The sequence below is a fragment of the Amblyomma mixtum genome, chromosome 10 (genome assembly GCF_055824585.1).
Source record: "Amblyomma mixtum isolate Tamu chromosome 10, ASM5582458v1, whole genome shotgun sequence".
In the NCBI taxonomy this organism is placed as follows: Eukaryota; Metazoa; Arthropoda; class Arachnida; order Ixodida; family Ixodidae; genus Amblyomma; species Amblyomma mixtum.
Window position 1 is genome coordinate 183,412,560 of NC_143021.1, and position 72,089 is coordinate 183,484,648.

At 45.9% G+C, this 72,089-nt stretch overlaps 2 long non-coding RNA genes across 4 annotated transcripts; one reads left to right on the forward strand and one right to left on the reverse strand.

Annotated features, from left to right (window-relative positions):
- Positions 1–6,303: 6,303 nt before the first annotated feature.
- On the reverse strand, positions 6,304–18,462 carry LOC149327914 (uncharacterized). 3 transcript variants are annotated; one of them, XR_016285962.1, is made up of 4 exons: positions 18,010–18,461; positions 16,829–16,902; positions 15,821–15,894; positions 6,304–6,451 (listed from the first exon to the last, which is right to left on the reverse strand). It is a non-coding gene; the product is annotated as an uncharacterized LOC149327914 (long non-coding RNA). The 3 variants fall into 3 exon arrangements; XR_016285964.1 differs by lacking the exon at positions 16,829–16,902 and having other exon boundaries at positions 18,010–18,462; XR_016285963.1 differs by lacking the exon at positions 18,010–18,461 and having other exon boundaries at positions 16,829–17,045.
- A 24,507-nt stretch (positions 18,463–42,969) lies between these two features.
- On the forward strand, positions 42,970–44,449 carry LOC149327915 (uncharacterized). The gene is made up of 2 exons (XR_016286107.1): positions 42,970–43,097; positions 44,309–44,449. It is a non-coding gene; the product is annotated as an uncharacterized LOC149327915 (long non-coding RNA).
- The last annotated feature ends 27,640 nt before the right edge of the window (positions 44,450–72,089 follow it).

Consider the following 72,089-nt stretch of genomic DNA (forward strand, 5'->3'; position numbering starts at 1 on the left):
ACTGTACTAGTGTCCACTGTGCCCTCCTTATGTGTAGGCAAAAACAGATCTGGCCTTGCTGTAATCCGTGCATCTTACTTAGTATAGCATGTCCCAATTCTGCACAACGCGACGATATATGGAGGCTATTTCATTTTTGGACTCTCTTTTCGGGCTATTAAACGTCGACTTTGATTTTCGTGCTTTCTAAAGGTGCTCATAATTCGTAAATTATTTCGCTCTCCGAAGTGTACTAGCACTCATCCGTGCTATTCCTACAGGCTATGCATTGTTAGCTATTCCTGGTGTCCAGATTGCTGCTTACCTACCTTGCCACTGAAGTCTCTCTCCGTATCGTGCGTTCGATTTTTACTATACTCATTTTTGATTCAAAATTTTCGTATAAGCGTTCGACTGGTCATCATGAAAGCAAGTGGGCATCTAAGCCCGCACCAGCTTCAGTTTGTACCTCTCAAAAAAAAAAAAAGTTGCGAAAGCAGCCATCCTCTCGTAATCGCTAAGGCATTCTTCTCTGTTTGCAGCTACTGGGCAATTTATCAGCGATTACAAACCAAATTTTCGTGTGCCCGCTCAACCACGATAGCCAAGCACGCGTCCGCCTATAGTGGTGCCGCGTCATGTGCATCTATTCTGTTGAATTTCGTATTGAGCGAACGCAAAACGGAATTCCTAGTATAGGATAAAAAAAGCTCGCCACGTTCTCTGGTGCATTCCTGGGTGTTTTCCTATCAGCATGTAATAGGGGATATACACCAGAACTATCGTCAAGATTTCGTTGAATAAAACGAGAATCGCGGTCATCACTCCGGCAGCGCACAGTGAGGACACTCACATAGCTCTCTGACATCGGTACATTGACGTCAGCTCCATAAATGGTAACGAAACTCGCTGATGCTCGCAAACATTTTACGCAAAGCAAAACAAGCGTTCCTTTTACCAAATCCTTCCGCGGAATGTTGGCCCATCAATAATTAAGAGAATAATACGTGAAATGATAGACAGATCATGTTACTTCTTGGAATCAGCATCTTGACGCTGCCGGCAAAAAAGTCAGCGCATCAAAAAAAATAAGAATCAACAAAAATTTCAACATGTGCCAAGGGAGCACCGAGCTGATGACTTTCTCAAACATGTGCAGTGCAGCATTATCAGCTTGCATGTCGACTTTACAGAAGACGCATGCAGACATCAAATCCCGGTATGCATTAAAGGTCAAGGACAGTGCTCAGTCGCTTAGTAGGCATACATACTCCATACTGGCGGCCAGCTACACTGGCAAACAATACCGTGAAAAAAGTCTTATCACACATGTGTGAATGCAGACTAAAAATGTGCTCGCTGGGTTCTGAACAAAAACGTTAACTGCTGGCCCTTAACCCCTGGTTTTATTTATGCATCATAGTGGGCCCAACTGTTGCGGTCTTGGAATTGTACAACTTTGAGCCACTCCAGACCATATTATTCGAAGATACATTCGCACATTCTACAAAGACCGAGCATTGCATTATATTTACGTGGATGATATTTGCGCGGCCTTTCTTTCCTTGTGTTTCTGTCCTGGTTTCGCTACAAATATGAATTATTTGTAACAATCCAACTAGCCCAACATCTAACTCTTTTAGCGGCACTAAGCTGGAAAATTTCTGCCAATAATGTTGAGTCTATATGCCAGATTTAATTCTGAAAAATTGAAGCAGCGAATGAGCAACAGAAACTGAAATTCTCATTTTCGTATGGGGAAGTAGAAAGCCTGCAGACATAACCATTTGAAAAACTGGCTTTTGTCTCGCTTCAAAGTTTCCGGGAGAATTCATACCGATATTACCGGCATTTTTGGATTAGGAATGTGCGTCGCTCATTACCTGCCACATGAAGGCATGAGACCACTATTTGAGCCTTGTCATCATTAGGAGACTTCTGTTATATGCAGTTTTCTTCACATGTGGCTCCGACATTCGTGGCTTACGTTTAGCCACCGTCGTATTTTCAGACTGCATCTTACGTCGGTTAAAATTGAAGCTCAATACAAATCAGCCCGTGGCATTAATATTTGTGTACAGTCGCGACGAAAAGATTGGCACAGGACGTCACCGGAGTGACGAACATCGCACTGTGCGGCTGGCGCAGCGGCCGGCTTCGTGAACACGCCTTGGCGCTTTTGTTATCGGCATGCTCGTAACCGCAGCGCCAAGCGTTCTATCTGGCGCTCCGGTGTCACGTCACAGTGCTAATCTTTTTTCGTTGCGACTGTACATTGTGGTAATACTCCTGTCAAGCTCAGAATTACAAGAAGCTTACGGCAGGTACCGCCTCTATAAGTGTCCTCAGGAACGGCTACATGGCGCAAGAGTAGCGGCACCTGAAGATGAGGACACTCTATTTCGAGTGCATGTGCACAGCTGATCGCGCTAGCAACGTATGTGACTAGCCAACACCAGCTTGAAAGGCACAAAATGAAGTGTATGAAAAAGAACACAAGTTTATTTTGCTCTCTGTAGTACTGTGTTCAAAGAAGTTTATTTTTTATAGGAAAGAGTGGAACAAGACAACAAAGCAGCAAGACCACATGCAACCTCTCTTTACTCCGCCGTGTTGTTTGTTTTCAAATTTCTCGATAGACTAGGAACTCGTCTTGGCTGCTCTTGTCTTTTCTTGTACTTGATATATTTTTATTTCGACCATTCTTTAGGTTCATGTTTTTGTTAAACTGTGCGAAATCATCAAATTTTCATTATTTTTCTTTGTTCCCGCTTTTAGAAACTTGCGTTCGCCCTCTTAATTCATTCTCGTTTTACTTCCTGTTAGCCCACTCCACTTTTTCTGGCGCGTAGTCTAGCATGTCTAGGCGCAGTCCAGGTATCTTCACCTGACTTTTGGGCTTGATAAGGGTATCGATTAGTAATTTCATATACTTATGCCTTCAGCGTCTTTCCAGATGTTTTCATTCAGCGCTTCAGTGGTAACATTTTATTATAAATACCTTGCACTGCTCGGGACAAGCTACTTCGACACTGTTAGCAATGCAAATCATTAATGAAATATACAAATACTGAACAATACTGCACATAAATAAGGGTCCTATTAATTTATTGGTCCTGCTATCATCTATTTCAAGTTCGACATCTGACCAAAGAAGTTGTAACAGTCCATCTTAAAATGTGTTGGTAGCATAGAAAAGTTATTTGTAGCCTTTCAGCGGAGAGGCATTTGCTAAGCTTTCTTCTGCGCGAGCTATCTTGATGGATTATTTGATAACATCAGCACAGCTGCGCTTTCTTTCCGGAATGGAATTTTTAGTAGACAATGTATAACTACTGGCCACCACTTTCATACCGGCCATCACTTTTACTTCTGATTTCCATCCCGGCAAATGAGTATTCTCCTGCACGATTAAGATACCAAAGATAGCAGAAGTATAAATTTTATTGTGAACTCTAATTCAATGGAGTTCTTTAAAACACTGCGCTGGCAGACAACGAACGAGAATGAAGATACACAATGCGCTGACTATCAACCTTTATTGTCAGAAGGCCGATCCGCGCCTTGTATAGGGAAGAGGAAGGAGGGCGTGGTGCGCATGGGCATGAAGAAACCGGGGCACTGGCTCGAAGATGGCAGACGTTTTTCTAATCATCACCCAAAGAGAGAAGGAAAAACGGGGAGACTGAAGAATTGGAACAGGTGCATAAACACACACAAAAAACACAAATTAGCAACTCGACACGTATTTAAATACGTCTAAAAAAGATGCCGATGAAGCCAACGGACAACACGGCTATAAAGATGACAATCAAAGAGGAAAATTATAAAAAAATCTGAACCAACAACGCGGAGAAAGCCGTGCACAAAACCGAAAACCGAGACTTGGGGAAAGGCTGAAAAGTTCAAAAGTGTAAAATCTGAAGTACCATGGACGCACCTTTACATGGCAAAGAGCAAGAAAGGTTAAAAAAGTATAAAAAACAGGAAAAGCCTGTGGGTGCAAAACACAATAAAACACGGAAAAAACAAAAAGAGCAAGAAGATGCTTAGGTTCATAGCCACTACCAGAACATGGTTATGAAAAAAAAGACAAAATAAGGCAATGGAGTCTGAGAACCAGAAGTCTAAAGGCATACATGGGGTAAGAAATGTATCGACAAAGAATATGACTGCTAGCACTTAAAAGGCGAGCATAAAATTGCTCTAGAAGTAGCAGGCAAGAACCAAACGAAGTGCAGAATCGATGGAGGCAGATAAGAAAAAATGCTCTTTTTTTGAGAGGGCAACTGACGGTGTGCTAACACGCACGCCTTTTTGGCTGTGAATAGCAGCAGCTTCAAAGATCTCTCGGGTCAGTCGGTTTTTGTGCTTTGCTAGAACTGCTGTTTCGCCGTAGGTCGGAGAGCGGCGGCAGCAAGGGCTTCAATCGCGGCGATGAATAGCCAGATTGCCCGATTTTTTTTTATTACCGCTGTCTTGGTGATGTAGCAGTCCTTTGTTTAGGCATCTGACTGTCTGGCCGATGTACTATCTGCCGCAAGGTTAAAGAGTTGAAATAAAAGACTCTAGAAGAGCATGTGACAGGAGGATCCCGATGTCTTGTAGTGCATTCTGGAACCTTTTCGCCAGAGCCATTCACCCGCCGACAAAGACTGGAGAGGCAATGGGGGGGGGGGGGGGGTGCGAGACAGTAACTTTAACACTGGCCTTTTTTAAAATAAAATCTCTGCTTCTCCCGTAAACGAGAGTAGAGTAAGCATGAAATGTTTACGGGCCTAATGTCATCTCGGTGGACACCCGAACCGCACCGTAAAGGAAGGGAGGAACGCCACCACCCGTTCGGCGCGATGCCTTGCCCTTTGAACGCAGCGCTTCTCCCCCCGATCACGTATGACAACGAAGTGTAACGTGGCATTTATGTGCTTTTTGCACGCGTTATTAGAAATCGGAAATTATAATTCCGTGCATTATCAAACCCACAGCTCCACTGATATCTTGATAAACATTGAGAAGGCACAGGCAGCAGTTATTTTTTGTCTCGTTTGGAGACCAACCGGCGCTTGCATGCCGGTCGCGTAGGAGGGCTTAGAGAGAGTCGTTAAATCTCGTTAAGTCTCGTACGGTGGCCGGATGTTCTCGTTTCAGAGATTTCAGTGCCCGGATGAGTGGATTTCAGTGCCCGGATGATGGCTCTCGGTCTCGGCGTGACGTCACCACACTTCCGACAACTGGAGCTAAAAGCATTTCATGCTTAAAATCTCTGCCTCTCCCGTAACCGAGAGTAGAGTAAGCATGAAATGTTTACGGGCCTAATGTTATCTCGGTGGACACCCGCACCGTACAGGAAGGGAGGAACGCCACCACCCGCTCAGCGCGATGCCTTGCCATTTGGACGCAAGGTTTTTTGAGGAAAGGAAATGGCGCAGTAATTCTCTGCCATCTCGGTGGACACCCGAACCGCACCGTAATGGAAGGGAGGAACGCCACCACCCGTTCGGCGCGATGCCTTGCGCTTTGAACGCAGCGCTTCTCACCCGGGCCCCTGTGCGCCTGCGCGGCTTTGCTTCGATGCGCGAAGCCCCATAAGAGATCACGTATGACAACGAAGTGTATCGTAACATTTATGTGCTTTTTGCACGCGTTATTAGAAATCGGAAATTATAATTCCGTGCATTATCAAACCCACAGCTCCACTGATATCTTGATAAACATTGAGAAGGCACAGGCAGCAGTTATTTTTTGTCTCGTTTGGAGACCAACCGGCGCTTGCATGCCGGTCGCGTAGGAGGGCTTAGAGAGAGTCGTTAAATCTCGTTAAGTCTCGTACGGTGGCCGGATGTTCTCGTTTCAGAGATTTCAGTGCCCGGATGATGGCTCTCGGTCTCGGCGTGACGTCACCACACTTCCGACAACTGGAGCTAAAAGCATTTCATGCTTAAAATCTCTGCCTCTCCCGTAACCGAGAGTAGAGTAAGCATGAAATGTTTACGGGCCTAATGCCCTATTGGAAAAAAAGGCAATGATGTAAATATTGGAAACCAACACTGGAAACCTTGGTGGATTATGGTAATGGAAAATGCGTTGGAATGACTGGGCATGTTGGAATGCTGGGCATGTTGGAATGACTGGGCATGTTGGAATGACTGGGCATGTTGGAATGACTGGGCAGGTTGGAATGACTGGGCATGTTGGAATGACTGGTAATGTTGGAATGACTGGTAATGTTGGAATGACTGGGCATGTTGGAATGACTGGGAGATGTTGGGGCAGGGGCCATGCAGCAATGTTATGTCTGTCGCAATGAGACAGCAAATATCAAAATAGATGAAGCTCCTACAGCCAGTTTTATTTTGTGTTCATGCTCCTCTTGCTCTTCTTTAGCCACTTGTCAATGCAGCTGGGCCCCATGAAACAGCCTTGTTGATGTACCACCGGTGCATGAGGGCTTGGGAAAACTGGGCGATGCACTCTGCAGAAAAGATTGAAATGAAAGAATTAGGATCCACAAGTTTTTATTCTTGCCAGTATTAGAGTGCTAAAAAAGTAAACTCCGTATTGTGGCCACAGGAATAAAGTGAGCCTAAATCAAGAACCACTGAAGCTATTCGCACTCAAAAAGAAAAATAATTTGAGGTTCTTATTCAATATATCATATGCTCGTCATTAAGTACCATCATCAGCAGCATAACTAGCACCACTGCAAGACAAAGGCCTCTCCTATATCCCTAAACATAAGCCTGACGTGTGCCATAATGAGCAAAATAAAAAAGCCATCGTTTTTTGTCCTCTGAAGGCTTTTAGTGGGGTATTAATAAGAGGGACAATATAAAGGTAACATCAGAAGGGTGACTGCAGTAGCACAGCTGAGATGTCGCAGACGATACACTACGAAAAGAGGCATACAATCCATTGATACATCAGTTGCAAAAAATAAAAACAGCAGCAAAGAAAAGGTAAAACAAACCAGTGTCAATGCTCCAAGCGATATCACTTATTTCCATAATTTTGAGGGACCACATGCAATGAAAATGTGGTGAGGTAGAGTCACAAGCGAAGGCCATTCTATTCTCGATTTAATTATTACTAACTCTATGCAGCTGAATGCTTTTTCTGGTGTTTTATCTTGTTGTGTTAGTGACCATCTTCCTGTGTTTGCTTGCATTGAGAACGCTAGTACAATAGGAAGTAAGTCCACATCAATCACATACCAAGCTATTACAGAATCATCATTGAAATCCTTTAGGGATGCGCTCATGAAAGTATATTGGAGTAAGATAGCTGAACTTCATGATGCAAATGTTGCCTATAATACGTTTGTCGATTGCTTTAAACAGATATATCACGACTGCTTTCCTCTTGTAACACGCGTGAAAAGTCGCAGAATCCGCAAGCCATGGGTAACGCCAGAGCTTCGCGGAGAAATACAAATGAAAGACAAGCTGTACAGAAAATTTTTGAGCAGCCGGAAGGTTGAGGACCTTGCGGTATTTAAGAAATATAGGAACAAATTGACTAAAAAACTGCGGTCTACACGAACAGCCTATCACGTGTCACTTCTAGATGTTAAGAATGTTCGAAATGGTGTACTATGGTCGAGATTAAATACACTTCTGCAGCGGGACAGTTCACGCACTGCATTAACAAAATTAAATATTGATGGAAAGGAAGTTTCTGGCGTCGAACTGGCTAATGTATTCAATACTTTTTTAACGAGCTTGGCTACCCGTGCTATAACACGTGCTGCCGGATCTGACGCTTGCAAATATGTTCGAATTCAGAATGATGAAACAATTTTTCTGCAACCAGTCACGGTAGACGAAGTAGTGTCGGTGATAACAAATCTTAACAATAGCAGTAGCTGTGACATTGATGATATCCAAATACGGCCAGTCAAGCATGTAGTTGACATAATTGCTCCCATACTTGCTCACATCTTTAACATCTGTTTAGAAACTGCAGTTTTTACGGAAAAAATGCAATTAGCAAAAGTTGTTGTTCTTTACAAAAAAGGAGATCGCAACGCCCTCGCCAACTACAGACCAATCTCTATTTTGCCAGTGTTTTCGAAAGCATTTGAGAAAATGCTGCATCTAAGAATGTCAAATTTCATCCATAAATTTAACTTGCTAACACCATTTCCATTTGGCTTCTGCAAAAGCAAATCCACTGAACTTGCATTACTCCAACAAAAGGAATATATAATAAAGCAACTTGAAAACAAATCTATTGTCATTGGTGTATTTGTGGACTTCTCAAAGGCTTTTGACCTGGTAAATCATAAAATCTTACTAAATAAATTACACTACTATGGTATCCGAGAAAAAGCGCTCTCATTGTTAAGTTCTTATTTGTCGTTTAGACAGCAAGTGGTGTACATAAATGGTATACAGTCTGAACCGAAGCCGCTCTTCTACGGTGTCCCCCAAGGCAGTACGCTAGGGCCTCTACTCTTCAATATTTACCGAAACGATATTGTCAACATTAGCGATAATACAAAGTTTTCCATCTATGCAGACGATACGAGCGTATTTTTTTCGGGTGAAAATGTTCATGAACTTATCAAACAATGTAATGCCACAATGCCTCTTGAGGTCTGGTCTGCAGTTAACCTGATGCAAATAAATGAGAGTAAGACCAAAGCTGTCATATTTAGGCCGAAAAATAAAGTTATCCCACTGCACGAGAATATTATATTAAACTCGCGGGCTGTAGAAATTGTTGAGCAGTTTAAATGCCTTGGGGTCATATTTTCTGCCAGTATGTCATGGGATTATCATGTCAATTATATCTTGAAAAAAATAGCTCAAATCACTGGTGTTATAGGCCGTCTAAAATACATACTTCCCACAAAAACTAAGATGCTGGTATACAATTCAATATTCAACTCGCATTTAAACTATTGCCAGTTGGTGTGGGGCACTACAACATTCACTAACCTTGAACGTATTCATTTAATGCAAAAAAGATATCTCCGAAATGCATATAATTTACCGTTACGACATCCCAGTGCAGCTTTCTTTTGTCATTCCAGAGTTATTAAAGCACATAATCTTTATAAATATCGCCTCAGTGTTACTTTTAAAACAGAAATCAAGAAGAATGTAACAAATCTTAAAAATTTTGCAGAACTAAGGAAAAAAGAATCAGTCTATCCAACAAGACGTGGCGAAGAATGGACAGTGCCAACACCTCGACTAAATCTTGGTAGGGAATGCCTTCAGTACACACTTCCATCTCTTCTAAATAGGTATATCCACATTAACCTCGATTTGTTTTCTTTTTCACGTCATGAACTACATAATTTGTTTTTGCATAACATTGTTTAAGTTTCATTATGTATACATATTGCTGTTTCGTGTATTCTCCGGTGCTTCCTTGATGTGCTTGTTTTTTAAAATTGTATAAACTCTTGTGTTGCCTCCCTGTCAATAATAAGGATTGTAGACTCGTCAAGCTGCCCAAGGGCAGCTTTTTTCTACGATTCCTCCATCTGTAGTGCTAGATGGGAAATAAACTTTGATTTGATTTATTCTTCAATGGGAACAGGAAAAATTTCTTGATTTAGTTGTGATGGCATCCTGGTCTGAAGCGGGGCAGCAACATTTAACATTAAGTTGTGGAAAAGTATTGTAGAGTATATGGAACACACCTAAACGAGCGTTTCCCCTTTTATGCAGTGATGTCTGGTGGTCAAATGAGATGACTGATTACACATATGCTGTACCAAGTGTCGCTGTTGGATTAAAGGGAGTTGGTGGCGTAGCATCAAACAGTTTGGTGCAAAATTGAAAGAGCTAGGGAATACTTCAGTTTGGAATCAATAAAATTTTTATGCATAAACTGCGCAGCATGGCAAGAGCACACAGATCATGACATCTCCTGATAAACCCGAGTGCCCTTGTGGTGCCAGCAGCATGTATCGTGACATGCTCCAAGTATGTGGGGCTGCATCTGGTTAAGGTTTCTCCATACCATTAACCCTAGAGGTGGGAAAGGAGGTCAATACGTTGTGACAAAACAATGCAGACAAGACAAGGACAACGAAGGAATAAATATGATGGCATGAGTGCTGACTATCGCCAATGTGTATTGGAAACCACGTCAAAATATATACACTGTGGCCTAAAAAAAACAACGAACAAAGGGCACCTTGTGTCAACCACATTGCATGAGTGTAAAACAAAACAAAAACTGACAAAGAAGCATTTAAGAGCATGAACTCTTCCTTAGGAAGCGTAAAGAAGGTGTGCTAACACAGTGATTACGGTTTTTTTTTAAATTTCAGTGGCCTCGATTATCTCACGCACAAACTTTTCTGTGTCTGTCAGGCAAAATGCAGAACATGAATTCCGGTTCACAGCGTTTAGGATCTGGCAAACAATTGCAATTGCGACAGTGAATCATCAAAGTTCTCCCGCAAGCTTTGTTCACATCGTCGTGGTGGTCTTTTAAACCTCTCAGTGACACACTTGCCTGTTTTCCCACTGTAAACATAGCCGCATTTCAAGGCGTTCGAACACACTATGTCTTCTGTGCAGTGCACGAAGAGACTCTGATGGATAATCTCGGTTGACTACAGGTACTGAAACTTCATAGGGTTAGAAAAACAATATCGACGCCAACTCGACTGCCTATTTAACCGGTGCGACCAATGTGCGATGTAGAGAAAGGTACGTACAAACTTCCTTTTGGGAGTTACAGTCTCGACGGGGGCACAAAAAGAATGTTTCAACTTCTGCTTAAAGAAATCGGCTAAAGACACTGACAAAGGTTCTAAATATCCAGTAAAGAACAAACGGCATATGAGCTGGGCAAAACTGGATGTCATGGCAATCAAACAAGATTTCATTAAGGAATTTTTGAAGCAAAGGTTAGTGACACCTCTTGACCAGCTTAGACTGAACCGAAGAAAATGGTAAAAGTAGCTTGTTTTCCCTTGGCTCGTAAGCCCAACAAGTGTAACCACCCAAGATTGAGATCCAATAAATGTGATGACATATTATCCTCTATAATTTCAGTGGTGATTCAAAGTGGACTGAGGCTTTGACTGAACTCCTCTCTCACCTTAGACAATGCTTCGTCAGGATTGGAGATCCTGCAATAAGCCACGTAACAGCGGCGCTAATAGTTTTTTTTGCAAAAACAAGCTATTCTGAAATGTAATAAAGGTGGACTGAAGGTATGAGCTTAAAAGTGCGACAAAATTATTCACCAAAAACGCCTGAGACGTTTGGAATGCCACTGCTCCATTTAGGTTAATGAATTCTTCAACACATTATTGATCCTGATTGAGGGATGGCGTAATATAAATCCTTGATGTCAACATAGCACCCCATGAAACTGGTGCGAGAGTTATTGTGTAGAAACTGCGTTACTTTCTCTGCAGATCTTACACGAGAGGAGTCATCAATGCTCAGCAACTTAATTTTATGTCGCAAAGAGAAGGCGATTTGTTTCTGACAGGTTCCATTCTCTTAAACTACAACCCTCAAGGAGCAGTCACCTTTATGGGTCTTTGCGGTAAAGAAGATAGCTGGACAATTTTTCTTACTGAAGTTGATGGCATTAGCCTGATGGTTAAACTCTAGATTGTTAATGTTTCTTGGCACTGGACTTTGCTTTTAACAAATCAGATAGTAAGTGGCACTCAAATTCAGAATACACTGCATCTGTGGCCTTGGACTGACAGGCGCCTTTCGATACGACCACAAAACCACCGTTTATCAGCAGTTGAAAGCAAGAGGGCCCACCCTCTTAAATACGACACAGTTCGGCCTGTGGGCAAGTTCCTAAAGAGGGTTCAAACCGTGACACTGCATCAAAACATCCCGAAGCACACCTGTCACACTCAGGTCTGTGCGTGGAAAAGGCAACTCGTCAAACCATGGCAAGCATCTCCACAATAGTTATCTTCGGAGGAACGGAAAATTTTGGTCCATAAGCACTTCAAGGACCAGACGAGGCAGCGACTCCAAGCTGAAGGTGTGCACCTTGTTGTCAAACTCTTGTGCCTGAAAACAAGCCAGGGAGTGGCTGGTTGACGGTGTCACGCACCGTTGACCAGGTGAAAGCCATCTGGAATGCCACTTTGCAGCCACTTTGCGCTCACTAGCCCGGAGCAGAGAAGCCAAGGCACGAGTGTCTGAAAACAAGGTGCACAATGTCGACACTGAGTTGCTGCCTCGTCTGCTGCTTGAAGCATATACGGGCCAAAATTTGCCATTGTTCCTTCGAAGAGGACTATTCTGGAGCTGTTTGCCATACTTTGACGTCTTGCCTTCCTGTGCCTGGACCTGAGCGTGACAGGTGTGTTTCAGGGGGCGTTGGTTGATGGGGTGTCGTGGTTTGAACCATGCCAGAAACTTGCCCGCAGGCTGAACTGTAACGGGTTTAAGACGGTGGGCCCTATCGCATTCAACTGCTGATAAAGAAGGTGGTTTTGTGGTCATGTCTAAAGGCGTCTTTCTGTCCAAGGCAACGGAGGCAGTTAATTCTGAGTTCAAGTGTCACACAACAGCTGATTTGTTAATAGCAATGTCCAGAGCCAAGAAACTATGTAATAATCTAAAGTTGAACCATCTGGCTAATGTATCAACTTCAGCAAGAAACTAGCAGAGGTGCCAATGAGAGGTCAAAAGACCACCGTTACGATGTGAACAAAGCTAGCAGGGGGAATCTGATGTTTCATTGTCGCGACTGCGATCGTTTGCCACATCCTTTATGCTGTGAGGCGTAATTTCTCGTGCTGCATTGTGATAGACAGACACAGAAAAGTTTGTGCATGAGATGATCGAGGCCACTGAAATTGTAGAAAAAATGCAATCAATGTGTTAACACACCTTCTTTATCGCTCCCTAAGAAAGAGTTCATGCTCTTAAATGCTTCATATTCAACTTTAGTTTTGTTTTTGACAGATCCAAAGTGAATGTTACAAGGCACCCTTTCTTCATTCTTTTTTTAGGCCACAGTGTATATATTTTGATGTGCTTTCCAATAAACCTTCTTGAAAGTCAGCACTCGCACCGTCGCATTCCTTCCTCATCTTTCTCTTCTTTGCGCTGTTTTGACATAATGAATTACAAACAAGCCCATTCATCCGTCTTGCAAAAGTCAATACAGTCAGAGTAGCTGAGATAGTTGGGGCATCCTTCAGAATAATGCAGTCATAAAGACAAGGTTGGGACATAAAGACAAAGACTGTTATTGAATGGCTAATATTAATGTACTTTAGTAATGTGCTTGGTTTGGTTTATGGGGGTTTAACATCCCAAAGTGACTCAGGATGAGGGACGCCTTATGATTTTGCATATTGATATGCTGGGCTTCATAAGAGAAGAAGTACAAGTTTTTTAAGGCCAGCCGTAGAACAGGAAGCAATGAATCTACACTAATATCAAAGAATGAAGGCTCAAGCATGAGAGTGTAGCTAAAAGGTTATAATGACAAACATGAAAAGCTTTGGAGAAATTCAAGTCGATGACACTTGCCTAAAATAAAGAATCTAAATTTGGGTGAAAATCTGTTGTGAATTCAAAAAGTTGGATTGCACATTAGTAAAGAGAATGGGAGCCGTGATGAGTGGTATAGAAATATTAGTTTGAATTATGGTGGCAAGTAATATGCGGACTCATTTCGTGCTCTAACAGTTCATGCAAAATGCACATCAATAAAATAGGAGAACAGTTTGGGGATCAGAACGGTTTCCAGCCTTAATTATTGACAGGTCAGCTTCAGGTTGTCAGGGATAGAACCAAGAGGTTTGGATTGGCTAACAATTATTGGTAAAATCTGTCTTCAGATATCCTCAGTAGTTTAAAGTATGTCAGAAGGCTTCTCACACAGCCCTCAGGTACTCGAAAGCTTGTGCTTATCAATGACTTTCGAGACATGATGAGAAGCAATGGTTAATGCAGTGAAATGGGTAACAAATAACTGATTTTTCTGAAGAAAGTGCCCATGGAATATGCTGTCAAACAAATTCCCAAGGATCCTTCAATTAAGCCCAAAATGACAGTTTATGGGTAGCCACTTTGTTATAACCATCACATACAAAAAAAGAGACACCAGAAGCCCTCCTTATTCACTGAAAACAAGGGAGAATTATGAGACATCATTCCGGCACACAAAATCACACGGATGAAGAGAGTAGACTCCATGGACACCATATTTCAACTGAGGTTTATTCCACAACACAGGCTTTTTATGTGCAAAGGGGTACTAGTGATCCCTGGGGCTGAAAAGTATTTCCGCCACCAGATAACAATTATTCAGGACGGCAAAAACCAAAACACAAAAAACATAGGGGTAAAGGTATCTTGCCACTCACATTAAACACATCGGCACGCCTATGCATCACCTACCTGGCTGACCCAACAAACATATTTGCCTCCAGATAATCTATTTCTTTTTCTGGAGCGCTGCAGAAGGGCTGCTGACGTAATTCTCTTTTTCAACAGAGATACAAAAGGCTTAAAAAATTTCCCAGCCCTTTCAAGTGCTAAACTTGCACAAGGCATGTGTTTCTTTCAAAAACGCCTTGCATGCTCGCTTGTGCAAGCAAAGGCGAATGTGCTCAGCTAAATGACCTCTGCCACTTAATGAATCAGCTGTCCTGCAATGTTCAAGCAAGCGTTCATTGATGCAAGCCTCGTCTGTCTAATGTAATGTTTGCCACAGGCAAGGAGGATGCTGTACACCATGTCAACCTCATGTTTAACGAGGGGTTTGGTGTGCTTAGTTTTGTAGGCAGGCTTTTTCGTAACGTCATTTATCAGGTGGCACATGCATCCCAGCTTTCCCAAGCTGAAAATACGACATGTACATCGTGTTTGTCACTGGCCTTCTTGAGGCGGTGTGACACCTGATGGCAATAGGGCACAATGACAGGTCACTGTTGCGAATGTGCGTTGTCTTCCGGCTTGCGCTGCCCAGCACACTTCATCTCTCGAACCTGGCTTTCTACCACTAAGGCTACAATTTCTCCTGTGAAAACTGCCTGCTCCAGTCTCCTTACTTGCGCATTGATGCTGTCACAGAGTCGTGACAGCGTCAATGTCGAAGTAAGGCGACTGGAGCAGGCAGGCAGAAAAAGAAATAGATTATCTCAACGCAAATGTGTGTTGGGTCAGCCAGGTAGGCAATGTTTAGTCACGCCAATGCATTCAACTTGAGTGACAAGCTAACCTTACGCCTATGTTTTTGTTTTTGCAACATTGAATAATTGTTACCTGGTCGAGGAAACACTTTTCAGCCACAGGGGTCACTAGTACCACTTTGCATGTAAAAAGCTCATGTTGTGGAATCAACCTCAGTTGAAGTATGGGGTCTATGGAGTCTACTCTCTTCGTTCATGTGTTTTTGTACACTGGAATGATGTCTCATAATTCTACCCAGAACCAATTAGCTCAGCTCTCCATGCTTAGCAAAAACAAGGCAGCAGTAATGAAACCAGTTCTCATGTGTGCACTTTTTCTTTTACATCTGTGACCTGCGATGAGTGGCATAAAAACACATATTTAAGTTAACACACATGCATCATAATGTTAATATTCGTAGTCAAATAGTATCACATAATGCAGCCAAGAACATGCAGACATTTCGCACTTCATGCATAGAATGCAACGGTTAAAAGACGAGCAATATTGAATGTAAAACTTCAAATGGCCTGCAACCGGCCCATTCTGACAGCCAACTAATATTACTCATATAAACATGTAAACATATCAGGCCAGAGCAATCCAAACTGCTCCAAGCAGTAGCATTAAGGAAAAGAGCAATGAAAGTAAGAGAACATTTCATGGCAACCACAAGAACAAAGCACAATGCAGTAACAACTTACAACACAGCTTTTGACTTCATCTGGTGGCCACAAAATCCATGCCATTGACTCGGACTGGAAGACAGATGTGCCACCTGCAGATACCAATTTTCCATTATCACTATGACAGGAGTACAAAAACAAGCATGCGAACTCGGTCCAACAGTGAATATCACATGAATGTAAAAAGATCACGAAAAATATACTTGCCCAAGTATACGCAAATATACTTGCCCAAGTATACGCCTCAATACAAAGGAAAACCACCCTGTTTAAAATGCATCAGTTCCCCTAGCACTAGTAAAGGAATCTTGCTATGAGCAAAACAAATCTGCGTTCGAAAGCGTAGATAAACATCGTAATAACTGAGACAATTATTGCGTCACTTGTTTTCCTCAGAAACCAATTTTCAAACAGCAGAGTGATCGAAATGCAAGATCCTATACTCTGGGTAGCCAGAAACGCTATCGGTATCATAAAAAAAAAATCTTCACATACTCATTTAAAAATTAGATCCTGACGGCCGGAAATTAACTTTCGTTGGTAACTGCAACCTGAGACAGTGCTTTCTTTATAGTGGGGTTTGAATTCAGATGCGGAAAATGGGCACTGATCGTATTGGAGGGTTCCGGATTAATTTAGACCACCTAGAATTTCTTAACGTGAGCTGACATCGCACAGCACAGGGGCATTCTTTTTTTCATTTCACCTAAATCGAAATGCGGCTACTGCCATCAGGATCGACCCCACGACCTAAGGTTCAACAGTCTAGGGCCAAGCAAAAACCGCGGCGAATAAAAAGTGTTTCAATCCCCCTCAAAGTGCTAACGCTATCTTGAAAGACAATCATACATTTTACACACAGCCAAAGTGCCGGTCCTTGAAACGTGCGCGGTGGTGTGAACAAGCATGGGCTCTGCAGAGCAATCCAAACTGCTCCAAGCAGTAGCATTAAGGAAAAGAGCAATGAAAGTAAGAGAACATTTCATGGCAACCACAAGAACAAAGCACAATGCAGTAACAACTTACAACACAGCTTTTGACTTCATCTGGTGGCCACAAAATCCATGCCATTGACTCGGACTGGAAGACAGATGTGCCACCTGCAGATACCAATTTTCCATTATCACTATGACAGGAGTACAAAAACAAGCATGCGAACTCGGTCCAACAGTGAATATCACATGAATGTAAAAAGATCACGAAAAATATACTTGCCCAAGTATACGCAAATATACTTGCCCAAGTATACGCCTCAATACAAAGTAAAACTACCCTGTTTAAAATGCATCAGTTCCCCTAGCACTAGTAAAGGAATCTTGCTATGAGCAAAACAAATCTGCGTTCGAAAGCGTAGATAAACATCGTAATAACTGAGACAATTATTGCGTCACTTGTTTTCCTCAGAAACCAATTTTCAAACAGCAGAGTGATCGAAATGCAAGATCCTATACTCTGGGTAGCCAGAAACGCTATCGGTATCATAAAAAAAAAAATCTTCACATACTCACTTAAAAATTAGATCCTGACGGCCGGAAATTAACTTTCGTTGGTAACTGCAACCTGGGACAGTGCTTTCTTTATAGTGGGGTTTGAATTCAGATGCGGAAAATGGGCACTGATCGTATTGGAGGGTTCCGGATTAATTTAGACCACCTAGAATTTCTTAACGTGAGCTGACATCGCACAGCACAGGGGCATTCTTTTTTTCATTTCACCTAAATCGAAATGCGGCTACTGCCATCAGGATCGACCCCACGACCTAAGGTTCAACAGTCTAGGGCCAAGCAAAAACCGCGGCGAATAAAAAGTGTTTCAATCCCCCTCAAAGTGCTAACGCTATCTTGAAAGACAATCATACATTTTACGCACAGCCAAAGTGCCGGTCCTTGAAACGTGCGCGGTGGTGTGAACAAGCATGGGCAGAAACGCGTAGAACGAGGCATATACGAGGACAAATCTGTGCTCAACAAGAAACAAAACGCGCAAACATGCGCATACCAAAATCATGCAAAGCTAGCGCACGCACGGTCGCATCCCCTTCGCCAAAACAAGTACCGACAGCGACAATTCTTGGCAGAGCAACTCACCGCGGCGACAACAAAAGCGCCTTAAACGCTTTTTATAGCATTGAACACGAATACTGCAGCAGTACGACAGGTCACCGTTCCAGCATTATATGCTTCGGATAATGCACGAGTACTGCTTACCTTTTCAGATGATTGCGTAGTCGTGCAGAACGCTGTTTGCCTTCGTGTCACGGGCACTACACCAACCAGTGAGATTTCAGCACGAGTGCTACGTAGCCGGCACTCTCTACCACGTAGTCACACAGAAGAAAATATTCCGGGCCTTATTTGGAACATTTCCACCGCGACACTGCCCGCGCGTCTTTGTGCCTGGACACCCATCCTGGACTACACAAAGAAGCGCACAGACTGAAAAGTTAGAGAGACCAGAAAAATGACACTTTGCCTCGAATAGGCTACGTCGACAGCACTGCGCGATTGTGCACCCTTGAGCAAGAAGAAACACACGCAAACCACAACACAGTTCACGACGGCTCACAATCCAAGTAGCGAATTGTAGCAAGCGCCGAAGCGCGATGCACGCGACGCAGCACCCGAACCGCCATGAGGGTTATACAGAAAAACAGCTACCGGCAGCCACCTGGCGGTGACAACCAGTTCTTGTTTCGGTTTCGTTGTGAAAAAGCTTGTATCCTACTTTTTATTTTATTTTTGGTATTTTTATTGGGTATTCAGCCGTATCGGCATCCACAGAAATTGCAGCGATTGCGAGCAATTACCACTGGTAGAAACGCGCGAATTAACGACCTGTTGCTTGCGCTGCGGTTGAAAAATGCCTGAGTTCTCACGGCAGTATGGCTTGCTGCTTTGCTCATTCACGAAATTACATGCCGATTTCTGTTTGTATGGGGAAGTTTTTTTTTATATTGATAGGAGATCAGCAAGGCTAACAAAATACCCAACGTAGCAGTCGTAGAGAGTAGGTTGTCGTAAAAACATGGTGACGCTGTTTGATCGGCAGCACGACGTGAGAGGCGGCAGCGTTGAAACGCGCGTCGAGAGAACAACCTCCACGGTATATGCTTTCTTGAGACTACAGTGAAGGTGTGCATTTTTTATAGTGGAGTTCTCTCATCCAACGTGAAAACCAAATCAATTCTTAGTATGAAATATGCTGTGTAATTTATATCCTCATATTGAGTTTATATATATCTGCATTTCTATTTTGAAAAACAGTGTTGTACTGGTAATTGTGTACCGAGGTGCATGTATAAGAGTGCAGCCTTGTCGAAATATTCTGTGTATATATTTGTATTCGTAACCCTTCTACAAAGAAGCTGTGGCCAGCTATGTGGTTAACAATTTGTTAATTGAATTAGTATATGTCTTGAAATGCACGCTCAATAAAATTTTCTGAATGAAATTGAGTGTTCGGATTCAGGCATGCAGGGCTCTGCAAACCTGCAATTTATTATTTTGTGAACAATGAAGTTAAACTTTTTCTCAAATATTTTGCTAATGATAATCTAAGCCCAAGTATCCAGGCTGCATGGTTTGCTTCTAGCTTGTATAGAGGAGCCCTTGTGTTATTCCTAAGGATCAAAACGTGTTGGAAGGTAATAAGACCCTCAGCCCTTACCTTTAGCTACCATTCCAGCTTCAGGGAAGCTGTGAGGGATCCGCTGTACGAGCTAGAAGCAAACCATGCAGCCTGGTTACTTTTGACAAAGACTGTACGTTTGATGGATTTGACCCACTGAGATTGTTAGTGCATTGATGAGTTTCATTTTGTCAACCATATAGGCACATGCATATGCAGTATCTGCTGCCCAGCATCGGCCATTCAAATACAGCCATGGTTTGTGCCATGCCAAACAAGTAGGTACAGTCGTGGGTAAAAAAGATTAGCACACATGACGGAACACCAGAGCGCCGGAATGACAACGCCTGGCACTGCGGGTGGCGGAGAGGCTGATAACGGGAGTGCCGGGCCGTTCCCATTCTACAGTATTAAGGGGGTCTGCCACGGACAGTAAAATTACTGCGGACTGCCACGGACAGCAAATTAGCGGACTGCCACGGACAGCAAAACTGCTGACTAAAAGCAGCGCTATCATCTATTGTTCCCGCGAGTTCCTTGTGACAAACCATCGCGGACATAAAAAAACAGTAATAAAAAGAAGCCATCTGTGCTCATGATAACCGAGCCAAAATAAATTCCGCAAGCACAGTCACTTCAACGCTCGGGCGGTGCACGCTTGATAAAGCTTACTTCCTGCCGCCCCCCCCCCCCCCCCCCCCCTAGGCTGCAAACATGGAAACGGCCCGTTAGGCAGTTCTGCCTACCGCAGCGCCGCGTGGTGAGATATACGAATTCTGATCGCCAGTGATCTGTGCTAATATTTTTTGCTCGCGACTGTACACATCCATAGGCTCCCACCGTGGTTTCCACATAGTCCAGTGTTGCCTGCCAGGCCCACCGAGATAATCACGATGGATACCACCAAGCCCATCCCGTCCCACCGTGTTCACTGAAGTGTCCAGCGTGGTTTCCATTCAGCCCAATATTGTTTACTGAAAGTGCCAGTGCAGCCACCACAATTTCCACTCAATCCAGGGTGGCCCAAAGTCGCCATTAGTGCATCCAACATCTCTCCCATTCGCTCCAACAGCACCCAGCGTGGAAACCAACACTTCCAATCAGCCCACCGTTTTCTCCAACATGGAAACCAACACTTCCATTCGGCCCACCGTTTTCTCCAACATGACTTTTGCTGGAATTTTCAACAGGGTGTTATCTCGGTGGACACCCGCACCGTACAGGAAGGGAGGAACGCCACCACCCGCTCAGCGCGATGCCTTGCCATTTGGACGCAAGGTTTTTTGAGGAAAGGAAATGGCGCAGTAATTCTCTGCCATCTCGGTGGACACCCGAACCGCACCGTAATGGAAGGGAGGAACGCCACCACCCGTTCGGCGCGATGCCTTGCGCTTTGAACGCAGCGCTTCTCACCCGGGCCCCTGTGCGCCTGCGCGGCTTTGCTTCGATGCGCGAAGCCCCATAAGAGATCACGTATGACAACGAAGTGTATCGTAACATTTATGTGCTTTTTGCACGCGTTATTAGAAATCGGAAATTATAATTCCGTGCATTATCAAACGCACAGCGACTGATATCTTGATAAACATTGAGAAGGCACCGGCAGCAGTTATTTTTTGTGACTCCTTTGGAGACCAACCGACGCTTGCATGCCGGTCGCGTAAGAGGGCTTAGAGAGTCTCGTTAAATCTCGTTAAGTCTCGTACGGTGCCCGGATGTTCTCGTTTCAGAGCCCGGATGACTGGAATTCAGTGCCCGGATGACTGGAATTCAGTGCCCGGATGACTGGAATTCAGTGCCGGGATGAGCAGATTTCAGTGCCCGGATGAGTAGATTTCAGTGCCCGGATGAGTGGATTTCAGTGCCCGGATGAGTGGATTTCAGTGCCCGGATGATGGCTCTCGGTCTCGGCGTGACGTCACCACACTGCCGACAACGGGGGCTAAAAGCATTTCATGCTTAATAGAATGCACTACAAGGCATCGTTATCCGCCTGTCCCATGCTCTTCTATCTACGTTTATTCCATCCCGTGTAAGCGCAGAGAGCTCGAGCCAAAAAATTCGGCGAACTGCGTCCCGCCTTTCAACAAAAAATAAAATGTCATCGAAACAGTTTTACAATACTTAAAAGCAGGTGCTTTTAATTTAAAATCAATTCCTTACTTGAAAGCAATTCCTTCACTCCGGCTGTTGCAAAATCACTGTCTCATAAAGTTCATCTCGGAATACAACACTCACTTCAGATTTATTTTATAACTTGGAGATAATTGCGACCACATGACCACACAGTACGGAACGTTTCCCATAGCTTATAGGAAAAAATCTTGAGAAACACCGCACCGCAAAAGGCCGTTGATTATGTTCCTCGTAGGATCAATGAGCTGTGTAACAGAGCAAATAATTTCACTAATAATGAGGTCCTAATCAACATGCTTCAGTCCGGAACCGACAATCTCCAATATGGTCCGGTGTGCATACCGCCACGTTAAATTCATGAAAGCGTTTTTAATAACTACAACCATGTAATCAGTACACTCGAAACGCTGCTCACTTTTCTCAAGTTCACTACCTTGTAACATATCAACACAGAAAAGACTTGGAACAGCGGGGACATGTTACTACGTGGAAGTTCTTATTGCAGCTACGAATTTGTTTGGAATATTCTCTGGCATTGCCACTTAAGGCTTTGTGTGTACATAACAGCAGTAAAGTGCATTCTTGTTGGTAAAATGTTTACAGGAATGCCCCAAGGTTAAATAAATTTGTAATAAAGAATCAATTACTCGTTGCCATCCACAAAGCGCTGCCACAAGGCCACAAAGGAAAGCGATACAGCTTCTACAGGAGACTCGAAGAAAAAGAAAAATTTTGCCTCATCAGGGGTTCGAACGCCGGATCAGGACAACGAATCTTTCTGCAACTACTGACTTTCTGTCGAAGCGTTATAGCTTTCCTATATAGCAGTGCAGGTGCGCTTGGGCGGATACCAACGAGTAGTTATTCCCTTATTAAAAGTGTATGCGCATTTCTGTAAAGAGTAACAATACAAACCATTGTTCGGTTGAATTTGGTGTGACCTACTAAATAATCATCGCAACCGTAAGCTGCTCTCTCGACAGCATTTGCTGCAGTCGGAAAAAAAATTTATTGAGCAACTTTTATAGCTGTTATATGTCTCCATCTATACTGAGGGGCCACAAATGGTTGACAACAAAACTCCAGAGGCGTTAAGGGAGTAACCAGACTTGCGCCTCGTGTAGAGCGCTTTTTATAAAGTTTTGCACGCTTAACACTATCAGATACTGAGAAGGAAGGGCGCAAGCCTTAAGAGTTTTTTTTTAAATCCTTATAGCGCTCTACGTGTCGCAGGGGCTGTAGGATGCTGTGAGTGTGTGGAATTCTGGGGGCAGCCCGCCGCATTTATTGTGCTGTTCTTGCTATCGTATGAGTACGGTAGAAACAAACACAGCGACAAGCGATCATTATGCTTCTAATTTTGTTTGCAGCTGACAACCGTAGGAGCTTTTATTCCGCGAGCCGGTGTCTAGAACAGTCTCACAGAGCTCGTGGTTGACACCCATAACATATTACTACTTTCATGGCCTCGTTCGCCGTCATAGTTTATTTTTTGCAAAGACAGCAGTTGCCCTTGGACGGTGCCAGCGGCACAACAATGCAACGAAACGTTCTGGCTCGACTTTCGGGCAACGATCCACTGAAAACAAAGCACTCGGTGCCGAGCAACCAAAGCTCATACTGCTTTTTCTTGCATTTCAGATATGAAGTAAATTTCCACTAAATATCTCAACTTTGGTTTACTCCCTTCCCACCATGATTCTTTTGTACAGTTGAGTGCTTCCCGCTAGTAAAACGAATGGCAATAAATGTTCGTAGACTTTCAGTCCTTTTTACCAAACAAACAAGAACACTTTTATACGTGTAGACATTGACTAATCAAATTGTACTCATACAAAGTCAACCTCAGTGCATGTACCTGTATTTAACATTCAGTTATAAAGGTTAGCTAAACTGCGCTTAAATTCAGTCAAGCGCGGTTGGCCTGTAAGGCAGGGCCAACGTCCCACTTACCGCTTACGTGTGCCACGTTACATATGTGGTCGCCATTCAGTCGGGGACACATGTACTTTTTATATGCCCATTCTACACTGGCCCAGCAATGTCTGCACGTCTGCTGAGGCTTTGACTGAGTAAAATGTGTTCTCATTTTCTTTTAACGCTATATACAGATGGGTTTCGATTAAGCTTTAGGTAATTAAAAAAAGATTTGGGGATTGAGGTATGGCTTTACCGACATGCTGCTAGCCTGCCAGGTTGATGCATGCTTTTAGCATGCGTCAACCTGAAACCGAATAATCTTCCTAAAAAGCAAGCTGGGTAATTAGGTTCCAATATTAACCTTTTAAATGCCAGAGGTAGCCGCTTGGTGGCAGTTAAATATTTGTGGCTAAGTGTTGGTTAAAGCGCATTACATTTTTTCGACAGTCAAAAACGAGGATGCTACTGTCGATTCTGTGGCTCGCAAAGTTTTGCATATTTCTGACAAAAACGCAGAGGTTACAGACAGTTCTTTGGCGCATAAAGTTTTTAATATTTGTCCCATTATCCATATGGGCAATGGTGTCTTCTTTTTTTCTATTTGCGTGGAAATCTCAATTTTCCCTCCGACTTGTTTTCTCTTGACCGCTTTTTTGTTTCATCTTTTATAAGTGCATGCTTGGTTTTCTCCCCTTTATACTTCCTTGTGCCGGTTATGCTATTCTTACTGATTAGGTTTGACAGCTCGTCCGACTTTGTGCTATCTATGCGGTTACATGCTTGACTACTACGCCTGTTTTTTAAGCCGTTTTTTTCGTCCTAAGAAAGCTCACTAGCATCATGAATTGCTAGCATACTCCCTACTTCAGTCCATTTCGCAAAAAACATTTCGGAGGTTATCATTCATGTCCTAAACAAAAGCGTCGCTACCCTTTGTCAAGCGGAACGTGTGCTGCAGTGAAGTCCTAATTGTGGTACTGCACCTCTGAACGCAAACTCTTTCACGGGATTTTACTACACTAGTGTCCACTGTACCTTCCTTAAGTGCATCGATCACAAAATGAACAAGGGAGGGGAAAACCTCAGGTTGCTTGAGCCAACGTTTCGACAAGAGGACTTGGCTTCGTCTGGGCGAAGACAAGTCCTCAAGTGCAGGTAAACGGAGATCTTGCCATCTTGTAATCATTGCATCTTACTTAGTTCAGCATTTCCAAAATCTGCACAATGCGAGGGTATATAGAGTCTATTTCATTTTTAGACTTTCCGTTTGGGCTCCTAAACGTCCACTTCTGATTTCCCTGTTTTCCAAAGGTGCTCACAATTCGTAAATTATTGCGTTCTGCGAACTGCACTACCACTCCGCCGTGCTAATCCTATAGGCTATACACTGTTAACAATTTCTGGTCTCCAGATTGCTCCGTACCTACCTTGACACTGAATTCTCTCCTAGTATCATGTGCTATTTTTTCACTGTACTCATTGCTGATCCAACATTTCCCTAGAAGCTCTCGGCTGGTCATCATGAAAACAAGTGAGTATGTGGGCATGTAGACCAGCTTCAGTTTGCACCTCTCAAAAAGAAAGTTGCGAAAGCAGTTATCCCCTCCTAATTGCTAAAGCATTCCTCTACATTTACAGCTATACAGTAATTGATCAGGAATCCCAAGCCGAGTTCTCGTATGTCCTGAAACCATGACAGGCAAGCATGCGCCAGCCCCTAGTGGTGCCGTTTCATATCCCTTAATTCTGTTTAATTTCGTATTAAGCGAAAGCAAAATATAATTCCCAGCATAGGTGTTAATAAGCTTGTCATGTTCTCCGCTACATTACTAGGTTTCCCCAGAAGCATGCCTTAGGGGATATTCAACGCAACTATCGTCAACACTGCGTTGAATAAAAATAGAATCACCGTCATCACTCCTGCAGCGCACAGTGACACCAATCATATAGCTCTATGACACTGGTACATTGAAGTCAGCTCCACAAGTGATAACGAAACTCACTAATACTCGCAAACATTATACGCAAAGCAAGCATTCATTCTACACAATGCACCGGCTAATGTGGACCCAAAACGAATCGAGACAATAATATGGGAAATAATAAATCCGTCATGGAACTTGTTTGAGTCAGCATCTTGACGCTGCCGGCAAAAAAGAGTCAGAACATTATTTTAATAAGAATCAACAAAGCATTTCTACATGTGCGAAAGGTGCACCGAACTCATGAATTTCTGAAACATGTGCAGTGCAGAATTAGCTTTTATGTTGACTTTACAAAAGACGCACGCAGACATCAAAACTCGATGCGCATTATATATCACGGGCAGTGCTGAGTCGCCTAATAAAAGTACATACTCCAAACTGGCAGCTTGCTGTACACAAAAACAATAACGCCAAATCTGATCGCCAAAAATTGTTAGCGGTATCTTTAAGTGTGCGTGAATGAAATCTCATAATGTATTAGCTGAGTACTGAACAAAAAAAAATAATTTAAAGGTGCACGGAAGAGGAATCTGAACTCGTATTTTTACCGCCAGAACTCGGTCCACACGTTCCGAGCGTTTTTAGAAACTTCGAATTTGACCTGTGCAGACAATTTCTCTAATTTAAATCCGATTAAACGTCCTGGCTCCCGCCTTTCTTCTTTGAATTCCTCTCACATGGTGGCAGTAGTCCACTAACCTTTCAACCAGTCCCGGGGCGGCATGCCGCTCTGCCATCGGCGGAATGATACGTAGTGGTCGGCGAAATAAAGAGTACACGCGTATTATTATTTCAGTGGGCCTAATTTGCAGCTATATAGTCTCTGACTAGATCTATTTATTCACGGAAACCTATAAAACAAAATAAAAACGAAAGCGAAGCCGCCACCCCACTGCCTGAAAGGCACTCCATGCGTTGGTCGGCTGCTCCCACCGTATGCGGGTAATTAAAAAAGGCGGGAGCCGGACGTCAATACTATTAAATTACAGAAATCGGCCGCACAGGGCCGCACAGGCGTCACATTATCTAAAGATCTAGCATAGAATACACATGTTGCTAACGTGATATCATCTGCTAACAAAACTCTGGGGGTTCTTAAACGTCACCTTCGCCTCACCTCACATCACTTGAAATTGCTCGCCTACAAATCACTCATTAGACCTAAACTTGAATATGCATCCGCCATGTGGGACCCGTATCATAATAACCTCGTAAACGATCTAGAAGCCATTCAAAACCGCGCTACAAGGTGAATTCGTTCTTCTTACTCCTCCGAAGTCAGTGTTTGAGCCCTAAACACTAAATAAACCCTATCGCCGCTTTCCGTTCGTCGTCGCATAGCCACGCTATGACTGTACCACAACTTCTTATGCTCATCATTTAACCGTGCCCTTTACATCAGGCCAGCATTTCTCACCACTAGCCACACGCTTCAAGTTTTTCGCCCATGTGCTCGAACTGTTACTTTTTCAGCCTCCTTCTTCCCACGTGCAGCTAAAGATTGGAACGGCCTTTCTCAGCATATCGTCGACATAACCTGTCCTTTATCATTTGCTACCAAGCTAAACAAGGGTTTATGTGCATGATCACAAATTGCATTGTCTTGTACCTTTTCTGCTCATCACACCCCTTATCTAATGCCCCGCGAGGGGTCTTTAAGGTAACAAAACGAAATGATATGAAATAAAATTCGAAGTGTCTAAGAACGCTGGGAACGTGTAGATCAAGCTCCAGCGTGAAAAGGACGAGTTCAGATTCCTCTTCAGTGTACCTTTAAAAGGTGACCCTGACTCGCAGACAGGGGGGCCAACTGTTGCGGTCTTCGAGTATCGTAACTTTAAGTCAGTACAGACGATATCAGTCGAAGATACATTCCCATACTCTACAGAGACCAAACATTGCATTGTATTTACTCGGATGAGGCGCTAAGCTGGAAAAGTTCTGCAAACATTAATGAAAGTACATGCCGCATTTAATTCTCAAATATTGAAGCAGCGAATCACCACAGGAAACTAAATTTTTTTTTTTTGGGTATGTGGCAGTAGAAAGTCTGGAAATGGAGCCATTTTAAAAAATAGCTTTCGCCTCGTTTCAAAGCTTCCCGGACCATTTACACAGCTATTACCGGGCTACAAAAGTGCGTCGCTCATTACCTGTTACATTCCGGCATGAGAGCGTTATGCTTGCTTTGCCGTCATAACGAGCCATCTACAATATCCAGTTTTCTTCGCATGTGGCTCTCAACTTCATGGCTTACGCTTATCCACCGTCATATTTTCTGTTCTGCACCTTACGTCGGTTAAAATTGAAGCCCAATACAAACCAGACCCTGGCGATAATATTTGCATACATTGTGGTAATACTGTCAAGCTCAAGAGTAAAAGATGCTTACGGGGAGTACCCCCTCTATAAATGTCCGCAGGAACAGCTACATGGCGCGAATAGCGTCACCTGTGGATCAGGAAACTCTAGTTCCAGTGCGTCTGCACAACGGATTGCGCTAGAATCGTGTGTGACTAGCCAATAGCGGCTTTAAGGGCACAAAATGAAAGGTACAAAAAGCACATGCCTATTTTGCTTGTTATACTACGTTCAAAGAACTTTACTTTTGTATACCAAAAAGTAAAACAACACAACAAAGGAACCAGACAAGATGCAACTGCTCATTACTCCACCGTGTTTGGTTTCAAAATTCTCGATAGACTAGACAGTCTTCTTGGCTGTTCTTGTCTTCTTTTGTATTTCATGTATTTTTAATTAAAACGTTCCTTATGTTCATTTTATGTTTTAAACTGTGCGAAATCATCAAATTTTAAGTATTTTCTTTTTCATCCACTGTTCAAAACTTGTACTCGTCCTCTGTGGTGAATTTTTTCCTTCCTGTTAGTCCATCCCACTTTTTTTCGCCGCGTAGTGTAGTATGTCTACGCGCAGTACCGGTATCTGCACATAACTTCTGGGTTTGATAAGGGTATTCTTTACTTATTTCATATACTTATGCCTTCATTGCCTTTCCATATGTCTTCATTCAGCGCTTCAGGGGTAAAATTTTACTTTAGGTCCGTTACATCCCTCAGGACCAGTTTTTTCTACACTGTCAACAATGCGATTTAGTACTAAAATAGTGCAAGTGCTGAATATTTAAGGGTATAAATAAAGGGTCATAATAGTACATTGCTCCTGCTGTCATCTATTTCAATTTGGATGTCTGGTCAAAGAAATTGTAACAATCCATCTTAAATTGTGTCGATTGTATAGAAAAGTTTTTCCTAGCGTTTTAGCGGGGAGACGTTTGCTAAGCTTTTTCCCGCGCGAGCTGCATTGATGGATGAGTATTTGATAACATCAGCACAGCTGCGCTTTCTTTGCAGATGGAATTTTTTGCTAGACAGAGTACAGCGAAGAAGTATACCGAAGAAGAGTTTTCAAACAAACCTGGTTTTACGAGGTGCGGGTTGGCCCGGTGTGAAACATAGATCGCCATTTTGCAGATATCCTGATGGCGACACTTTTTACAGCGCCAGCGATAAAGAGACGGCAAGGAGAAGTTGATGTTGGCCTCTGCCATTAGGGTGCTGCTTTCTAATCCCGACAACAACACTCTCCCCGAAGTGGAGCTTTTATAATATGTGAAGGGTGAAAAGTTATGGCCGCCACTTAAGGCTATATATGTGCTGTGAATGCGAAAGCCTGCGCGCGGGGTTTCAGGCTGTGGCGATGGTGTGGTGCTCTAATGCGTCAGCCAGATATGCTGTTCTGTTCGCACCGCCTGAGTGGGGGTTTATGAAGACGAAGAAACCTAATCCAATCGCGAGGGACTGGCAGTTTAGCGCGCGGGTTTTCGGCTGCTGTGATGCGCTCTCAGATATCTAGAGACACGTGTGCGCCTCCAAGCAATTTCTTTGTAGAGAATGGCAAGACATGTCGGGGTGTGGCGGTCTCCTACTATGGAAGCCAGCGTTTTGTGGCTTATGCATATTCAGGTTTTTTTAAGCAGTATTTTCATGCAATAAAGAAAAAGTGCGGTGACGGCGCAGTGCTCTATTAATGAGGTCGGCGAAACTGGCCTGATCGCGCCGACCTTGATTTGAAACCCACTTCAGGAGAAATTTTATTTCTTCCTTTCCTGATAATTTAGGCACTGCCAATGACATCATGAGGCCGCGTGGGTCTTCGGAATGTATGGCGTCGTCCACAACGCCAGATTTTCCGCCTCAGTAACCATTGAATGCTTTAGCAATAAAAAAAAAACGATATACAGCTCCTGCAATCAGCGGTCCCTTTTTTCCTATATATATATCTTCCGTCCCACTGTTGCTTTAGCTTGGATCCGACCTCTTAGGCTACCCAGCTATTCACTTCACCTGTCCTTATCGGCATAGCCGTCATGAAAAGCGCGGGACGTTTTTATTTTCGATTTCCTCCACCAGAAATGTGTATTTTCCTGGCGGTTGAAGATACCAAAAAGAGCAAGATTAAAATTTATTGTGAACACTAACTAGATGGAGCTATAATTAATGCGACTTTCATGGCCCGTTCTTGAGTTCAATAGCTTCGATGGCGATGATAAGTGATTCCAAATTATTTGCACATCGTGCAGGATGGGAGGGAAAGAAGTATGGGGATTTCAGATCATAGTAACAGCCCCCATAATGCTGTAGGGGCTGCATAGGGAGTGGAGAAAGGAATAGATTAGTAGAGGCAAGCAAGGATGGAGAAGATGACAGAGGACTGGCAAAAAATTCTGTGATGAAGCTGCTGTTGAGATGCAAGTGTCGGTTTGACAACGAGCCGCCAGAGCTCGTCGGACGCCTCAAGTTCTTCAAATAAGACCAGCTGCCATCCGAGAGCTCAAGATGCAGTTGAGGTTTGTTTGCTACACCTAGGGTGGAGTATATGGGGTTCTGGATCTGCGCCAAAAGTGTGCGGATACCAAAAAGAAGATGCGACCGAGTGTTTAAGCACCTTTTACAAATAACTAGAAGGAGCTGCAAGAGTTCTTGGGACTACTAGTATTCTACTCCTGGTTTGTCAAGGACTGCCCTGCGATTGAAAAGTCTCTGCACCGACCCTTCTATATTGGATGCAGTTGCTAGTGGACTTCCGAACACCAGTAAGCTTTTGCCAAGCTCAAGTAGGTAGTTAAAGAATGCAGCGCGAAAAGACACGGACATACGAAGAAGTGGACAGGACTGGCGCTCTTTCAGCGCCAGTCCTGTCCACTTCTTCGTTTGTCCGTGCCTTTTTCGCACTGCATTATTTAACCATGATAACTGACCAACAAGCCCAAACAGCCACTTTAGTTCAAGCAGGTGCTTCGTGCCGCTCCGCTTCTACAGCACTACAACGAGAACAACCCCATTTTCCTCTCCCATGACGCGTCACCATATGGTCTTGAGGCAGTTCTCGCGTACCTAGGCGTTCATGGGACAGAGGTTCCAGTGGCTTATGCATAGAGAACTTTGCGCAAGTCAGAAAGAAATTACTCCCAACTTGACAGGAAGCGACCCGCAATACATCTTCTTCTAACAGCATGCCATTGAACTGGAAGTTTTCATTTACAAAGATCACGATGCCGCTTCTAGGTATAATGAGACAATACAATCAAATTCCGGCATTTGTTCACCAACGATGCTGCTATGGTGCCTCGTACTCTCTGCTTATAAACACAAGTTGTTATATAGACCGGGAACGAACCATCAAAATGCTCACGTCCTGAGTCGCTGCCTAGCACCCAAGACGAGCCCACGGCAACAGCGGATATCCTCATGAGCGAGGCAGAGCATGTCGCTCCTTTAACTGCCAGTAATGGAGTGAACCACTCTAGAAGGTACCCTATTCTGGCTGTAGCTTATCATAGTCTTCAGTCCGGCGACTACATAGCGTGGGTTGGACAAGATTATGCTCCGTACAAGGCTCGCAAATATGAACTGTCAGCACATAAACGATGCGTTCTAGGGAGATCTCGTGTGGTAATTCTGGTTGGTCTGCGGGATGCGGCCGTCCGGCTTCTACACAGCGCTGATGGAGAAATGAGAGCTACGTAATAAGCTCCACGCAGTCATCTGTGGTGGCCACGTCTTGACCAGATCATTGTAGAGCGTGTGGCTGTACGTCAGATATGCCCGTCGAATGCAAAAGCTACACTCGCGCGACCCCTGTGCCAACTTGGACGAGACCTATAACTTCTAGGTCAGTGCTTCATCTGGAATTTGCAGGCCCAGTCAACGGGAGCTCTTACCTCGTAGTGGTGGACGCAACCGCAAAGTGGCTTCAAGTTTGCCACATGCGAACTTTGACGTCAGCTACGGTAATCCAATAGCTGCGTTCAATGTTTGACGCGCTTGGTATTCCAGAGATGATCGTCAGCTACAACGTTTCGCCGTTTACATCAACCGAAGCTAAGAGATTTTGGCGGAGGAATGGCACACGAAATTCCACAAGCGCGGCATGCACCCTGATACCAACGGACAAGCCGAGAGAATGGTTCATGAGGCAAAAATTGCGCTGCACAAATAACCGAAGTGGAGCCGTGCATGTCGACTTTCAAGGTTGGTGTTCATACAACACACGACAGTTCAAGCGACAACTCATGAGACGCCAGCCAAGCTGATGTTTGGACGTCAGCTCAGGACAGCGTTTAATTTAGTTCACCCAACAAGTGCACCCGCTCTGGAACACGAGGACCTATCCGCTCCTGTGTACGTGGCAGGACAACCTGTGTTTTTCCGCAGTTTCGACGGCTTACCTAGGTGCTTGGATCGGAGCCTCACCAGATATATTGGCAAGCGTTCATATGTGGTTTATCTGCCCCACGCTTGCCTCCATCAAAGGAGACATGTCGACCACATGATAAAGCGCCTGTCTACCGACGACGAAGGCGAATTTCAGCGGGACACGTTCTTCCGTTTCCCAAATCTGGCAGTCTGCAGTCGCGGCGCAACCCGGGATCTCGAAAGTTTCCACGCAAGACACCGTCATGGCTCCACTTGAAGTGACCGGCAGCTGTGACACCGCCACCATGGCTCCCTCTTCGATAACACCTTTGATTTTCCTATCTTTGCTACTGGCAGCGCTCCATCCATGCCGATGCCTTAACCCAGACCTTCTCACGGCAGACGGCTTAGAAATCTTGACTTTTGCACTTGTTAAAAAGCTCCACAGGGGGAAGAAATATTTCGCGCCAGGGGCTCCTATGACGTCCTGGTGACGATAACGATGTGTGCGTGTGCGAGGGACGTTCTGGGGCGTTCTCCCCACTTGGTCAGGCTACGGGCAGCAGCTCTGTTCCTAAAATAAATACTGTACCGGCATGAGCTCAGCCAATGAAACAGAAACCTAAGCTCCGCCTCCAAAGTATGACGCGATGCAGTTAACGGGGTTACTGCCCGTATGCGCAGAATTGCTCTTTCTCTACCTCGCATTTATAGGTCTCTGGGAGTCCTCAAACAGCCCCTGACGTGGTGCTGCAGCAATCAGGCAATGAGCCACTACCCTGTGGCGGAAGCTGCTGTCGGTGGTGGGGCTTGTGCGATCGAGGTTCCTCCTCCCATGCAACCTCTGGCAACAGATCAATAATTTAGATGGCACCTTCCACGGTGGGCAGTTTCGTCAAATCCTGTAGGCATGTTGTGATGACTCCACAAGTTCACGTCACATAGGTTGCCTACTTGCCACTAGGTTGCTTCCGTGGGGACTTTTAATGAATTTTTCGCTCAGGGCCAACGGCGCTCACGCCGGCAACAGACGCCGATGACGAGACCGCGTTTTCTGTAAGGCGGGATCCTTACCACCATCGCCTTAGAAAGATAACGCGAGAAAGCCTACTATGTGGCGACCACTTAGCTACAATGGGCCGTCACGTCGTAGATAACATGGTGGCTTATTTCCTCTTCGTTTTGTTCTTTTATAAATTACAAACGTTACTATAAAACTTCGCAGGGAGCATGGACGCGTTTATTTTCACGACATAGAGTCTGGTGACGCTGTCGTCGCCATTGTAAGCAGAAACTCCGTGGAGAAACAGCCAAAGAGAGCCACCTACCTGACCTGAGCTTGTGGCGAGAGGAAAATCTCTCCATCGCATTAAGAGCTAACTCACCACCGTGGCAGGTAGAAGTAAAGCTGGGCTGATCGCGAGAGGTTAACCCCTCAGAAAGAGCTACCTCGGTCGCACAAGACCCAAGGCGGATGTGCGTATAATGGTGGGGAAGGCTGGGCCCAACAACGCTTTACCGCGACTGCAGCACAGCTAGAATCTGGGGAGCAAAACACTCATACAAAGAAATATTAAACTACAAACTGAAATGCTACACAACTGCAGTAAGAAATAAATAGTTTAATGTCAGGTATTATAAAATAGGTAAATATTTTAGCAAGACATTAATCTGAATTTTTGTATTTTTTTGTAATGCTTTTGTTGCGCCCCTGTTTATAAGTGTGTGGTTCATTTGCAGCGCCACTTTGCAGGCCCTGTTTCGGTTTGCGGCGAGTGGCGGGAGCTTACCAAGCGATTCTTTGTCGCCAGCTAACTGCAACGGCGCGCCTGGGAAAGCGTATAAATTGAGCTCGCCGGTGTCAAAACGGCCCTATTGAGAAGTTTTTGTCGTCCTTGCGTGTCGCGTCTATGTCATCATTTGGTGAAATATTCATCCCTTTGCACCACTGCAGCAGTTTTATTGATTCTATCGTTTCCTACGGTGTGCGGCCAATGCGAAACCTTTTCCCGTCGTTGTGTCACGCTTTCGCGCTCTTCTTTTGAAGCAATTAGCTCTTCATTTGAAGATGAGCTTGCGGCATTAGAAGAAACTTAGCACCGTGGCACATTGTGATAGTGTGCACTGTGCCGTCGGTGTCTGACTACACCGCTACCCGCTCGACTTTCACAGACGAGGTCTTACTATTGTCGTCTGCTCTAGCTGTGCTTTTTTCAAGCTTGTCACGCCTGCTTCGTAGCTATGACCGTTTCATGCGTACTTGGCTTCATGTCATCGGGTATATTAAAATGAACCGCAGGGAACGCATTTTCAGTCCAATGGGGTGCGAAAGAGGCCCATCATTTGTATTATTATAGTTGGGTTCGTGCAGACGACTGTCACGAATGTGAACTTGATATCCGGCTCTCAGGAGAAACCATGTGCCTTCTAGAGACGGCAAGGCCAATTAAAAATCAACTTTGCTACCTAACAGCTCTGAGCATGTCATTAATTGGTTTTCCAACATCGTAAAACCAATATGAGGATCCCGTTCGAACTGCCAATGTTGAAACTCAAACAAATATATGTGCGCCACCTTTATGGTGCCTTAACTGAATTCGGTCAGCAGTAGTTATTGCCGTTCTACATATATATATATATATATATATATATATATATATATATATATATATATATATATATATATATATATATATATATATATAGTATTCAGTAGGGGTTCCAATGGCCCAGTTTACTAGTTTAGGTACAGTATTACGACAAACGCGACTGTTCTTTTAACGTTTATTTTGCCAACAGTTTCGGGAATGGTATTCCCTTCGTCAGGGCAGGCTTACAATGAATCCGTTTCGTCAATATAAGGACACAGAACAAGCGAGGAGGTATAATCTCCGCCCTCTAAACAAACTTGAGAATGAGGGCAGGGGACCGTATAATAGGCAGCACGACAAGTCTCAAACGGGCCGCGGCTGAACAACAACCAGAAAAAACAAACGGGGAGGTGGAAATGGTAAAGTAGTAGCAAAGAACGAGCCTGAACAGCAAAGCGATAGAAGGGGCAAAAGAGCGTTAGACCCGGCTCTCGGCGCACACGGAAGCCGCTACCCCCCCCCCGCCCCCCCCTCCAAATACGCGCACACCCCCGCAAGACGCCGCCGGGTCCGAGCGGGCGGCCCGTATCAGGTATCCTGAGACGCTTGCAAGGGACGCGTTCGAGAGACGGCCAACACACACTTGTTAACCGCTGCAACGGCAACTTGCGACTGTGCCCTCTGTGTATTTTTGCTTCATTTCATCGCTTTGCTCTGCTGTCGGGCCTTTCTACCAGACAATCTGGCGCCCCTTTTCCCATAAATATACTAGGCGGTCCAAAACCGAGTCCCGCAGTGAGCTTCCCGTGAAAAAACAGCGTCCGTCGGGTAAAATACTGAGCTAGCCCGAGCGCGTAATGGGAAGGCAAAGATGAATTTGGGGGGAACAAAACAAAAGAAGGGAAGAGCAGAAAAAAAATAGCTCTAGAAATGTTTAAAGAAAATGTAACACAGAAAATGTTAACGCACACACAGGAAGAGAAAAGAGAAAAAGAAAAACTTCTGATTAAATGTGGCGCCAAACAAGTATGACATGGTAAGAGCACTTTGATAAAGTTGGGCGCAGTGCATGTGGTTTCGAGATTTGCATGCACACGCAGGTTAAATCCTTCTGAGATTTTTCGAGTTGAGTCGATGTTGGTGTAAGTAAATAACAAATGACAAGAAATGAAAATAAAAATGGGACGGAGAATAAAAAATTGAGCACAAGAAGTTATACAAAGGTTAACAAATTAAAAATAATAATAATACAAGTGTGCGGAAAACGCGAAAGGTCTGCGGCCCGCGGAGCTGCCGCGTGGTCCCAATGATCTAGGTGATATATCAAAGGTGTCTATTTGGAATGGAACGTGGATGCTGGCAGGAGGTTGGACAAAAAAGTACTCAGCAAATAAACTGCCAGATTCCCTGCCATTTCAAAGTGTGTCTGCAGTTGTCAAGAAAAAACAAGTTCAGGCGTATTCTGATAATAACGCTGTCCAAGGCCTATGACCTTCGGAATTTCCTACGTTGGCTCCTTTAAGCAGGAAAGTCTCCCGGGAGTAGCGTTCATGCCATGAGAGAACGTGCCGAATTTATGAATGAAGTACGATTCCCTTTGTTCCCTGTAATATGTGTTAGGGAACCCGGACTGGAGAAGGATTACACGGATGGTTTCAAAACTGTGCAGGGGCAGACGCAGGTGCCTGGAAAGGGGCAAGTTGGGCAGGGATGACACATGCGCTTTGTGGTTGTTGAAGCGGAAACGAAATGTTGTCTTGGTCTGACCAATGTACTCCTCCCCACACACCTCGCATTGAAGTTTGTAGATAACATTGCTCGAATCGCAGTCGAGGTCTTCATTTATGTGAAACGTAAAGCCATCGGACTTGGATTTTGCCAGTTTGGTGTCGCAAATGTGCGGACACACCTTGCAACGGGGTTTTCCGCATGGGTGGCATCCACCTCGGGCAGCGGTCTTCTTAGTTTTCGCGTTGACAAGCAAGTCTCTCAAATCCTTGTCCCTGCGGTACACCACTCGGGGTGGTTCCTGGAATATTAGTGACAGCCTATTACTCTGTCGGATTATATTAAAATGACGGCTTAGTATGTTGTTTACCCTGGGAGCAGTTGCGGAGTAAGTAAGGATTAGGTTTGTTTTGCTGTCTTTTTTCACCTTGTTCTCTGCCAAGATGGAAGAACGATCTAGGCTGCGAGCGCGTTGAATCGCGTCTTCGACTATTTCCCCCGGGTATTTTTGTCGTGACAAAGCGTCCTTGAGAGTCCCCGTATGCTGATCAAATTCCTCGGTTGTAGAACATATTCTTCGGTATCTGTGAGCCTGAGAATATGGAATACTTGTTTTGCAGTGCTTCGGGTGGCTACTGTGAAAATGGAGATACTGCTGCCTATCCGTTGGTTTTCTGTATAGGGTAGTCGAAAGGCAGTTGCCGTCTACCGATATTTCCACGTCGAGAAAGTTAATCTTTGAGTCGGAGATACAGTGGGTAAACCTAATGGAGGGATGCAGGGTATTAAACTGCGCAATGAAGTCCAGCAGGCTCGCTTCATCATGTTTCCATACAAGAAAGATGTCGTCTAGGAAACGCTTGTAGAAAAGTGGTTTTTTTGGCTGTTCCTCAAGGAAGGGAATTTCTAGTGACGCCATAAAGATGCTGGCATAGCTAGGGGCCATTTTTGTGCCCATCGCAGTACCGCTTGTTTGGAGGTAGTGCTCGCCATCAAATTCAAAATTGTTGGAATTTAGGACCAGTTCAAGAAGGCCAGAAAGGGTTCCACCGTCCAAATCAACCAAAGAGTTTGAGCTTTCGAATGCTGCCAGCGTTGCTGCTATGCCGTCTGCGTGCGGAATATTTGTATACAGGGAGCAAACATCCATGGTCGCCAGAAGGCCTCCTGTGGGGATGGTCAGGTTTGAAATCTCCCGAAGGAAATGGCTTGTGTCTTTGATGTACGAGGGAAAACGGGGAGGGATGTCCTTGATGAGAAAACTAATGAAATTTGATATGTTCTCCGTCACTGCCCCGTTGCTGGACACAATTGGACGGCCAGGATGGTTAACTTTATGTATTTTAGGGAGGAGATAAAACCGGCCTGGAGCTGGATTGCTCGGCGACATTGATTTTAACATTGCCTGAGTTATTCTACCGTCCTTAGCGAGTCCAGCAAGAGAGTCCTCTATTTCTGTCCCCAGTTGGCGTGTGGGGTCGTTCGGAAGCTTTCTGTAAAACTGAGGATCATTGAGCTGGCGGTGGCCTTCTTTTAAATATTCTGATTTGTCCAGGATTACTATAGCTCCACCCTTGTCAGCCGGTTTTATTACTATATTTTCGTCTTTACGCAACGTTTCCAAAGCCTGTCGTTCTTCGTTCGAGAGATTGTTGCGAACCGGACGTTGTTTTCCATACGCCCTTATTATGTCCTTCTGCACCGCAGATATATACATGACACAATGACATAACTGCTCATATTTCTCGGGGTGTTGTCGATACGAGGTCCGCGGCTGAGAACTATGAAACAGCTGGTGGAAACACAAACGTGGTTAATTTTTCACAAAAGATTCTCACACCTGCCGAACTCAGCCTCCTCTCCAAAGGTTTAACTTTTTGTCCAGCATCTGGTGGGTTCAATGAGTTTCAACTTTTTCAGGATCTGGACAATTTCGCGCGAAACCTCCGGCTTAGGGAGTATTTCCACGAAAACACCAGCGACAGACAACAAACGATTCCAACCGTGTCAGAGAAGTTGTGGACACCGAGCGAACAACGTGACAGACACCTTGATATGTATATATCTGCGGTGCAGAAGGACATAATAAGGGCGTATGGAAAACAACGTCCGGTTCGCAACAATCTCTCGAACGAAGAACGACAGGCTTTGGAAACGTTGCGTAAAGACGAAAATATAGTAATAAAACCGGCTGACAAGGGTGGAGCTATAGTAATCCTGGACAAATCAGAATATTTAAAAGAAGGCCACCGCCAGCTCAATGATCCTCAGTTTTACAGAAAGCTTCCGAACGACCCCACACGCCAACTGGGGACAGAAATAGAGGACTCTCTTGCTGGACTCGCTAAGGACGGTAGAATAACTCAGGCAATGTTAAAATCAATGTCGCCGAGCAATCCAGCTCCAGGCCGGTTTTATCTCCTCCCTAAAATACATAAAGTTAACCATCATGGCCGTCCAATTGTGTCCAGCAACGGGGCAGTGACGGAGAACATATCAAATTTCATTAGTTTTCTCATCAAGGACATCCCTCCCCGTTTTCCCTCGTACATCAAAGACACAAGCCATTTCCTTCGGGAGATTTCAAACCTGACCATCCCCACAGGAGGCCTTCTGGCGACCATGGATGTTTGCTCCCTGTATACAAATATTCCGCACGCAGACGGCATAGCAGCAACGCTGGCAGCATTCGAAAGCTCAAACTCTTTGGTTGATTTGGACGGTGGAACCCTTTCTGGCCTTCTTGAACTGGTCCTAAATTCCAACAATTTTGAATTTGATGGCGAGCACTACCTCCAAACAAGCGGTACTGCGATGGGCACAAAAATGGCCCCTAGCTATGCCAGCATCTTTATGGCGTCACTAGAAATTCCCTTCCTTGAGGAACAGCCAAAAAAACCACTTTTCTACAAGCGTTTCCTAGACGACATCTTTCTTGTATGGAAACATGATGAAGCGAGCCTGCTGGACTTCATTGCGCAGTTTAATACCCTGCATCCCTCCATTAGGTTTACCCACTGTATCTCCGACTCAAAGATTAACTTTCTCGACGTGGAAATATCGGTAGACGGCAACTGCCTTTCGACTACCCTATACAGAAAACCAACGGATAGGCAGCAGTATCTCCATTTTCACAGTAGCCACCCGAAGCACTGCAAAACAAGTATTCCATATTCTCAGGCTCACAGATACCGAAGAATATGTTCTACAACCGAGGAATTTGATCAGCATACGGGGACTCTCAAGGACGCTTTGTCACGACAAAAATACCCGGGGGAAATAGTCGAAGACGCGATTCAACGCGCTCGCAGCCTAGATCGTTCTTCCATCTTGGCAGAGAACAAGGTGAAAAAAGACAGCAAAACAAACCTAATCCTTACTTACTCCGCAACTGCTCCCAGGGTAAACAACATACTAAGCCGTCATTTTAATATAATCCGACAGAATAATAGGCTGTCACTAATATTCCAGGAACCACCCCGAGTGGTGTACCGCAGGGACAAGAATTTGAGAGACTTGCTTGTCAACGCGAAAACTAAGAAGACCGCTGCCCGAGGTGGATGCCACCCATGCGGAAAACCCCGTTGCAAGGTGTGTCCGCACATTTGCGACACCAAACTGGCAAAATCCAAGTCCGATGGCTTTACGTTTCACATAAATGAAGACCTCGACTGCGATTCGAGCAATGTTATCTACAAACTTCAATGCGAGGTGTGTGGGGAGGAGTACATTGGTCAGACCAAGACAACATTTCGTTTCCGCTTCAACAACCACAAAGCGCATGTGTCACCCTTGCCCAACTTGCCCCTTTCCAGGCACCTGCGTCTGCCCCTGCACAGTTTTGAAAACATCCATGTAATCCTTCTCCAGTCCGGGTTCCCTAACACATATTACAGGGAACAAAGGGAATCGTACTTCATTCATAAATTCGGCACGTTCTCTCATGGCATGAACGCTACTCCCGGGAGACTTTCCTGCTTAAAGGAGCCAACGTAGGAAATTCCGAAGGTCATAGGCCTTGGACAGCGTTATTATCAGAATACGCCTGAACTTGTTTTTTCTTGACAACTGCAGACACACTTTGAAATGGCAGGGAATCTGGCAGTTTATTTGCTGAGTACTTTTTTGTCCAACCTCCTGCCAGCATCCACGTTCCATTCCAAATAGACACCTTTGATATATCACCTAGATCATTGGGACCACGCGGCAGCTCCGCGGGCCGCAGACCTTTCGCGTTTTCCGCACACTTGTATTATTATTATTTTTAATTTGTTAACCTTTGTATAACTTCTTGTGCTCAATTTTTTATTCTCCGTCCCATTTTTATTTTCATTTCTTGTCATTTGTTATTTACTTACACCAACATCGACTCAACTCGAAAAATCTCAGAAGGATTTAACCTGCGTGTGCATGCAAATCTCGAAACCACATGCACTGCGCCCAACTTTATCAAAGTGCTCTCACCATGTCATACTTGTTTGGCGCCACATTTAATCAGAAGTTTTTCTTTTTCTCTTTTCTCTTCCTGTGTGTGCGTTAACATTTTCTGTGTTACATTTTCTTTAAACATTTCTAGAGCTATTTTTTTCTGCTCTTCCCTTCTTTTGTTTTGTTCCCCCCAAATTCATCTTTGCCTTCCCATTACGCGCTCGGGCTAGCTCAGTATTTTACCCGACGGACGCTGTTTTTTCACGGGAAGCTCACTGCGGGACTCGGTTTTGGACCGCCTAGTATATTTATGGGAAAAGGGGCGCCAGATTGTCTGGTAGAAAGGCCCGACAGCAGAGCAAAGCGACGAAATGAAGCAAAAATACACAGAGGGCACAGTCGCAAGTTGCCGTTGCAGCGGTTAACAAGTGTGTGTTGGCCGTCTCTCGAACGCGTCCCTTGCAAGCGTCTCAGGATACCTGATACGGGCCGCCCGCTCGGACCCGGCGGCGTCTTGCGGGGGTGTGCGCGTATTTGGAGGGGGGGGCGGGGGGGGGGGGGGGGGTAGCGGCTTCCGTGTGCGCCGAGAGCCGGGTCTAACGCTCTTTTGCCCCTTCTATCGCTGTGCTGTTCAGGCTCGTTCTTTGCTACTACTTTACCATGTCCACCTCCCCGTTTGTTTTTTCTGGTTGTTGTTCAGCCGCGGCCCGTTTGAGACTTGTCGTGCTGCCTATTATACGGTCCCCTGCCCTCATTCTCAAGTTGTTTAGAGGGCGGAGATTATACCTCCTCGCTTGTTCTGTGTCCTTATATTGACGAAACGGATTCATTGTAAGCCTGCCCTGACGAAGGAAATACCATTCCCGAAACTGTTGGCAAAATAAACGTTAAAAGAACAGTCGCGTTTGTCGTAATACTGTACCTATATATATATATATATATATATATATATATATATATATATCAGTCAATGTAGTTTTAAACTCATTTAGCTGCTTCGCTCTCGTCACTCGCTCTGTATCCTGTTGAGCATACAAAAGCAGCTACCCGCGTGGTATCAAAGAAATCATAACCGCACTGTGAGGCGCGAAGGCATGCCGCGAGTATTTACTGGCATAGTTAAGATATAATGTATTGCATTTAGGTGAAAGGAATCCCGACACATTGACGTTTGCAGTACATGGATTCATTTCGGTGCAGTTGCATAACGTGCGTGCTGCATCACGGCCAGGTGAAACATGGATGCAGTTCTATCACAACCTCAGCCTGAACAATACGCCGTGCCAGCTGCTATTCCTGAGGGTTTGTTCCAAGCACTTCGAACCGTATGCGTGAAGAGTAGTCCTAGTGCTCTATGCCCTTTGTGCACCTTGGTGCGCCAGCTGGATGTCATTTTTGCGAGAATTGAAGATGCCATAGCATGTTTTGTGCATTTAAATTTTCCAACTGGCAACATTTGTAGTACTTCAGGGGTCTTCCCTGTCTGCGCTGCTACCATTGAAACCATTAGTCAGCTTAAAGAGTGCGACTGTTCGTGCTGCCTGTGACATGCATTTTTGTCTGTGTGCTTTTTTACTGGATTTCTTTGGTTGATGTAATAAATCAGAATTATGAAAAACGACACTTGCCGCACGTTCTGTTGTGGACTGCGCAAATGACCAAGTGCTTTGGGTTGATACCTTGCTATACTAAGAGACCATATTGCCACGTATCATTGTAGTGTCTGTTCGTTCGCGCAAGGCCGCAGGAAAGGGATGTTGTCATTTGTGTTCGTGACACGAGAAGCGACCGGACTAATCTCGATTGATCACAGCCATGCCGAGCTGCATCCATAGAGAAAGATATTGGTAAAGAGCGGACACTCGGCGAAATCTGGCCCCAGGAAATGACGCGCAATCCTCCTCCTCCACTAGATAATCTTCCAACTCCAGGATGGCGCCACCAGTCTCTAAACGCGCGCGCGCGCGCGGGCGGGTAGCCGGCGCGGCGGCTCAGACATCTACCTTGGCTCAGACCCATCCGAGTGGCAGACAACCGAGCGTCGTGGGGGCTGTTTTGTGCGCGTGAAAGCGTGCGGCGTATTTGTTCGTGCGGGCAGACCGCAATTTTTTTCGTCTCTCTTGCCCTTCGACGCAGAACTCCTCCTGTTTATGACGGCGGCAAGGTGAGAAATGTATATTTGTGGAAGTATGCTGTATTTCATGCAATTTAGGCGGCCGCGCCGGCCGCCGTTGCCTGTCCGCAGTTCGTGAAGCGGCGCGCTCGCTCTGTGGCCAGCCGGCTGTTGTTCACGCCATTCTTGCAGTTTGTGACAACGTCAAGGAAGGAATGTTTTGTTTTTGCAAAAGTACGCTATATTTCAAGCACTTTATGCAAAATTACGCTGCATTTCGAGCACTCTAGCTTAGTACGCCGGCGCAGTTGTGAAGGGCGCGCGCACGCTGTGTCATGCTACGCCGTGGCGGGAGCGGCGGGAGGAATGATGCTGCATGATGCAGCCTCGCCGGTCGGTGCGTAGAAACAACAAAAAAAAACCTGCCCACGGCCTGTGGCCCGACGCGCTGTGCCTAGCGGTTAGTTTTGCTTGGTTTCGCGCTTTCTCGGGACGTCACGTTTTTGTATGGCCCCCGACAATATGTAACTTCTTATGGGTGACATTTGTCAGTGTAAGGTTAAAATGTACTTTCTTGAAAGTGGGCGAACGGCGAAGACGACCGTTCCCGCGCAGCAAGTACGGGACCGTAGTTTTCAAGACTGGTGGAAAAAAAAGATGACGCACGAAAAGCTCAAACCTTACTCTTGTAGTACGTATGTATGTATGTAGTACGTGTGAAAGAGTCCGTTATCTGCGCTCGTGGAAACGCACATTTCGCCCGTGCATTGACAACACAGGGATGCGCTTTTGAAAACCGGCAAAAAAAGGCAACGCGTCGGGCTTTCTAAACTCTAAAGAGCTTGAAAACCAAGAACTGTTCCGCCGATAGTTTAATTTTCTATGCTTCTTAAAACATACGTGGCACCCGTGTATTTCTCAGTGCTCCTAACACATTGTGTACTTCTGGTTCGTAGTCCGTGTTGTGGCCGTCTTTGTACGAAATATTCTCGAACAAACCGCGTACTCTGCTGTCCACCTAGGTTTTAGAAGGTAGACAATAACGTCGGGGAATGTAGAAATGCTTGCAAAAAGCTGATTGGTATCTGCCGTGTAGTAGGGTATGTGTATTGTACTTTGCGCAACGACGTTCAGCACGCGAGTTTCGCAAAAACATGTTTACTCCGCTCGTAATTTCGTTCCCTCGCCGCTTTCGCACCTTTTCACTGTTTAGAGTTACAATATAAGGAGACTGAGAATGACCATACTTGCGAATTTTTCAGGTGATGCCACCCGTCGGCAACACCTGCTGTGTGCCGTGGTGCCGCAACAGGATCACCTTGAGCAGGAGGCCAGGAACCATCTTCCGCATCCCACGGCTTTGTTTATGTTGCACAAAATAAATGTTCTCATTTCACTCAAAACCTGGTGTCTTTTGTGGAGTGCTAATATTTGGCAAAGGCTGTGATGCAGCTGCGTTCATGGCTGGTCAAAAGCACTCGAAATCTATTTAATTATACGCTGCCAACGGCGCAGCGGGGCGCGGCGTATGCTAACATTCAAACCGCGCGCCCCTGAAACCGGAACCGGAAGTCGTCCCTGGCAGCGAGGCGCAGCGCATGCAGCCATTCAAACTGCGCGCGTTGAAACCGAAACCGGATGTTATGAGACTCCACCCGCTTGGTGCGCTGCAGTCAAATGGGCCGCTGGGCCCTATGGGAGTGTCCGCTCTTTACCAATATCTTTCTCTATGCTGCATCTACGTGTTTCCAGATTACTCTTGATGATCTCGACCTGTTATCTCGAAGTTTCCTTGCCGCCTTTAAATTGAACGATGCCGCGAGCAGCGGGCATTCCTAGTTCGACCACTGACGAGCACGTTTGTTGCTTATGACGCCGCACAGTGATTCATTTCTTTTGCGGGCGCAAGTCAGCCCAAATAAAGAGCTTCCTTTCCAAGTCTTGTTGGTGTCTTCGTGATCGCTGGACTGCCGTCACTACAACGTGACATCTGGTGGAGGTGCTGGATAGCCTTCTGTGTTCAGGACACCCCCTACAAGTCGTGACGCTAGCCCTCTGAGTCATTCACCGCAAGACCTGACTCCAGTCCACCGCGCAAGCCGACGCCTGCTAGGGGACGCACCTGAGTTCGGGATTCTGCCGGACCCTACCCGGAAGCGAAAACCAGTAGCAACGTCCACCATGAGTTTGCCCCAGACGACGACTCCAATCATTCTTCAGCAGCCCCGGGTACCACCGACGTCCGACGCTTCGCCTGGAGCCGACCCCGAAGAATGGCTGGAATAGTTCGACCGCGTGGCTGTCTTCAACAACTGGGATGATGCTACGAAACTTAGGTACGTCTTTTTCGCCTTGGAGGGACCAGCAAGAATCTGGTTTGAGAATGAGGAAGCTAGCCTTACGAACTGGGAAACCTTCAAGGAGCATCTTCTGAAGACCTTCACGAATGTCGTGCGAAAGGAGAGAGCCCAGAAGCTGCTACAGTCTCGCATACAACATCCAAACGAGACCGTTGCAATGCACACTGAGGAGATGAAGCGTCTCTTCCGGCGTGCCGACGCAGACATGAAAGAAGAAGAAAAAGTAAAGCTTCTTATGCGAGGAGCCAAAGAGCAACTCTTTGCGGGCCTCGTACGGAACCCACCCAAAAGCGTCGCGGAATTCGTCGAAGAGGCATTCACCATTGAAAAAACTCTTGATGCCAGAGCCCGCCAGTATGACCGCCAGCAGCGCTTTTTGTCAGCAAGCTACATGGACACCGCTAACAACGATAACCTACGGGAGGTTATACGTGAAATTGTGCGAGAAGAGCTCCGACGATTGCTGCCAACGGGAACGCGTCCGCAGCTTTCATCGCTGGCAGACGTCATCCGGGATGAGGTTCAACAGTCCTTGGGTGTGACGCCGACAACCACGCAGCCTCTGCGGCCCCCAGCCATGACTTTCGCCGCAGCTGTGCGCCGTCCTGCCCCACGACGACGGGACCGAAGCCCCTATCGCCCTCAGCCAGCTGCGTTGGACCGCCGCCCACTCGTCCCAACCCGCCCGTCCTACGAGCGACGCGCGCAGCCGAGGAAATGCGACAAGTGGAGAACACCCGACCAGCGCCGCCCACTATGCTTCCACTGCGGCGAAGCCGGTCACATTCTCCGGTACTGCCCATACAGGAGAATGGGCATCCGTGGATTTTCTTACGACGCCCCACGACCCCGACCCGGCCAGCGACCAGCCGAAATCGAGGATTTTTTGCGGCGGGAAGAATGCTCACCGCCCAGCCTATGACGTTCCCCGTCGCCATCATCACCGCGCTAGGTATCTCCTAGCCGAGGCTACGCAGTGCGTGGACGCTCCCCCAGCCCCCGAAGGTTAAACTGAATAAAGCAGCCGCTGGACGTGAGGTGTCTTCCGAGCGCATGTACAAAGATTCCCCATCGACGACAACCCAAATCCATGCCTCAGCTATGACCACGACGACGACACCGACGACAACACCGACGACAACACCGACAACGACGACGACAACGACGACGACGCGGCCAGACTTGAAACTTTTACCGCTACCCAGTCAAGTAACGTCGGAGTACGCCCACCGCAGCCGCACTATTCGACGAAGCCGAGAACAAGTGAACTTGAACTTACGGTCGACGGTCACCCGGTTACTGCCTTGGTCGACACGGGAGCTGACTACTCTGTCATGAGTGGCCCACTCGCTGTCCGACTCAGGAAGGTAACAACAACTTTGGATGGCCCGCTGATCCGCACCGCAGGTGGCAACCTGATTACGCCGTCAGGACGCTGCAACGCGAGAGTTACTGTAAACGGAAGAACCTATGCGACAACCTTCCTGATCCTACAGCAATGCTCGCGAGACGTGATTTTGGGAATGGACCTCCTGAATGAACATCGAGCGATCATCGACCTTCGATTAAGTCGATCAGGCTTTCCACGGACAAAGCCATACCTGTTCCGACGAGCGGGACTCATCACGTTGCCTTAAACGTCCTCGACGAAGCATTCAGCGTGCCGCCCCGATCAAGTGTCCTCGTCTGCATAGGTACTGGAGACATCGAAAATGCCGAAGGCGTCCTCGAGGGGAATAACCAATTACTCCTGGATCGAGGACTGGGCGTCGCATGGAGAGTGGCCGAAATCCGAAATGGCCAAGCCCAGGTGCTGTTAACCAACTTCACCGAAGAATACCGACATCTAAACAAAGGTAAGACGATTGCCTTTCTCGACGAGCTGCCAGACATAAGAGACATATTTGCCTTCCCCGACCAACCCGCAGAACCATCTCACCAAGGCCATCAACCCACGTTCGACATCAACCCGGCATAACCCCGGAGCAGACAAGACCAAATACGCAGTCTTCTTCAAGGGTACAGCGATTGCTTCTCATCAGCATCGAATGTGCGACGAACCCGGCTTGCCAAGCACAGTATTGGCACAGACGAACACGCCCGACCACTGCGGAAGAGCCCCTACCGCGTATCGCCGATAGAACGCCAAGCTATCCGCAAGCAAGTAGAGGAAATGCTATGTGACGACGTCATCCAGCCACCAAGCAGCCCCTGGGCAGCACCAGTTGTCCTAGTGAAAAAGAAAGACGGCACCCTTCGCTTCTGCGTCGATTACCGCCGCCTGAACAGCATTACGAAGAAGGATGTCTACCCCCTCCCCCGCATCGACGACACATTGGATCGGCTATGCAACGCTAAGTACTTCTCATCGATGGACCTGAAGAGCAGCTACTGGCAAATTGAAGTCGACGAAAGAGATCGCGAGAACACTGCGTTCATCACACCAGACGGACTCTTCGAGTTCAAGGTGACGCCATTCGGCTTCTGCTCTGCCCCAGCGACGTTCCAGCGGGTAATGGATACGGTGCTCGCAGGCTTGAAGTGGCAGATTTGTGTAGTCTACTTAGATGACGTTGTTGTCTTCTCCTCAAGCTTTGAAGACCACCTCAGAAGGCTTGGGATAGTGCTGGAAACGATCAAGTCTTCAGGCCTGACACTGAAACCAGAGAAGTGGCACTTCGCCTGCGAGGAGCTGCTGTTCCTTGGTCACGTTGTAAGCAAGGATGGAGTTCGCCCAGACCCCCAGAAGACGGCTGCGATCGCAGAGTTTCCACAGCCTAGTGACAAGAAAGCTATACGCAGATTACTTGGATTGTGCGCTTATTACCGGCGATTCGTCAAGAACTTTTCGCGCATCGCTGAACCTTTGACCCAACTTACCAGGGCTGACGTGCCTTTTAAATGGGAAAGGCCGCAAGAGGAAGCTTTCAACGAGCTGAAGCGCCGCTTACAGTCCCCTCCTGTGCTCGGGCACTTTGATGAAAACGCCGAAACCGAAGTTCATACCGATGCAAGCAGCGTGGGCTGAGGAGCGGTCCTCGTTCAGAAAAATGGCAGACAGGAGAAAGTTATCGCGTACGCTAGCCGTTCACTGTCGAGAGCCGAAGCCAACTATTCGACGACAGAGAAAGAATGTATCGCCATTATTTGGGCCGCGTCCAAATTTCTCCCCTACCTATACGGACGACCATTCAAGGTTGTGAGTGATCACCATGCTCTGTGCTGGCTGGCCAATTTGAAAGATCCCTCCGGCCGCCTTGCTCGTTGGAACCTGCGTCTTCAAGAATTCGACATAACTGTAGTCTACAAATCTGGCCGCAAGCATTCTGATGCAGACTGCCTATCGCTAGCCCGCGTAGACGGAGCACCGGAAGAGGAAGACGAGGACGCTTTCCTAGGACCGGTAAGCGCCAGCAGTTTCGCGCAGCAGCAGCGATCGGATCCCGAGTTGCAAAGCCTGGTTGATTATTTGAAAGGCAAGACCGCATCGCCTCCCCGGGGGTTCAAGCGCCAACTGTCGTCCTTTGTCCTTCACAACAATGTCCTCGTGAAGAAGAACTTCGCGCCCAACAGGACAGTGCATATTCTTGTCGTGCCCAAAATTCTCAGGCAAGAAATTATGCAGGCATGTCATGGTGAACCGACTGCAGGGCATCTCGGGATTGCTCGCACGTTGCACCGCATCAAGGAGAATTACTATTGGCCGCGGCTAGCTGCCGATGTTTCCCATTACGTGAAAACGTGCCGTGAGTGTCAGCGACGCAAAATGCCTCCGACTAGACCAGCCGTAGTCCTGAACGCCATTCCACCGCCAACTAAGCCCTTTCAGCAAATGGGGATGGACCTCCTCGGCCCCTTTCCGACTTCAGCATCAGGTAACAAGTGGATCATCGTGGCCACCGACTACATGACCCGCTACGCCGAAGCAAAAGCGTTGCCTAGTGGTACCGCAACAGAAGTTGCAAAGTTTTTTGTCGAAAAAATTCTCCTGCGACACGGCGCCCCCGAAGTGCTCAGCACAGACACAGGAACGGCATTTACAGCGCAGATGACGCAAGCCATTTTAAACTACAGTCAGACAAGCCATCGGAGGACAACTGCCTATCATACGCAAACTAACGGACTCACAGAGCGTCTGAACAAGACCATCGCAGACATGCTCTCCATGTACATCGACGCCGAACACAAGACGTGGGACTCCATTCTGCCCTACGTGATCTTCGCCTATAATACTGCCGTCCAGGAGACAACCAGGTTTACCCCATTCCAGCTGGTATACGGCAGGAAGGCCACGACAACACTCGACGCAATGCTCCCGCACGTTTCCGACGAAGACAACCTCCACGTCGCCGTCTACCTTCATCGCGCCGAGGAAACCTGACGACTTGCGCGGCTTCGCATTCAAGACCAGCAGCACACCGACGCCCGACGCTACAACCTGCGCCGACGAGACACGCATTACAATCCAGGTGATCGAGTTTTAATATGGACACCAGTTCGCCGCCGTGGATTGAGTGGAAAGTTGTTGCGGCGCTACTTTGGTCCGTATAGGGTTCTCCGTCGCGTCGGCGACCTCGATTATGAAGTCATCCCCGACGGCACGACAGCATCTCAGCGACGCCGCACACGCCCGGAAGTCGTACATGTCGTACGCCTGAAGCCATATTATGAACGCTAAAGGAGTCAAAGTTTGCATTCTCCGTGTTTATTTTCATTTTAAAGTATCGAGACGATGCTTCTTTGGGATGGGGGGTAATGCCACGTATCATTTTAGTGTCCGTTCGTTCGCGCAAAGCCGCAGGAAAGGAGTGTTATCATTTGTGTTCGTGACGCGAGAAGCGACCGGACTAATCTCGATTGATCACAGCCATGCCGAGCTGAAACTACGTGTTTCCAGATTACTCTAGATGATCTCGACCTGTTATCTCGAAGTTTCCTTGCCGGCTTTAAATTTAAAGATGCCGCGAACGGCGGGAATTCGTAGTTCGACGACTGACGAGCACGTTTGTTGCATACGCCGCCGCCGAGTGATTCAGTTCTTTTGCGGGCGCAAGTCAGCCCAAATAAAGAGCTTCCTTTCCAAGTCCTGTTGGTGGCTTCGTGATCGCTGGACGTCCGTCACTACAACGTGACAATATACTTGTAATTGCACTTGCACCAGTATTTGCGCTAAGAATTATGCATGCTTAGCCTGTGTCTGGAAAGGTTGCTGCCTTTCTACGCTGCTTTCTTTGCCAGCCACTTTTATTGAGTTCCCAATTGCTCACAAATAAGGACATGACTAGTAGGAACTCAAACACACTTGACTATAAAAGATTGGCGCGCATTTAAAGGCAACAACCTCTAAGAGACGCGAGCTCGAAAAGGCGGACTTTACAAATGGACTGGTTTTTAATTCGCGTCAAAAGCATATTAGACGCGACGTCATTCAACGTGGCACACTTTTAAGTCTAGCCCCCAGCATCCAAGGGCACTGAGGTGCCCCTGAGCCGCCGTTGTTTGAAAAAATGGCCGTTTTTGGAGCCTTCGCTACCATAGCCCTTACAAAGTATATCGACCTTGCAAGACTCGCCGGTGGTGGCACCTGACAACGCGAGGCACTTGCCCATCGTTTAACCCCTGCCTAAGGAGTGGTATGAGGGATCCCGGGGATCTAAGAATGCAGATTCGAGAGTGACATTTTCTTTATGTAGGGGCATGCACTACAGGTATATATAGTTTGACTCATGGAATCATACAAGCAGCCAAGCTACTAGCGTTGAAGGAACAGTGCATAAGAAATCCTTCAATTGCATTCCAGGAAGAAAAGCTTGCCTCTTTGTCACCAGATCCTAGGTTTTCGGCTTGAAAGTGAAATTTCTCTAATGTAACTGACTTCCTGGTCTCCAATAAGTCGTAGTGTTGTTATGTATTTTGGTTTTATATTTTTCTGCCTTTCCCTAGGGACGCTAGAATGCATCGGTTTCATTTGCACTTCTATCTTTTGGTCATGTGCCATTTTGGTTTTTGATATTTTAATGTTTTTACATTCAGCGTCCTGAATTTATAGCTGGCTTTATTTGCTGTTTTTCGCACTTATTGACTTGTTTCTTCTTTGCACACAATGCTTTTTGCCACATTTACCGTCAAAGACAGCATTGCCGGCTCTTTCAGCTTGTGCCTTTTCTTCGCCTTAGGTCGATGGCCCTTGTCAGGTTGCCGTTTTTTTTACTATCCCCCGATGAAACGTTTCCATGCGAAATGAATTTTGCTTAGCTTTCTTAGCCATGTGCGCTCTAAGGAAACGTTATAAATGTGCGGTACCCGCTTTTAGTGCAAGAAAAATATAAAGTTAGGTGCTTATGTCCGCGCGGTCTTCTTTCTGTACAATCTTCGCGCTATTTCCGGTGGTTGTCCGAAAATTGTAAACGGCAAACAAAATGAAACTGCGATGCATAGCCACACAGCATAAACTCTACAGATTTTTATAAACGTGAGATTAGTCTATATGATACACATAAGGGAACAAAAACAGTTTCACTGAACGGCGTATCGTTGGCTGAACAAGTTTCAGTGAAATGTTGTTAGAATTCTTTTCATCTCATTTGCTAAAACGTACGTCTTGCGAAATCGCGTTTATTTCAATGGTTGGCATAGGCATAGGCAACTGACCTGCTAATACTTTAAACAATATACAAAGCTGAAGTGCTTACCCATTCATAGTACTAAGGAGTACGAGCGCTACCAGCTTTTATGTGGTGGAATCTTGTGAAATTCCTTTGTATGTGAAGAACCGCAGGCAATCGAAATTTAACCGGAATCCTACAGTATGCAGCCTCCATCATGACTTCTTTATTTCCATCTTCTTCGCATTCTTCGCGGCGAAGTTGAGGTGCCTACCATACGCTTTTAGTCCACAGCCAAAAATAGAGACATGCCTACAACTGTCGCCTTAACATCTAGGGCTTTACAATGCTGGCTGTCTCCTTTTGAAAGTGAAATGCTTTCCAGGAGTGGAGAAACAGACTTTCACAGGCTGATCAATATTGCAAGCCGTACTGCTAGGACGAAGCTCGGTCGAGTTCTTTCGCTGCTTTACGTGGCACTGCCATCTACCCCTTTTGCTTCTGTTACGCAAGCAGCGCACTCTGGTTCTTAATGTGCACGACGACGCGACGACGACGACGAAGGGTGTTGGTGTCCTCCTAGGCTTTTTCCCATTCTTGATTCCACCAGCTCAAAGGATTTATATTTTTAACGGTTGACATAACTGTAAAGACTCATCGCCGAGTGGTGTCTAACACGGAAGCTAATACTTAACGACCTCGGCCAGCCTGATCCCAGCGGACAACAGACGAGAAGGCGTCACCGAGGAATTTCTTGAACAGTGTATTATTAACAAGTTTTTGTGTGGAACTAGTCGTCCTAGGCGGACTGCACGCATTGAGGAAAGTGATTGCATAGGGGTCACTTGAATAGTCATTTGTAGGCACGAAGAAACCCCAATACCATTAACAGCAAACGCTAAATCAATTACTGAAAGAGAATGTGCCCTCAAGTAAGTTACGGCGCGACAGTAATAACAGCACACATCACTTACTGACATCGAAGAGCAAAGTAAATGGCCGGTATAGTCTGTTCTGAAACCCAAGATAACATGATGCGAATTGAAGACCCTGCCCAGAACGACTAGTTTACGGCATACGGTACTAGTTTACGGTTTAACTTCCCAAAGCAACTCGGGCTATGTGAGACGTCGTTGTGAAGGGCTCCGGAAATTTCGAACACCTGGAGTTCTTTAACGTGCACTGACATTGCACAGCCCGATCTCTGCTTAAAGGGCCTAGAGGGGGGGGGGGGTCAAAGAAGTTCAGGAATCCTGCTCATCGGGTGGGAGGAGTCTTTCGTCGCTGAGAATCGCGGCAGGTTTCCACATAACATGCGACATTGGAAGACAGTTCGGGCCAGTAATACTTGTGTTGAATTCGGTGGAGGGTGCGAGAAGACCGGAGATGTCCAGCGGTCGGCTCGTCGCGTGAAGCCTCACGATCTTCTTCGGGCAGACTTGCAGGTACAACAAGGAGGTAGGCTGTTATGTTCGCAGCAATGTTTTTCTTCGCGAGGACATCATTCTGTACACATAACGAAGACAATCCTCGCTCTATTCAGGCGTGGAGTGAAGAGACCTTTCCTTCACCAGTTTGACGAGGCGTTTCAGGTCGGGGTTCAAGAGTTGCTGCTGTGCAAAAAATTTGGAGCTGATGGGTCCGAGGAAGGCGTGCTCATCGCCCGCCGGCGCCGGTGCATCTACAGGGGCTGGTAACAGGCAGTTGGCTTCAGAGTGCTGGCGTCCGGACTTGTTAACAACGGGGACGTAAAAATCCTGCAGGCACAGGCTCCACCGAGCGAGGCAACCGGAGGGGACCTTCAAATTGGCAAGCCAGCCGAGTGCATGGTGATCGCATGGCGTCACCTTGAACTGAAAGACGCCATCCAGAGTGATGAATGTGGTACTCTCACGATTTCTTTCATCGATCTCAATTTACCAGAAGCCGCTCTTGAGGCACATCAATGAGAAATGCTTGGCGTTTTAGAGCCGATCCACTGTGTCATCGATGTGGGGAAGGGGTGGACGTCCTTCTTTGTTATGTTGTTCAAGCGGTGGTAACACAGAATCGAAGTACGCCGTCTTTCTCCCTTCTCACTAGAACAGTCGGTGCCGCCGAGAGGCCCTTGAAGACTGGATGACGCCGTCGCGCAGCATTTCTTCCACTTGGTCCCGGATGGGTTGTCGTTCTCGCGGCGACACACGGTAGGGGCTTTAGCGGGGAGGTCGGACGTGTTGGTCGGCTTTAATGCAATGCTTTGCAATCGGCGCTTGCCGGACCTCCAGCGATGACGAGAAACACTCACTGTAGCTTCGAGGCAGACTACGGATCTGGTCTTGCCGGTTTGGCGGCAAAGCTGGATTGGCATAGAACGTGGGCGAATTCCCTTGGTCAGGCGATTCTTCTGTGGATGGGTGGGAGAGATATTTCGTCGAAGAAAGCAACGGTCGCTCCTTTGTTAACGTGCCGGTATCCTTCGCTGAAGTTAGTCTGTAGTACTTCAGCTTGGCCTTTGTGGAAATGTGCGATGCCTCTTGCGATGCCGATTCCTGAGTCTAGAAGCAAATGCATGCTCTCCTAGGTGATGGCTTCAGTGTTATTCGCTTCAGTTGCGCCTACGGTGACGATGAGGCTTGTGCCGAGTGGGTCACTCATTTGTTCCCCCAGGACACTAAGTGCAATGCGATGTTTCGGAGTTCTCATCGAAGGGATGAACTCGTCCATCGAAGGCGTCATCAGCTTTGATCGCAGGGCGATTATCGCCTGATGCTTATTAAGGAAATTCATGCTCAAGATAACTTCGTGGGGACACTGTCGTAGCAGAACAAAGGTCGGGAGACAGTTATGTCCCTTCACAGTCACTCGCGCTGTGCACCGTCCTGATGGCATAATAAGATGACCCCTACGGAGCGCACTTATGGGTCGTCCCAAGCGGTCGCTACTTCCCTGAGCTGCGCGGCGAATTTACCGGTCATCACCCAGTAATCGGCTCGTGTGTCGAACAGAGCTTCAACTTTCCGGCCGTCGATAACCCCTTCTAAATCGGATGTCCTGCCTCTTGCATTGCATGTCGTCCACGGCGTTGGGTCACGGCTTCGTTGTGTGTGTGAATTGGGGTTAGGGCGTGTCGTCGAATCATTTCTGGGTGGCGGCGTATTTTTGAAGGTGGTCCGCGTGGTGGTCGACGTTTTCACGGTATTGGGCGTCGGCATGTCGTCGGCGGCGGCGTCTTCATGCGATATGATTCGGAGTTCCCCACATGAGCAACCTCACATCCAAATGTTGTTGTCTTTAGTTTCCGCAGCGGAGGCTAGGAGACCTTCCTCGTACCGCGGCTGCATAGCTGCGGCGTGGTGACACGAAACGTGAGACTGACGGCGCAGGTGAGCCCGAATAACGACTCGGCGCATACTCCTCTCGCCGCAGGTACTCGTCGATTTCTAGCAGACGTTGGCTGAAGCGTAGTCGTGGTGCGTCAAAGACAAAGCCACGAAAGCTGATACGTTGCTACGGGCAGGGACGAAGATTATGGCCGCCTTCACCGCAATGGAAGCAGAGCGGGCGGTTGTCTGAAGTGCTCCAGGCGTCGAAGTTCCTGGGGCTTGGGCGACGTTTGTAGACTGGGTGGGCGAGGTCAGGGTGGCAGTGTTTGGAAACAGCTGGTTAACGTCGAAGAGGGGGTGTGTTGGGGCTGAGGACTGCGTTCTGCAGCGGCGTAGGTGAAGGCTGGAGCTTCAACTGGAGACGCAGATGAGGGGTAGCCAAGCGCATGCTGCACTTCTTTGCGCACAATTTCCTCAAGGGTCGCTACTCCAGACTTGTTAGAAGATGGCTGGAAGATGGAAGATGGAAGACACTTCCCGTACAATTTCGCGAATGACATCCCGCAAGTTGCTGCCGAAAGCTGCGCCACCCGAAAGGGTAGTCGCGGTCTCGTGGAACTGTCGAGGAACTGTAGAGGTGTGCTCAATGGCGGCTGCTTCGCTGGCGAATTCAGCCACCGTCTTCGGTGGATTGTATTGTAGGTCAGACCACCGAAAAGTGCCTCTTTAGAACCAGGCATCAAAAGCTCCACTTTGCCCTCCGTCATGTCAGTATCAACAAGCCGAAAAATGCGCTTCGTGTCTTCTAAGTACGCACTGTCTCCTTCGAGCTCTGGATGCGTGGCTGTAGAAATAGCTGAGCTCTTTGTTTTCTGACGATGCTTGTTAATTCCTTGAGAAACTCTGGCTTGAATGATTCCCACGTCGGCAGAGAAGCTTCGTGGCTTTCGAACCAAATTTTGGCTGATCCTTCGAGGGCGATGAAAACGTGGCTTACTTTAGTCTGGTCATCACAAATGTTAAAGATGGCGACACGGTCAAACTGTTCCAGCAGTTCTTAAGGATCCTTGGTCGGTGAACCATTTACGTGGGCGGCAGTCGGGGCTCGTGCAAATTAATGGGGCTGGTGTCGTGGCCATGTTTGACGTCGGAATTGAGGAGTCATTCTTTGGTTGCGTACGGTCCGGCAGTAGTCTGAATTCAGGTCAACGCATCTGGAGCCGACTGCTGCTCAATGAACGACGACGGAAGGAGCTCTACATCAAATTCATAGTTAATGCTGGAAGCGTTGTTGCTTTTAGTGAAAACTTCAGTGCCACAGAAGCTACGCACACTTTTCTTGTATGTGATATGCGTCACAACCACCGGCTCCTGTGATGCACGTACAAAGCTTCGAAACCGGAGGTCTTTCTAACCCAACAATGCTTATCGGAGAATCGGAGAAAACGGCCGGCGATGTGTTGAAGTATTGATCACTTCGTAGCCTTGCCAGGATACCTGACACAAGCCAGTAATTTATCCTAGCCAGAAGTTCTCATTGTAAAAGGAATCGATGGACGAACTCCGTCACAAGAGCTGCCCCGCAAGTCACTGTAAAATTTAGGCATAGTAAAATTCTGTAAAGGGAACAGAGCAGCTGGTTTAGAGCGTTTAAAAAAGTTGCAGATTTACTGTGCAGGCCAGTACACGAAGGCCTCGGGCAAAGAAGGTTTAGCAATCCTCGTCGCTTAAAGTCCGACTATGTGCTAGTTTGTTTCTTGTGCGTAGTTGTCGTGACCGCTGTGTAGCAGATAAACATGAAGCTACCAGAAACGTTATGCCGAGCTTCCATGTGGAAATTCGCAGAATCAACATTTTTGCTTTACTGCGCTATCCTCTTGCAATGCTCGTTTCCTGCTCTGTGCTTGGGCGCAATTGCAGCATGGTGAGTGCCGTTTTTTTTGTTCGATTAATGATAGCATTTCCCTAAAAGAGCGGCGTTTTAATACTACTCGAGTGAGCCTATATCATGCATAAGAGCTGGAAAGCATGCACCTAAGTGCGTCCACTGTTCTCGAAATGGCGGGAACGGTTTCAAGCTGAAGCCCAGATCTCTGCTTAAAAGTATGAAAAATCCACCTCCCACCCAGCCAGCATCCTAAAGCAGCCTTATCCGGCCGCACACCTTCGGCCTCCTTCCAGTTCCTGCTTTCAAAATATCTAATCCAGTCACCCCATCCACACAATGCAGCAACATCGACCCACCAGGGAAACGTATAGGACGTCAAAGATCCCCGTGCCGTTGGAATTAAGAGCGCTGCAGAGCACCTATTTCTTGATTCCTTCTTTCGCTCCCTGATAAACACACACCTCCACGGCACAGTTGAGACATATCCCGAGTTGTGATGCAGTTCCAGCGCCACTTCTATTCCTCAAAAAAAAAAAAAAGTCGCCGCTCGGATCCTTACACTGCAGCAAAACAAAACGTGACAAAATACAAGGTCAAAAATATGCTGGGAACGTGGTCAATGTGCATTCGAAGTGTACAAGCAATGCCTATATATAAAAAAATGCGTCGCTGTTGATGTCGTTTAGTGCCTATGTTTTCTATAATTTTGCACCGAGAAAATCCAAAAATCTAGATCTCTGTGACGATATCAATATATGGTTAACATTTTCGAATGAATTCCAAGGTGTTTCTCTCCCGCATCCCTTCCAAGAAACCACTGGCCATTCCATCGACATTGCTACAACCGTAATCATGCTTGTGGGCCAAAACTAAGGCACTCCTAGAACAATCTGACACTGTTAGACTGAGGTCAACTCCGCTGGCGACAAACGAATTCACTGAAGTTAGGAGGTACTCTACGTCTACCTATAATACAGGCATTCCCTCAACACGCCGTTCTTCCACACAATGCACCTTTAAACAGTCTGTACATTTTTTGCGCGAAACAGCACATAGGTCACTGGACTTTAATTCGGTGGATTCACTTTCCTCTGAAGCATAATAAAATCATTACGACTAAAATAGGCAACATTGCTGTCCTTAAATTATTAGCTTAAATGTGAATATTGCAGAACAATTTCTGGACTACCACCAGCCTGTGGGCACTAAACCTGTTGCGAAGTAACCGGTTGCCTAATAACACACGTTTTGTTCATGGTGTATAACGCCCCAAAGCGACTCAGGCAATGAGGAGCGCCGTAGTGGAAGGCTGTTGAAATTTCAACAACAGGGGTTCCTCGACGTGCACTGCCATCGCACATTACACGGGCCTCTAGAATTTTCTTCCACCGAAATTCGACCCCCGCGGCAGGGATCGAACCCGCATCTTTCGAGTATGCAGCCGAGAGCCATAGACAAAGCCACCGTGGCGGCTGCCCATAACAAATGTATGCCAAACTGGAGATCTGCTGTTCTGCAAAACAATATCGGGAAAATTTATGAGATATGGGACTGGTGAGTGTCTCTTTCTGTGAGTTCATTTACACTTGACGAAATGCACAACCTTGTTGTATTTATTGTGCATTCTGCTACCTTTTTTCTTTTTCACAATACTGCTTTCCACATCAGAACTTCAGAAAATTTGTTTTGCCTAAAGCCCCTATGATGACTCGGCGGCTATATCTTCAAGGTAAGAAAAGTAATATGTCAAATCACATCCATCGTGCTTGCTGCGCACAGTGACACCAGGCAGCTAGAGACTTCACTTGGATACATATACATCACAAGAATAGGCGATAAACATTCTATCTGACGATGGCAAAACGTTTACGCTTTGAAATAGATGTTTACCTACTGCGCGTATCATGTTGTCAACTGTAAGCCCATCAATAGCTAGGAAGAAAATGCGCCAGACAACACGCAGTTCAGGCGGCAGGTTTGATTGAATACCTTGCTTCTGCTATGAAAACTGAGTAAAAGAGAAATAAGAAGCAGGGGTTCCTTTTTACATATACAAAGTGCGTCATGAACGTGTGACGTACGGAAACATGAGCGAATCAACAATATTCTTTTATGTACCGACTTTGGAGTAGAGTGATGAAGAAACGACTTTATTCTTATCGATGATTTGGCCGCTAGGATATTCAGAGCCACGGTCATCAAAGCTAGCTTCTCTGTGTAAACTGGTCTGAGGCTTTCCTAGGCCGCCAGGGTCAGAGTGAAAGGAACGGGTAATGGAGGTTGTGACTGCAAACGCGACAGGAAAAAATTATATTTGGCATTAATGCTTAGAATGGCGTTAAAAATTTTGTCGGCCGGTGCAAATAGATACTGATGTCTAGTACTCAGTTTTGTAGTAAATACCATTTTATTTCACTTTATTACCTTTAAGGCCCCTCGAGGGGTATTGCATAAGGGGTAGGATGAGCAGAAAAGGTACTAGACAATGCAATTTGTGATCATGTACAAAATTGTTCTTTAGATTGCTAGCAAATGACAAAGGACAGGTGATGTCGAGGATAGTCTGGAGAAGGCCGTTCCAATCTTTAGCTGCACGTGGGAAGAAGGAGGCTGGAAATGTAAAAGTTCGGGCACGTGGGCGAAAAACTTGAAGCGTGTGGCTAGTGCGGTGAGAAATGTATGGTGCTGGCGTGATGCAAGGGACACGGTTTAAGTGATGAGTAAAAGAACTTGTGGTACAGTGATAGCGGGGCTATGCGACGACGAACGGAAAGAGGCGATAGTGCTGATTTAGTTTTTAGGGCTGAAACACTGACATCGTAGGAGTAAGAATGAATGAACCTTGTAGCGCGGTTTTGAACGGCTTCTAGATCGATTACGTGGTTAATGTGATGCGGGTCCCATATGGCGGATGCATATTCAAGTTTAGGTCGAATGAGTAACCTGTAGGCGAGCAATTTCTCGTGATGTGAGGTGAGGCGAAGGTGACGTTTAAGAAATCCCAAAGTTTTGGTAGCAGATGATATCACTTTAGCAACATGAGCATACCATGTTAGGTCATTAGATAATATGAGGCCTAAATATTTGATATATGATACAGATTATACGGACTCGTTAGCGATTTTGTATTGGAAGGCATGACCCTTTTGCGACGGGTAATGGAAAGAAGCTGGCGTTTGCTAGGGTTCAGGGTCAAAAGCCAATTTGCACACCACTGTTCAATTTCGTTAAGATCCTGCTGAAGGGCTTGTTGATCAGTTATGTTTGTTACTTGGCGGTGAATTACGCAGTCGTCTGCGAACATTCGATTTTGGCAGGATACATACTGTGGGAGATCGTTAATATATGTTAAAAACAATAGGGGTGCAAGAACGGAGCCTTGTGGGACGCCGGATGTTACAGGGAGAGGGTTGGAAGACTGGTTAGTTACAATGACTGACTGAAAGCGATTTGTTAAGAAGGTCTTGATCCAGTTTAGCACGTTATGATGTAGGTTTATAATAGAAAGTTTTAGTATAAATCGTTGATGTGGAACTTCATCAAATGCTTTAGCGTAATCCAGAAAGATGGCGTCAATTTGAAAGTTAGCGTCCAGGTGAGCATGTAAGTCGTTGAGGAACATGGCTAGTTGTGTTTCGCATGAATACCCCTTGCGGAAACCGTGCTGGCATGGATGGAAGAAATTGTTAGAGTCTAAGAAGTCCATCAGCTGAGATTATGTGACATGTTCCATGATCTTGCAGGGGACGCTAGTTTGAGAAATAGGACGGTAGTTTAGGGGGGAATGTTTGTCACCTGATTTGGGGAGTGGAACGACCTTCCCAACTTTCCAGTTTTCCGGAATTAGACCTGTAGAGAGTGATTGCGCAAGCAATAATTCAAGATACACTGCACTAATACATTTCGTGTTTTTCAGCAGTTTAGTGTTTATCTCGTCGATGGCGGCTGACAAGGAAAGTTTCATTTTCTCAATTAAAGACGAGACGCCAGTTGAAGAAAAAGTTATTGCGTCCATCGGGGAGGTGGCATTAGTAGGAGGTATCCTTGGAGACGGGTTGCGCTCCTGGGTGAAAAGTGACGAGAACGCCGTATTGAAGATGTTAGCGCATTCTGTGTCGGAGGCTTGAATACTGGACGCATGAGTGAGAGTAATAGAGTGTGAAGGTGCGGGATTGATGACGCGGCAAAATTTTTTCGGGTTACCGCATAGCATGCGTGGAAGGTCGCTGTTAAAAAATGAGCGTTTAGCGTTGGTGACGGAAGTCAAGTATTCTTTTTCAGCTGAAAAGTATTTCTCTCATACTTCGAGGTGTTTGTACCCACTGTCGAGGTGTTTTTACCCTAAAAAAAACTCAGAAATTTCATGCAGGATCGCTGGATACTTCAAACCTAACTATGCTTTCAATAATGAAGAACGCACTCCAAAAAAGCGCTCGTATTGTACTGCACTCGAAACCTCTCTACTCTAACATAACCGCTCGACCTTCTATACCGCAGAAATCTCTAATTAAAACACAAACATGTGTCTCCGAATTTGTAATCAAGACGTAATTCATTCCTCATCGCCACTCGGAGTGGCGCAACTCGGTCGCCCTGCTCTTGAAATCTTGGTGCTGAGAAAAACCAATGAACTACTCGCATTGAGCCTCGGAAGCCTAGTGGCCAAAACTCATAGCCCTGCTATTCTAAGAACAAACAGTAATTCTGAAGATTATCTTCAATGCCTCTTTAGGGCCAAAATTTTCACTGTTATAAGAACAGCGCATAAACACCAAATTGCGTGAAAATCCGAAGAGAATCTAGATTTTGGATCTAAATACATAATATAAGGAAATAGGAAGTATGCAGCGAAGCGTTACCTCGATAAAATGTTTTTGCGTCTTTTTCAATCACCGTGGCGCGCAGACTCAAGCAATACATAAAAAAGCTATCGTGTGACAAAGCAGTTTCTCTCCTTTCCTGTATTCGTCCGCGTGGGCGTGTCGTGCAAACATTTTTCGTTTCCTTTTTTTATACCACAAAGAATTGTGCAGGCTGAAGAAGAAAACGAACTATTTTCTCTCTAATGGAACCTGAGCACCCCTGTAGATGGCGTATAGCAAAAGCACAGCATATAAAGTTACATAACGATTAATACTCTTTGGATAGTATATACACCACAAGACAAAAAAAAAATAGCTGAGGCTTAAATTGGTTAAGCCTGGAGAATGCGAAGCATCATCGTGTCGCGTAATTTGGAGGCGCACAACCACAGCGACGGCGCGAGGTGGGCCCCCGTTTCTCCACAGTTGGTCGAAACGGTCGTGTCGTCACAGTGCGCGAATTTCAAACGGGGCCAATTGTACTTTGGCTACTAACCCTGCAACCAATTAAAGGGATCGTATAGGGATGCTCCAAGTAAGTTTGACTGAGTTTAGTCAATTGCTTGCTTAACCAATTAGTCCAATTAACCTTCCTAGTCAGACCAGATAAATAAATAAAACCGAGTAACAAATTGGCCGAGCTTGGGAACCGAACCCCTGTCTCCGGAGTGCGAGTCGAGCACGCTACCACTCCGCCATGCCAGCTCGATGGTTTGTAATGAACAAAGGTGCGTCTAGTGAATACGGTGTCTTCGTTCACTCCCATCTTCCTCCCTTCCCGTTACGGCGAGATTTAGGTGTCCACCGAGATATGAGAGACAGATACATTTCCTTTCCTCAAAAATCAATTTACCGACGAGCAAGGCGTATTTGTCCGCGTATCAGATTGGTTCAAATTGTCGTGACGTCACCACGCGCGAATTTTGACGGGTGTCCACCGAAATATGTGAGACAGTTACTGCGCAACTTCCTTTCCTCAAATACAATTTTCTACTAGTGTACTGAGACATGCGAGACAGTTAATGCGTAATTTCCTTTCCTCAACTACAATTTTCATTTTCTTCACTACGGCCCCTCTTTCTTCTTTCACTCACACTTCCTTCCTTCCTGTACCGTGCGGCTCAGGTGTCCACCGAGACGGCAGAGAATTACAGCACCATTTCCTTTCCTCAAAAAGCGTTGCGTTCAAAGGGCAACGCATCGCGCCGAACAGGTGGTGGCATTCCGTGGACTCCCTGGCAGCGCTACAACACGCTGTCGCGTTCCACTCCTAAAGGCGAAGCTTAAGCGTCATTAATTGGCAGTCAATTAATGCACCAACAAAATGTGATGTGAACAATCGCGTAGCAGAATGCAGCACTCAGGCTTCCGCCTTTCACCACTTTAGCCGCTAAAGTTCCTCGTAATTTTTCGATGAAGGCGAAATTCTAGATGCCTGCGTACTGTGCGATGTCTGAGCATGTTGAAGAACCCCAAGTAGTTGAAATTCCCAGAATCCTTCACTACGGCGTCCCTCATAGCCGGAGTGGCCTTGGGATTATAAACAGCCGTAAAGCAAAGAAAAATTCTTGCTGTCGAAGTAGCCAAGTGGGTCCATTCGCTTTTGAATCTGCTCACAGCAAAAACATATTATGATCATTTTTGAACGACTTCTTGAGCTTAACACTTAAACAGTAGACTTCTAATTTATTTACTAGGACAATGTTCCAGCTTTTTAAATTGTTCTTGAGTATGGGCATAAAAACTAACATCTACAATAAAAAAACTAGTTTTTTGCAACGACTATACATTGTTCATATATTACCAAAAACTAGCAATTAAGTTGAAAAAGATCACCAGTAGCACAAACGGAGCTCTGAATTGCTGGCCATTTTGGGCTGGCACGGGCTGCCCATGGTGGACCGACGCGTGATATGTGCGGCATTTGCAGCTCGGCATCGCGCGGTACACACAAGGGTAGCCCAGCGAGCTTGCTACATAGTACTGGCGTCATGGGAACCCCTATAATCAGCATGCATAAAATGATAAAGGGGGCTTTCCTTGGTCCCTTGTGGGACCCAGACGGGCAGTAATGGGCTTCTCAGAGGGGACCTGCAGGGGGGGCTTAGGTGGCAGCGCAGCGGGGGACCCACATGGGCTACCCTATGCCTGGACCACATCGGCTAACCCATGCCAGCCCGCATGGGCTACCCCATGCCAGACTCAAAAGCAAAACCGTCCCCTTTCGCTTCTCAACCTGTTTTGTTTGGGGCGGTCGCTCTCCCACCCTATTTCTTCTCCCAATTAGAGACGCCGATTGCTACGCGTCGCAGTGATTCTTCTCTCGATTATAGATCCCTCGGTGCCCAGGATCTTTTGCCCATCGGAACAGAAACACGAGCACTGATGCAGGCCGAGAGAGGTCTGTTGGACAGTGGCAACTATTAAGCGACAGTTTAAGGAGCTAGTTCTGCTGTACCTATATTACTTACCTTGTGCCCGTAGTCACCTTCTCCATAATGACATGAATCCTACAAGCAACACTGCTACGACGTCTCCAATACTAATACGACTGTATTACTACAACTTCTGCCGACGCCCGGCCGATCCCTGCATTTTACTTTAACTTCGCACATGGTGACCTTGGCTGGAAAGGTCATTAACCTTCGAAAAAGTACTATTTAGAGGAAAGTTTAAAAGAGAGCCGTTTTTTCTTGGGTCCTTTGGGCACAAGGTGGAAGTCCAACAAGCACCTTCCGTCATCATTTCCACAGTAAATTTACCATGACATATCTCTGGCAGTTGCTTCCTTTCCTGCCATGAAGAGAGGCCTATTGGACTACTTTATTTTTAGTAATTTAGTTTTAAGGTATGTCATTGCAGAACAAATGTTTCCTTTAATAATCAATATAATCTGGACCCCCGCGCACGAATCTGTCCGTGGCAACGAGGCGGCCCACGAGGTGGCTCGAGATCTCTACCACCGAGCTGCACACGACGGTCCACCGCTCGCAGATCACGGGAGAGAAGGGCGACTAATTTCCTGTCAGAAAGTTACAGAATATTATAGACAACATCGCAGGTACTTTCCCCCCGCCTAGCATAACACTCAACAATCAACAGGCGGTGGCGTGGAGGCGTCTACAAACAGATGTCTACCCACACCCAATTCTATGCAAACATATAATTCCTGAAATAGAAGACGATAAATGCAAGAAGTGCGGAGCGAGAGGGTCCCTCGACCACATATTATGGGAGTGTAGCCAATCCCCAGGCAGGGCAAAGAACATTAATAGTAGAGACGCCTGGAAGACCTTGCTCCGGAGCTCGGACCCTGAGCTCCAGCTCACCGCCGTCCGACTGGCTGAAGAGGCCGCCGGGATACAAGAGATCCCGGCCAGCATCTGAGGCGACTACCCCATGCGGCCGGAACTCTCCTGATCCTCCTCCCTCAACTGAAGGTATGGGACAGGGGAGGTCTGGGTGAGGTAGTCTCATTCTGTTGGACAATAAATGTTTTTCACTCACTCCTTTAATAATGAATGGAATGAATTATTTCACTGCTTTATACACTACAAAATATTTGTGGAGATTTTATTCAGCGGTCATTCTAACAATGTTTTCAATCTCCAGTTGTCGAAACCGCCTATATTCACACATGACTGCCTTATTAAAGCTTAGCAAACGATGACCTAATCAAGATAGTAGCTCTGAAAGGAGGAAAACGCTCCGCCAGAGGGAATGTCCAGAAACCTGATTTTCGTTGCGGTGCATTTTTGGTCCAGATTGTGCCCCACTGGTGTGGTATGGTTAGACACCTTTCATCTGAGTGCTCTGTGCGTGCATCAATTTAAAATTTTTTCGTAGATCCCCACGTCGTTTTCCTATGCGACTGCCGAAACTTTTGTCCTGTTTTTGCGCCATTATGCAAATAGAAGCAAACGCAATAGGCTTGTAGCGCTCGGTGGCAGCTGTCAATCATTGGCACATTATATTTAGGCGGCCAGTTTTCAGAACAATCTCATACAACTTGTCCTCGACACCCATAAAATCTTAACATATTCATGGCCTCGTTCAAGATGATCGTTTATTTACTGTTAATAGTTGGATTGCCTTGGGACGCCGTCATCAGGACAGCAATGCAGCGAAGGATATTCGCTCTAGGTTCAGGCTAAGGGTCACTGCAACAACGATCTCGATGCGGCGGAAGCAACGCTCGTACCCTTTCTTCCAGTTTAGAAATAAGATTTGTCAATTAATCTCTCAACTTTTATTCATCCCCCTCCCCCCCCCCCCCCCCTTGTAACTGTTTGTGCAATTCAGTGCTTACGGTTATTGAGACAAATGGAACCAAATCTTCGTTAACCTTTCAGTCCTCTTTAGCAGACATGCTGGATTATAGTCGTGTAGATATGTGTAAGCAAACAAAGTCTACTCCTACAAAGTAAACCTGCGTGCAAGTACCTGTAAAAAACTTCGCAGTAAAATATAACGGCTACCTAATTTGCATTTCAATTTCTTCAACCATGGTTGGCCTCTAAGACGAACCATTGTCGCGCTTACCGCTGTCATGTGACATTCTATGGATGTGGTCAGCATTCTGTCGGGGTCACATGAACGTCCCGTGGGGGTTGTCTGACTCCGCCCAACCTGGTACGTGGTCGACCATGAGCCGCCTCGGCCTTCTGCCGAGCAATCGCATGGTGATATTATATTCTCCTTAACTTCTGAGGCGAACTCTTCTCATTCCGGAATTCTAATACTTCTAACAAACATGCGGGGAGTAGACAGGAGATACCATAGGCTCCCTCACTACAACACTTTCTGACAAGGATGTTTTTTACATTCTCTAAAACGGACTAGGATCATTGTGCAGCTCCTATAGATGTGTTGAGTACCCTTACATGTGCCGCGAACATTCTACACCCAGGCTCCGTATTGGATGGACGACTTCTGAGGCTCCTACTGAGTCAAATGCTTGCGGTTATTTTGTGATGGCCATATAGAGAGCGCTCCCGGGTAGACTTCCGGAGGTAAAAAAAAAAACAGATTTTCTGGCATGGTCCTACCATTGTTGGCTAAAACCTGCAAATCGGGCATCTTGCTGACAGGGCAGCTGGGTGTACCAGGCACCTATATGACGGTGCGTCTCTGTCGCTGACATGCGCGGTGCGAGCTGCCTGTTATCACTTGCGGGCTATATAATCGGCACACTTCAATAAACGCCGGTTCTTCTTGTTCTGGACATCATGCTGTTGCCACGTTCTTTCCAACACGGGCACACTTGGTAAGTATTTTCTATTAAATAACTTTCAAACTGTGCAAGGCGGCCGCCTGTTCTGATTAGAGATTCTAGCTGAGTGATAGTAAATGGCATATCAGTTTCTACAAAGTCGCAACCGCAATTACCGTCGATTCTGTGCCTCCGCAAGTGTTGGTTATTTCTCACACAGCTCGAAGAGTACGGTCCTGCAGTGAGTCATTTCGTGCCACACACTCGCCGTCGCTTCTCGCCTAAAAATCGGTGCTCGGCGGTCCTGGCTGTTCTACATCATATGCGCACGTACATTATGCGGTACGTGCGCATATGAGTGACGCAGCTTGGTAGGGATCGCTCAGCGCTCGGTGCGGAGCTTGATTTTCTAATTCGGTAAAAAGAATCAATTTTTTGCAGTGTCACAATATCGACTGTAATCGCTTTTTCAGAATTCTACAACTGTAATGGGAACGACCGGCAGCAGTTCAAGCGGTGGGACGAAGAGGTCTACTAAGTGCAGTGCTGGATCCTGAGTGACTCCAGGGAGTGTGCTAGTCGTGAGGCTCTTCAGTCAACGACAAACGACCTGCGCTTCGAAGACGCACCTTTACACAACTTAACACTGCTATCACTCACATACAGCTGCAAGTTTCTTGGTGAATCCATGCAACTATCACTTAGCATTAAAGGCAATATTAGAAGGTGCGGGAAAAAACAGCGCTGAGACCAGCGACAAAGAAAGAAGACAACACGACTGGCTCTGATTATCAATTGAAAGTTTATTAGAAACAACACGCAAAAAATAGTCCTTCGACAACCAAGAGTGCATGGCAACACCAAAAGACAGAGTGATATATCAATCACATGAAACAAGATACATCAGTACGCAGTCATGAACTGTTACAGAAGGGGTGCTCACGCGCGAACGAATGTTTTGGGGATATGCAACGCTTCACCGATTTCCCTTGTCAGTTTATTTTTTTTGTTTGTGCAAGATCTTCGTTTTATTAAAAATGGGGGTACATGGTTTTTCAGAAGAATGAGGTTGGTTATTCCGGGGACAGTTCCTGTAATGCAAGGCTAAATTTGAGGACGGAGCCCCTTTCAAATACGTGTTGTGGTCCCGTATGCGGATATTCAAGCACCTTCCTGAATGACCTATATAAAACTTCCCGCACGTGAGCGGCACTTCATAAAGAACCCATTCAGCACAAGGGACAAACCTCAGGTCATGCTCTATCTGGCACCTTTTTTTTCCTTGGTGTCTTTTCCTCTTCCCTTGCCCTTCTATCTACAATGGCGCACAATTTGACGAGCTTGTTCAGTGCAGAAAAAAGAACATCAATGCCATATCTGCTCCCTACTTGCTTCAAAAAGTGAGACCTTTTGGTGAATTTATGGCAGAACAACGAATTTCTTTTTTTCCTTTTTTGAAGGTTCCTGTGGTTCTTACCTTTTGACCTTTTTAAGTATCTTACTCAAAGCAAGTACTCAAACATCATCTGGAAAGCCCGCAACACTTAGCCTCTGAACCTGCTGATTAAAACTTGTACTGGTAGCATGCACGCATGGTTTGGCAATGGCAGCACCTAGGCAAGAAACCGTTATGCCACAGCGGCGGTCCTGTTGTCTTCTTTCCTTGTCCCACATCTCAGCGCTGTTTTTTTCCAGCAGTATGTATCAGCTAGCTCAACTCTCCGTTTTATATTCGAAGTTAGATTGCCAGCTCCCAGTGCACTCGATTCACTCATTTTCTGGTCGCGTAAAGGAGATATTTTCGATGCAAAATCCTACTTTTTAAACCTAGGTACCTAAAATCTACCAGATTCACTGTGGGGTTTACTAACTCGGCCCTACATCCATCCTTCTTCAGCGTAATCCTGCAGAAGGGTTCGTAATATTCTGCGTATTTTGTTGAAACCTCATTGAAGCTGTAAATAACATTTTCTCTTAGCAAAGCTCCGAAAGTAGCCGCATTTGTTTGCTCGATGACGTTCTAAGATTCATCTCATTCCGTTACTGCTTACCTTTCATATATTCCTTGTAGGTAACTAATAAAAAGCTCATCGGCTTTAATTTTTCTAACTCCCGACGTGGCCCATCTTGAGAATTAAGAAATGTTATCAGTCTGTTAGGATTCCGGTAGTGTCGAAGGCATGAGGCGCTTTTGTTTAGAAAATTGCCAGTTTTTTAGCCCAATATGCTGCCAGCAGATGTGCTAGCCAGGAGATAGGCTGTAACCAGATTCGCAATGATCGGATCACTCTTTGCAATACTTGTTAGGCTTTCTTTACTTTCTTTTTCGCTACAGGTCGAGATTTCAATTTCTCAACTGTCCTGCCTCCGTAATCAGCATCATCATTGTTTCCCCTCGTGTATGCATCTGCTTAAAACTCCTCGGCTTCTTTATCTCTGTCACCCATATTGATAACTAAATTCGCATTCTCTTGTCTTAGCGCGTGTATCTCAATTTTCTCTTTGTCTTGCTTCCTCTTGATCGCTTTCAGGCTTGCTCCGTTTTTACAGCCAATGCTCGCTCATATCCACATGCTACTTCCTACTCATTATGCTACGCTTATTGATTTGTTTGACAGCTCATTAAATTGTATACTATAAGTGCATTTAAATGTTTTTATGATTTGGCGTTTTTTAATCTGGCCTTATATGTCTTACGACAGCTCACCAGAATCATGGAGATTCATTTTTTTCACATTCCCTTTTATCGCGAACTCTCGGACAGGCTTTTTCTGCAGTATTGATTTTTGGTCCCTGTATAAGTATACGTAAAACAGATGTTCACATCCGGTGGTCATTACTTCTTACCATGTCAAAGACCTCCACATTCTGTGCGATGCGGGGATGCTGGGCTATATGGAGTGCATTTCATTTTTAGTTTCCCCGTTTGATCTCTTCCACGTCCAATTCTGACTCTGCCGTTTTCGGAACGTGTTCAGTATCCGTAAATTACTTCGTTCTGCGAACTGTGCTAGCTCTTCCTCCTGCTATTCCTACAACTTATGCATAGTCACCCACTGCATGGTGTTCAGCTGGCTTCTTATCGTGACACTGAAGTCTCCCACAGTGTCTTCTATTGTGTTTTTACTTTATTTATGGCACATTCGCCCCGCCGCGGTGGCTCAGTGGTTACGGCACTAGGCTACTGACCCGAAAGACGCGGGTTCGATCCCGGCCGCGGCGGCCGAATTCCTATGGAGGCAAAATTCTAGAGGCCCGTGTACTGTGCGATGTCAGTGCACGTTAAAGAGCCCCAGGTGGTCGAAATTTCCGGAGCCCTTAACGACGGCGTCCCTCATAGCCTGAGTCGCTTTGAGACGTTAAACCCCAATAAACCAATAAGGGAATCATTGCACAGATAATGTTTTCTCAGAATCTTTCGATTGGACATCATGAGAGCAAGTAGGCGCTTAGGCCTGTACCCCATTAAGTTCGCACCTTTCAATAAACAAAATTGCGAAAGCAACCACCCTCTCGTTATTGATATAGAATACCTCTATTTTAGAACCTATGTCTTAATTGATCAGGAATCTCGAACGGAGTTCTCGCTTACCCGCTAAATTGTGATAGCGTAGCACGTGCCCACTCTCGGTGGCGCCGTTTCATGCGCCTCGTTTTTGTTGAACTTTGCATCAGGCAAACGGGAAATAAAGTTTCCAGTATAGGTATTAGTACATTTGCGCCGTTCCCTATTTGAGTTCGAACGTGTTTTCCCACCAGCATGTAATAAAGGATATTAACTTGAACTATCTTCGGCCTGTGAACAAAAGAAGCGCAGTCACCATCATCATTCTTGATGCTCACAGTGACGTTACTCACACTGACACTCTGACGCTGGTACATTGACATCAGCTCCATGGGCGATGAGGAAACTCGCTGGCTGTCGCGAACGTTTATGTCCACGCATAAAGCATACATTTCACCGAATCTTTCTCCTGAGTGCACGCTCATCAATAATCGAGAAAATAATAAGTGAAATAGCACACAGTGCATGGGACTCGTTCGAATCAGTATATCGGTGGTTGTGTAGAAAAATAGTGAGCACATTATTATAATAACAAGCAACGACCGATAGATACATGTACTAAGGGAGCACTGAGCTCCAGACATTTTGAAACATGTGCAGCATCGAAATATCAACTGAAATGTTGAGTTTACAGAAGACGGGCGCAGTCGTCACAAATCGGCGCGAAATAAATGTCAAGCGGAGAGCTCATTCGCCCAATAACCATACATAGTCCACACTGGCAGCATGCTATACTCGGAAACAGTACCGTGAAACTTTTATCGCCGAAAATTTCGAGGAGACCCCCTCTGGCAGTCCCCTGTAAATTGTGAAAATGCACGGATCCAGTTTCAAAAAGTACCCATTCAGTACTGAGCAAGAAAATTTGAAAGTAAACGCTTTTCTGGGGCATTGCCTGCATGAATGACGTATATATATTTTTACGAATTGGATTTAAACCAGTCATATTTTAAACATCACATTTGAATGAGGTTCAAAAATTTCATTTCTTGTTTCTCATTGTATTATCTCCACATATATGAAGAAAAAGAAAACAAGGAATTCATTTTCTATTCAAAAGGGAGGGGTGGAGGAATAGTGAGCGTGTAGCATGCAGCCTTTCCATATTTGCGCGAATTAAAGCTAAGCCTAGGATGTGAGTCAGCTGCTGGAAACTGTCCCTCAAATAGAGGAACGCGTAACCTTTATTGTTGCACGGTCTACTAAAATCTTTCAAGAAATAAACCGATGTCTTAATTGTGCCGTA